Below are 72,089 nucleotides of genomic sequence, written 5' to 3'. Positions count from 1 at the left end.
GAGGGTCATAGAACACTGTCTGAAGAGTCCGCAAACGCAATAAATATAAAAAGACCGAGTGAAATCACATACCGAGAAATGGATAATAAGGGCATATACACATTATCCTGCATAGAGGTAAAGATTTTTAGTATTGATTGTTGTGTACTGTTAGATTCCGGGTTAACTAACAATGTGTGCAGCATGGAGTTTTTTCAGAAAATTAAAGATTCAGGAGTAAAGTTGCACGTACTTCCGATTTGCTCATTGTACTGCGCAGGCGCCTTAGGGAAGAAGCGGGAGAGGATTAGATTCCAGATGCTTTTCGAGATCGAATGTGGTGATCTAAGACTACAGGCAATTTTCCTAGTTGTTCATAGATTAACCATGGACGTTATAATTGGTGTAGAGAGTTTTTACGAATGGCAGGCATTATTAGATTTCGGAGGAAACAATTTAGGCGTGATCACTCAAGAGGGAAACATAGGACACGTACCGTTTAGCAGAAGGGGCGTATTGAACGAAGGAGATAAGAGATCGAAAGGGGAAAGAGAGCTGCAGGAGGAATTATTCTTTGTGGAGCATATTAGAATTTGTAAGAATACCATAATTGAGATTAATCCATGGGAAAACGAGGGCCGTAGGAAGGGAACATGTAGTATAGACTGTGGGAATTGTGATGTATGTATTGTAGAATTAGCCCGGGTGAAGCCATTAAGTAGTAGTCATCAGTGGCGTAGCATGAAATTTTGAGTAGGGGAAGGTAACTCAAGTTGTCTTTCATGCAATATGAGAAAACGTATTACAAAAATACAGTCTTAAAATAAATAGTAGTCAATTTCAAGTCAGCAGTCGAAGATTGGTTGGAACATCGTAAGTAACGCCAATAAGGCATGACCTCAAATGATACGTGGTAAAATATGATTTCACGGTTTACACATCTCTTAACAAATATGCACGTATACGTATAGCATTAGATCACTCCCTGTCATACTTAGAGAAATCACAATATTAGTATCATTACGTAAGTATGCGTCTGTCTTTTGGTTGTGTCCTTCATTCACAGCAAGGGAGTCGGTCATTTGTTTTTTAAATCACACTTTTGTTCGTAAGTCAGTTTTGATAATACAATTGTCCTAAAAAAATTCAAGTAAATTAGTGTCAGGAACTTATTTCGCTCATTATTTATTATATCAGCCACAATGCACACTAACACTTCAACTGAACACAACTGACGAAAAGGGATAACTCGGAAACTACTTATTTTAAATGTTAAAGCTAGCTTCTTTGCGAGCCTTGCGACTAGAGTAGCTTAGGAAGGGATGGAAAATCTGCGGGGTGGATTACACAGAAGAAACCGGTCTGCTTGGAAGCTGGTGTGTGCAGGCTTCTTGTTTACTGCTGCATCACAAATCATCCTGAGCTGCCGCATCACAATATTTAATGCGTAAACATAAATTCTATTAAAATTAATAAATAATTTTCCTCATAAACTGCAGGTTTATTATGAAATTATTATTAACTGGGGAAGCTAAGCTTTTTAGCTTACATTGACGCTACGCCACTGGTAGTCATTTGTGCGAAAGTGACGTTGATAAAGCGGTAGGATCGCGATATTGTGTAAAAGAAGTAGCCGCCGCGAACAATAGAATTGACGAGGGTACGTTCGAGACAGTGAATAGGAAAGTCAGCGAAGCATACGGGATTAGTAAGAGAGAGAGAGAGAACAATTGATGGATGTTGTAGACAATTTAGATGTATTTTCAGATACGCCGGGGTTGTGTAATGTGTACACGCATAAAATTAATGTAGAGGGATTAGAGATATTTCGGCATAAGTGTAGGCCCATTCCTCTTTCGATACGAGAGCAGGCTGACGAGGTCATTAACAACATGTTAAGGGATGGAATAATTGAAGTACCAGATTCTCCTTATGTAAACGCCTTATGTTGGGTGAGAAAGCAAAACGGTAGCTTACGGGTCACGATAGATGCCCGACACGTTAACTCCTCTTCAGTCCGAGACAACTTCCGCACGGAACCCATAGATACACTTCTAAGTAGGATGAGCGATTGTTCAGTATTCACAAGCTTAGATTTAACGAGTTCATTTTGGCAAATCCCTTTAGATGAAGAATCAAGAAAGTATACAGCGCTTTTACATAACGCACGTGTATATCAGTACACGAGATGCCCTTTCGGTATTGCGAGTTCTGGATCGGCGTTATTAAGAGCACACGATAGAATTTTCCAAGGACTCCACAAAAGATTTCTTAGCACAGTATGTGGTTGACTTTTTGATATATGGGAACGATATACAGAAACACATTCGAGATATTGATTTTGTCTTAAGTAAACTCAGGGAAGCTGGCATGACAGTAAAATCAGGAAAGACGGCGTTCTTCAAAATTGAAACCGAATTCCTGTGTTATGTGATTTCAACGGAAGGAGTTAGGCTGAACCGAGAGAGAGTGGAGAGCATTATGAAAATCCCACCTCCTAAGAACAGGAAACAGGTTCGGAGATATCTAGGTATCCTCCAATACCAAAATAGGTTCTTGGTTAATTTCGCGCGACACGTGCATCCACTTGGGGAACTCCTAAAGAAAGATACACCATTTAGATGGGGAGCGGCGGAACAAGAAGCTTTCGATCGAACGAAACTGTTGTTCGCCGACTCGATTCTGTTGGAAAGGCCTAACGACAGCCTACCTTACCAGATCTACACTGATGCGTCTTCGTATGGTTATGGCGCAGTACTGTGTCAAACTAGCGAAGACAACGAACGACACGTGATTGCCACGGCCTCGAGATGTTTGTCGCGTACGGAAAGTAATGCACCAATCACGGAGTTGGAAATTTCTTCAGTGTACTTTGCACTACAGAAGTTTCGGCAGTACATTTTCAATCGACAGATGGTAGTGTATACGGATCATGTGAGTTTAGGCTTCCTAAACCGGTGCAAACTGACCAATTCCAGGATATCTAGATACGTGCATGAAATTCTCGCTTATGACGTAACAATAAAGCATATTCCGGGATCAGTGAATATCTTCGGAGATTGTCTGTCCCGTTTGAATTCGAAATCGGGGCTGCCGGAAACTATTACCGCCCCTAAATATGAGATCGCGGTCATGAAAATTCATTCCACCGGGAATAGCTCACTCGCGGGTAGATTTCGTAGGATTGCAGATTTGCAAGATGCGGACCCCGCTATAAGAGATATGAAGAACACGGCTAAAGAGGTCTCACAGGCTCAAGGTGAGTCAATTGGTCTGCAGTCTGGAGTATTGTACAAGTTACACGGTGGAGATGACCAGAAATGGAAGGTATACATTCCTACAGGCATGGAAGAAGAACTAATTCGTGATTTTCACGTATCTATGAGTCATTCAGGGAGTGAGAGAGTTTCGCTAATCCTGGCTGAATCATTTTACGTCAAACAATTGGCAAGGAAAGTTATGAAAGTTGTCTCATGCTGTGTAATATGTCAGAAGGCAAAATCTCTGAATGTAAAATTTGACACTGTACTACAAGTCATTGTCAGGGGGAGCAAAAACGAGCTTGTAGCTGTAGACGAGCATGGTCCTATGCCAATGTCTGCATTTGGACATAAATATATTTTTGTAACTTACGATGTGTTTACGAAATTTGTAAAAATCTATCCTGTACGGTCACTATCAAGTAAAATATGTGCAGATAAGATACTCAACGATTATGTACCGAGATATGGTCCAGCGAAGGCACTGCTGTGCGATAACGTTTCTGTACATAAATCGAAGTTGTTTAGCGACAGACTGAGAGGCGCAGGCATTAAAATGTACAATTGCTCCGCCTATTTTCCAAGCGGAAACCCATGTGAGAGAGCCCTCAGGGACATTTCATTATATTTTAGAATTTTGTGTCACAGGAATCATAAAGATTGGTTCAAACAATGCAATATAATCGAGAAAGTGATGAACCACTCGGTGAATTCTACTACTGGGATCGCTCCCATAAGACTAATGCTAGGAATAGACCCGGATCCTATGATCGAAAGGCTCCCGGAGGCTATACAGGAGAGTGATCCTCTGGATGCAGAGCAACTGTGTAAATTAGCATGGGACAGGATACAGAAAAAGGCAGAAAAGAAAATGAAAAAAAAAAAAAATGAAGAGGTGTAGACACAAGTGGGAACCAAAGGTCGGAGATCCAGTATTCTTGAGAGACATAAAGTTATCGTCGGCTTTAAGAGGCCGGTACTCTAGGATGGAGCTATTGTGTAAGGGACCATTCTCTATAACAAAGAAGTTTGGGGACCATTCCTACGAATTGAAGGATCTAGACAAAAACGAGGTTTTAGGAAAATATCATAAACAGCTACTAAGGCCATTTAGGCAAGACAATGTAAATATAGATACATAAGTTAGAATGGTTAGCTAGACTCTATTGTGTGAAGGCAGGATACCAATGTATAGTGCGGCGCAGTATAACTGCGTACACAAGGCGGATGTGTGGCTTAAAATAAGTGAAACCGTAGATAAGATTCAGATGAGTGTTGTAAATAATGTTGTGTAGATAGGGTGAAGGAGGACCAGTGTGTATGGTTGAATGATGACTGTGCACACATAGAGATTGTTTAAAACATGTCATTTTTATTTTAGAATTTGTACAAAATCGAGTAAGATGACGTGTATCCTGGCTGATCGCGGTAGGGACAACAGTAAATTGGTATGAATCGAAGGCGAGATTTCCCAACAATGAAAAGTTCCTTAGGGGAAGTTCCATTGTTGGGAAAGGGGCATTTGAAGTGGTAGTTAGGATAGACTAGTGATAGGAATAGATATTTCTTTAATATCGTATATAGCTACATCTCAGATATTTCTTCGTTTATACAGCGACATCTTAGGGTGTTCGAACCCAAGCAGTTGTGGTCGGCGAAGCGCGTAATAGGTGTTTTGTCCCGACGGATTTGCAGGCGGCGATTCCGCCTAAGTGTTTGGCACTCGACCAGAAGACGCGTACAGGTTGTCTCACTCAGACCCATCGAATATTCTAGAAGCTTGGAGTTTCCACGCGTGGTAAGGCGTGGGTCATTGTTTAGGAACAAGCGCGATGTTTCAATTGGCCAATGGTAAAGTAGCATCATGAGAGCGCGTCATTGCGGTATGTATTTAAACGCGAGGCGAACTAAGACCTTCTTCTAATTGCCGGCCTTCGAGCCGAGTGTGGTGGTCAAGTGGCGACGATTTAATATAGTTTTTATTACCAAGTGTTGGGATAGAGACGCTGGTGTTAGTCATCAAACATCGAGAGCTTAGGAACCCTTATTGCCGTAGAGCCCTTATTAGGCCCATATACGCGGGCCGGAGTGTGTTTGAGCCGAGTATAGTTATCGCGTAGGCGACAGTCTTGAATATGGCAGACAGTGCGAGTGTTAGATCTTTCGGGTTTTGATTTACTCGTCAAAAGGCAGCGCAGTTTAACTTTCCTTAAACATCGTCGAAAGAGGGACTTAAATGTCAGTTACCGGACAGCGGTAATTCTGAACGTCAGTTTATCTTCAAGTTATTAGATTACATTGGAGTTGGGTATTGTTTGCATAAAGTTAGATGACCGGAGTTACAAGATTGGAGAGACCGACTAAAATAACTCCGCCGCAGAGTGACTAACTGCAAATCAGATTCAATTCGTGAGAAGAACACAGCGTACATATTTTGTATTACGCGAACTCAATATATTTACCGGTGTGTCGACCGGTGCGTTAGATGTATTCGTGATTTAAACAGGGATATCCGATAACAAACGTTACCGATATCACAAAACAGACACCAGCCAGTATTACGTCATTCCGACTCACTTAGGGACGTGCGCAACAATAAATCATATTAATGGAACTCTGCCTCCGGATTTTTATTGTATTCGTGTGATTGACAAATATCCCACCAAAACCCTATACCCGCGTAACTTCAGCAGCCCTGACAAGAGATCATCTCCACCGCGGGACAGCAGCTTGGATCGGCGTCTCACCTGAGCTATCCGATCCGGACTTTGTCGGCGACGCGGCAAAAGAAGGGTAGAGCAACCACCGCAACTGCCCCCCCCAACCTAAACCCCACATACAGTATACCGTCGCGAATTGGCTCAACCAACGTGTGGCACACAATAAACCGTCGCACAGATGAGAACTATGAGTGTAGGAGTGGTCCTACGATGTATGAGGGAAGTCGTAGACTGTCTCAATCTGAGAATTGTGACCAGATTCGTCACGATAGTCATCCAAGTGACATTGTAACAGGGCCTCCGAGAGTGTGTGAGAACGTCCACGTCGGGCAGGCTGGAAGTTCCCAACAGGGAAAGTAATGATCGGAAATCTTACGGACTCGGAGATTTCTGTAGCAACAGTCCAACTGTCCAAGGGGTCCACTGACATGGTTAATGTGGAAAAACAGCGAGAGATCACGTATCCTAGTAACCAGAATAGGAGCGTGTATGAGTTGCAGCGCGTAAACGCGATTATTTATAAAGTTAGATGTAGTGCATTATTGGATTCTGGTTCGACAAATAGTGTATGCAGCATGGAATTTTTCTCCCGGATTAAGGAGTCGGGAAATAAATTACAGGTTTTACCCTTATGCTCGTTGTATTGTACAGGTGCGATAGGCAAGAAACGAGAAAAGGTCAGGTTACAAGTCATATTTGAATTAGAATTCGGAGGGAAAAAACTAAGCGCGATTTCCCTAGTAGTACAGCGTCTCACTACAGATGTGATAATATGTGTAGAGAGTTTCTACGAGTGGGAAACGTTGATGGATTTTGGTACACAGCTTGACAGAAGAGATACGGAAACGTTGTATCAGATACCATTTGTTCAGGATGTCGAGAACGCAGAGATAGACGAGAGATTGAGCGAAGAAAGAGAATTGCAGGGGGAGTTATTTTTTGTAGAAAATTTGAGGATCTATGATAACGTCATTGTTGAGATTAATCCGTGCGAGGGACGCGGAAGTTATGAGGACGTTTGTGATATTTTATGTACCGATTGCGGCGTGTGTATTGAGGAGATTGTTTACTCAAAACATTTATGGCCGTGTGCACCATTCTCGATCATCTAGCCCGTTTATCAGCAATCACGGAAACATGGTTAATTCTTGACAATGATCAAGTTACAGATACGGTGCACCGACATTTTCCCTCGATCAACTCACTTGAGAAGAATTATCTGAGCGCTAGGTTACCGCGTATAAAACAGCGAACGAATGCAATCTGTCAATAATCGTTTCGTTTTTGTTTGTCGGACTGTTTCAACATCCTCGCAGTTTTCAAATAAGTTTCAATAATCATGGAAGAAAAAAGAAAAGAGCATCCAACTTCTCACAGTTCGAAGTGGGAATTCTTTTAGAACTCGTCTGCAATTCTGCATCCATATTAGAGAATAAAAGTACTGACGGAAGTTCTCTAAGAGAAACGCAGGCTACCTGGTTGGATTTAACCTCACAATTCAACATGAGTTATACGTGTTTACATAATTCCACATAATTTGTAACGTAATTTATACAGTGGTTATTTCATATTATTGATAATAATTGGGAAAATCTCAGTATACGGATACCTCACTGACAATTATCTTGAAATAGCTTCTAAAAAGAGCAGATTTATATGTGTTTGTCGAATTCTCATCATCTTGCTTACGAAAGGACACATTTCAGTGCCAATAATTTATTTGGGACAATTTCAGTATACGGATACCTCGCTAAAAATTATTTTAAAATTAAAAAAGACAAGCAATTCGTCTGTGTATGTCGAATACGCATCGTCATGCATACGAAAAGGAAGTTTTTTTAGTGTCAACTTATTTTGTGTGCACAAGGTTGGAATTTTGGAGTGAGAGTGAAAGGAAGGTATCCGTGTAATTTCTCTTAATTCAAGCGTAAATAGCCTAATTGTCCAAAACGTCATGTACTCATGTAGGTCCTAATAGTTTCAAACGGCAAATCTATAGCTAATAAGAGATAAACTCGCATTCTACAAAATGGTCATTTAGTTTTACTATATTATTACCGGCATAGAATAACTATTTTATTACTATGTTAACAAAATTTGACAGTTAGGCCTAAATAATATTTTGTCCTCAAGTAAAGTCCCGATCTTCCAAAGCAGAAACATATATAAAACATTAGTCTATTTTGAGAAAAAATACATTTTTATTATTCATCTACAAACTTACTCTTTCTACAATAACACCAATTCTGTTATTTCCGCAGTGATTTGCGTTTCAAGATACATCATTTCATCTTCAATCCCATCAAGTACGTCAAATCGTGCCGCCATTTTGGTTTTCTCGACTTGACCATGTTCAATTCAAGATAATCGGTCCCACACCCGTGATCAAAACTTTGATCGAGATTGATACTCCACAAATTGGCGTTGAAGATGGTCAAGTGCCGACTTAACCATCGTCAAATTTTAATCGAGAATGGTGCACAAGGGCATTAGATGTCAATGTAGGAGAGGCTAAAGCGGAAATGTTAAGGGGAGGTGAGTCGTGCGCCATAGCAGTCAGGAATTCCGTGTTTACTAGCTGTCAGTCAGAGGATAGGTTTAACTCCGTGAGGGAGAAGGTAAACAGTGCACACGGATTAAATGACCGACAGAAGAGTTCATTGTTGAATGTGGCAGCATGGATAAATATATAATAGGATGCGAAACTGCGGTCAGCACGATCTAGATGCGGTATTCTGAAATAAGGTGATCAGCGCCCGACGTCGTAGGTGGTAAATCATAGAACTACGTGAGAACCAGCGTTCTCCACTTTCCGATACGAAGTAGTCAGAACGTTGACCGATGACCAGCTAACACCGTTATGAAGGCAAGATGGATGCCAGAAAGATGCAAAAGATTCGAGGTAGATGTTCAGCGAATGGATGCAAGACTGTTAATACTGTGGGAGGGAAGCATTTTTTCTATTTTCCTCAGGAACCTATGAGGTAAGCTTTAGTATTATTATTGTGTCCTGTGTAGCCTAAACCTTACACTTGAAAACAATGTACTTTTTGGTGAAGTAGGTTAGACGAGCTGTGCATTGCTTTCTGCTAATTTATTTAGGATTATAGTAGGCGTATAAATTTAGATGGTTCCGAAATTCAGTCAAACTGTAATGAAATGTGAAATATTGAAAAAGAGCAAGAAGGCTGAAAATGAAACCACGTAAACCTGAATTGTAGCATTAGGCCACATGGCTGCAAACTGAAACCACGTGGTTTTCAGTATAAACATCTCACAGTTATGGAAAATAAAATTATGCCTTCTTTGATGTAGTTAGCCATTCTGGAAAAATTCTCAATCACGTATAATAATAATAATAATAATAATAATAATAATAATAATAATAATAATAATAAGCTTAGGCCTAATATTTAATTTAGTTTGTACCCAATATCTGTTGCTGCTACCAGTTTTCCTATGGTCACTCACCACCTAGTGATGCGCATTAGACATCTCTTAAAATAACACAAATACTCCTGATACTATAGTCGAAATGGATGTGGAGTGTGATACTGGAAGTATCGAGGACGATAATGCTGTGTACTACATTGCAGGGTGCATTTGCTCAAGGTTCCTCAAAAAACATAAATGCAGTCACTGTAAAAATACTCTCACTCTGGGAGAAAGCCAGGGAGAACTGAGTGAAAGCCATCAAATACTTACTTCAAGGCATTTGATTACGATTTTGGAAGTCTTTCATTGCCCAGAAACGAAGTTTTCACTCAGTTCCGAGAATGGGAGAATTCATTCTGCAGACATTTCAAAGCAAACTGTCATTGTAAAAATTTGAGGACTGTGATGAAAAAATGTGTGTTGAATGATTGTAATTTTTCTCTTTGTAGTCAGGACCAATTCAATAATTTGTTTAATATGTATATAGTATCTAGGGTTAATTGGTCGACTCGGTTTTTGAACCAGTCACATTGTTTTGGTCCTGCCTTCAAGAGAAAACTAAGGATATTAAATAATTGTTGAGTCTCTTCTGAGAAGAAAGTAGGTACAGTGTTGATGGCATCATATGTACACTGGCGTTCAAAGATATCCGGCCTATGATTATATGACCATGTAAGCAAACTTTCCAATCACGGAATAAGTCAGAACCAAGGACATTAAAAATTGACAAAAATTGGAAGAATTCCACTAGTTCTCAATAAGTGGTACCATTATTTGAGCAGTTAAAAACGTGTCAGGAAAAATTACTATGTAGATTGAGTATAAATATTCTCGTAATTGACAATATCAGTGGTTTCCCGCTAAATTCAGTGTTGCTTCACAATCAGCAGTGTGGGATGAAAAATTGAATTCTATAATGCGGGTATATTTATGTATGATTGGCAACACTGACTATTATCATCACCATGAATTCATACAAGTAATAACTAAATAAGCCATACTTACGCCAAAAAAAAATATCGATTAGTAGGGCCAGATATTTTGAACGTCAGTGTACAGTAATGGCAAGAATACCCGGACCGACAGAATAATCAAAGTCCCCAAAATTAGCCTCTGCACATGCCACACCCGCATTCACAAGATAGCGAGTAATCTATTGAAATTGTTGTAGTCTCGACTGCTGACGTAGCCCATTTTGAAAGCCATTAGAAAATAAGATGGTAAAATTCATGTTCTGGGATTAATAAGTTAATTAAGTAGTATAATATCGCTGCAATCAGAAAGTATTGGGAATAAATTTGAATAAGGAACAAAAAAAAGGTTCCTTTCCAGGCAGGATTCGAATCACGAAAGTCTTAGTTACCAGTCTATTGTGTTCTGGAGTGAACAAGGCTCTGAAATCAGCTACAAGGGTCGGTCCGTTTTTTTTTTTTTTGCCACTGCTGTACATCATTGTGCATCTATCTTCTTGGATTGCAGCTACCTAGAGTAGTGACCCACCCATCTCTCATCTGCATACTGTGAACTCGGCAGTGTCTTTAAAGTAGTGTAAATAGCTCATGTTGTGTGGAAAGTTCATAGCTTTTTTATTATTTTTTTAATTTTTATTTTTTTTTTGCCCCAGAAAAAAATGTTTTTAGCAAATGTTAAATATATTGTGTAATTGTAGGGAGCAAAGTTACAGTATGTGGTACATGTGTGTGTATGTAAGAGAGATATTTGACTTTGGAAGTTGGGGGTTAACATACCTTCAGTTCACCTAGTAAACTCTTTTGCCCAACATAATGCAAGTAAGTGATGCAGCTCATGTATTTCACTCTGACCCTCAGTACATACAACATTTTGGTATACGTTACCTTTATGTGTATGCCAAACAACAATGTCTAAGAACCTTAGATGTGATCCTAGAAAAGTGTTCTAAAATGTGTTGCAAAATAGTAGATAGTAATATGACAGTTTCAATTATCAAACATTTTTTGTAGTATCTGAAATCTGATTAATGTAATATGTATCTAGTCAGCGATGTTTGCAACGGAGGGGGGAAAGGAATTGGCCACTCTTACTCATAACCTCCTGCTCTAATTACTCTATGAGTGTCACTTGTAGGGTTCAAACCTGTTTTTGGACAGTTGACTAAACAATAGTTGATGGGTCCAGGCAGACTAGGGGACAAACCATAAATTTCGATACGTAGGATATCTCATTGGAATGTGAAGAAATATGTTCTGACTAAACTATATGACAACACATTATTCAAATGGTATCATTTACATCTGTAAACGAGCACAGATGGCAGAGCATTCCAAAATATAAATATATAGATGTGGCTTTTTCTCTTATCCGACTGGGCCCCACAATTTCAATTATTCACTTTGTTGTATAGACTTTACCAATGTACTGCACACTAAATATGTAAGTGTTTCTGTGTGTATAGGATTACCAGATGTTCTGGATTTCGCTTGACATGTCCTGCTTCCTGCCAGGATTCGTAAATATCAGAAATTGTCCTGCTTTTCTTTCTTGCCAATTCCCAATGGACAAAAGAGAGTAACTATTGAGTTGGGGTCCATTAGAGGAATTATGTTTGTAAAATCCTTGCTCAAACAAGTCGAGTCACCAGAGAAGTATTAACAGTCCGAAAATTAAATAAAGTAAAAGCTAATTTAGAATCCGTATACTTCAATTCTATTCATGATAATAGTTTTGTATCAGTTTTATTGAACAAAGACAAACAAATTACATTATTATATAACAGAATGTAAAAAGACGTCACGTCAAGTATCAAGTTAGTCTATTATGCCCTGCTTTTATATGGAAAATTCTTTTTCATTTAAAATGACCTGCTTTTAAATCGTTACAATCTGGTAACCCTAGTGCACATGTAGTGTATGTTAAACAGTGATATGATGGACCTTGTCAAAATTGCGTTGTTAAATGTATTGTAAAATAGTATACTGTAATATAATAATTTCAATTATGTAACTGGTTTTTGCAGACTTAAAGTGCACTGTACACTATTACCTAAAGAATAAAATCCCAATTATCTAACCTTGTTTTCTTTTGTTTTCTGTCCCTGTTTGGCTGTATTTTAATTAGTTACATTATAAGGTAGTGTAAAATAGACCGTCTCTTCCAACTATTGGCTCCAATAACAATTTTCAGTGAAAGATGATGTGAGGAATAAAAATTTTAAAGTTTTACTTTAAATTGAGGGGTTTGGGGCGAGGGGGGAGGAGGAATATTTACTGCATATAGTTCAACTTTTCGCCGCCAGGTGCGCTGCTAGTTGCGCGGAGTAATTAGTTATTATTTTCGCTACTTGGGTGCGCTGCTGGATGCACGGAGTAGTTACTCTTTTCGCTACTTGGTGCGCTGCTAGATGTAATAACGCCTCTAACATCATATAGATGGCAGCACGATCAATTTCTACAACAGCGCCTCTAGTATGTGTTACGGGAACTCAGTAAGTTTCGCATCCTATTATGTATTTATCCATGGTAGCAGTAAGTAATATTGAGGTGTTTTCAGATAAACCAGAGTTGTGTAGTGTGTACACTCATAAGATTTATGTAGAGGGCGCAGAGGAATTAGACACAAATGTAGGCCGATACCGTTATCTTTGAGAGAGCAGGCAGATCAGGTTATTAGCGATATGTTGCGAGAAGGAGTTATTGAAATTTCAGATTCACCTTTTTTTTTTACCGCACTTTGTTGTGTTAGGAAACCGAAAGGTAGCCTACGGGTAACTCTCGACGCGCGGCGCATAAATTCTTTCTCTGTAAGGGACAATTTCCGCACTGAGGCTATCGATACTTTAAGAGGAATGAGTGAATGCACTATGTTTACTAGCTTGGATCTGACCAGTCCATTCTGGCAGATACCACTAGTCACGCAATTATACGGCGTTCCTACATAATGGTCGCGTGTATCAGTACACGAGATGTCCGTTCGGGATTGCGAGTTCAGGCGCCGCTTTATTAAGAGCATTTAGATATTATTTTTGGTGACACCACAAAAGATTTCCTGGCGCAATATGTCGATGATTTTTTTATATATGGTAACGACATTGAGCAACAAATTAGACATATTGACTACGTCTTGAGTAGATTGAGAGACTGCGGCATGACAGTGAAATTGGACAAGACTGATTTCTTCCAGCAACAAACCGACTTTTTGGGTTACGTGATTTCAGCTGATGGAATACGTCCCAATAGGGACAGGATCGATAGTATCTTGAATATACCATGTACCCGGAATAAGAAACAAGTCCGCCGGTACCTAGGAATTCTCCAATACCAAAATAGGTTCCTAGTCAACTTTGCGAAGCACGTGGCACCATTGCTTGAACTCTTGAAAAAAGAGACGCAGTTTAAATGGGGAGTAAAAGAACAAGAGGCATTCGATCGCTCGAAGGCTCTCTTTACAGAATATGTTTTGTTGTAAAGGCCTAATGGTAGCCTACCATTTCAGATATACACAGACGCGTCCGCGCTCGGATACGGCGCCGTCCCGTGTCAATTAGATGATAATAATGCACGACATGTGATTACCACAGCCTCCAGAGGGCTGTCGCGAACTGAAAGCAACGCCTCCATAACCGAGATGGAGATATCGGCAGTATGTTTCGCGTTGCAGAAATTTAGACAGTACGTCTTCAATAAGCCAATCACAATTTTCACGGACCACGTAAGCTTAGCGTTTCTGAATCGTTGGAAGTTGACTAATTCGAGGATATCACGATATGTGCATGAGATCCTGGCGTATGACGTATCTATCACGCACATCCCAGGATCTGAGAATATATTCGGCGATTGTCTTTCTCGCCTGAATTTCAAGTCAGGACTTCCCGAAACCATTACAGCTCCTAATTATGAAATAGCGGTAATGAAGATGCACGTTACGGGTAATAATAACTCATTAGTTACTAAATTCAGATGGATTTCCGATTTGCACGACTTAGATCCCATCATAAAATGTATGAAAGACAGAGCTGCAGAAATATCCTCGGTCAGGGAAGAGAATGTGGGAGTGCATTGTGGTGTGCTGTATAAACTACATGGCAGGCAAGAGCAGAAATGGAAGGTATACATCCCCAAGAGCATGGATGATGAGTTAATAATGAGCTTTCACTTGTCCATGTGTCACTCAGGGTGCGAAAGAGTGTCACTAACGATAGCCGACACGTTCTATGTCAAACAGTTAGCTAGGAAGGTAAGAAGAGTGATTTCATGCTGCGAGCTATGTCAGAAAGCCAAACCACTTAATGTAAGAATGATGTTGTACAAGCCATTGTTAGATAGGCAAAGAATGAATTGGTAGCAGTGGACGAGCATGGTCCAATGTCAACATCCTCGTTTGGTTATAAGTATATTTTTGTGACGTACGATATATTTACAAAATTTGTGAAAATTTAACCCATGAAATCTATTACGAGCAAAGCTTGTGCGAGGAAGTTGATTGAGGATTATATGCCGGCTTATGGGCCGATTAAGGCTGTTTTAAGTGATAATGTGTCTGTACACAAATCAAGTGTTCAATAAGGTGTTGAGTGACAAGGGGGTAAAATTATACAATTGTTCTTCCTATTTCTCTAGTTGCAACCCATGTGAGAGGGCCTTAAGAGATATTTCACTATATTTGAGGGTGTTATGTCATAAGAGAGGAACATAGGTTAAAGGTGTTTGAGAATAAGGTGCTTAGGAAAATATTTGGGGCTAAGCGAGATGAAGTTACAGGAGAATGGAGAAAGTTACACAACGCAGAACTGCACGCATTGTATTCTTCACCTGACATAATTAGGAACATTAAATCCAGACGTTTGAGATGGGCAGGGCATGTAGCACGTATGGGCGAATCCAGAAATGCATATAGAGTGTTAGTTGGGAGACCGGAGGGAAAAAGACCTTTAGGGAGGCCGAGACGTAGATGGGAGGATAATATTAAAATGGATTTGAGGGAGGTGGGATATGATGATAGAGACTGGATTAATCTTGCACAGGATAGGGACCGATGGTGGGCTTATGTGAGGGCGGCAATGAACCTTCGGGTTCCATAAAAGCCATTTGTAAGTAAGTTGTATGTAAGTTAAGTATGTCATAAGAATCACAAAGAATGGTATAAGCAGTGTAAGGTAATTGAAATGCTCATGAATCACTCAATTAATCCGAGGACAGGTGTGGCTCCAGTTACATTGATGTTAGGTCAGGATCCCATTCGTAGCGATGCACCTCCCACTCCCGAGCAATATGTAAAAAGGCAATTGACCGTATGAAAACTAAGACAGAGAAGCGCTTTAAGAGTGTGAAAAGGCACAAACACAAATGGGAACCAGCCGTAGGGGATGCTGTTCTCGTTAGGGATATCAAGTTATCATTGTCCTGAGAGGAAGGTATTCTAAGATAGAATTATTATACAAAGGACCAATGGTAATACACGAAAAGTTTGGTGACCATACATGCGAAGTAAAATATCCTAAGAGTAACAAGTCTATCGGTCGGTTTCACAAACAACTGCTGAGACCATTTAAAGTAGCATCTGAGCGATGAATGATTGTGTAGAGAGTCAGGTGTTATTTCCATGTGTTGTGAAGTGTAATGTGTGTATAGTAATTGTGATGATTAAGTTTTATAATGTAAGTGTAAATATAAACTAGGGAGCCTACAGAGAATGGGAGTGAGAGAACTCAATTGTGTTCGGATGGACCCTGAAAATGATAATTGGGTACTTATTTATATAGTGCAGCCAGTCAAACTGGCATATGAAATGTGTGTCGGAATGAATGGTGTGTGTATATATTCAAACCTGTATATAGTTGTACATAGTGGAAATTTATATATGTAAATCTATAGGCCTACTAATAATAAATCTGTAGCCGAAATTTTTCTGGTAATTTTCGATTTTCCAAAAATAATTGGCCCTAACATATATAATTAACCGCCCTGAAACCGAAATCGTTTTTTTTTTTATTTTTGTTTGTTTGTATGTCTGTCTGGATGTTTGTTACCTTTTCACGCATAATGGCTGAACCTATTTATATGAAAATTGGAATATAAATTAAGTTCGTAGTAACTTAGAATTTAGGCTATATGGCATTCAAAATATTTTATTTAAAGGGGGGTCATAAGGGGGCTTGTTTAAATCGAAATATCTCCCTTATTATTAATTTTCATGAAAAATATTACATAACAAAAGTTTCTTTAAAAATAATTTCCGATAAGTATTATTCCATGCAACATTTTTTTAGGACTGATATTTAATGAGATAAATGAGTTTCAAAATTACAATAACAACGCCATCTAAGTCGGTGTAATGAAATAAAAAACAAATGACTTCGTCTATAAGGGGCCTTGGACAACAACAATCGAAAGCTATGAAACAGATTGTAGCCTACAGAGAATGTTTCTGTGTTTGCATGAAGTAATATCGGAAGCTAAATTAACCGATTTGTATAATTAATTATTAATTCACCATTGGAAAGTGTAGTTTCTCTAGAAGGACATAATTCTATAATGTTATTACAGTAACTTCTGAGTGAATCGAGGACAGGTAAGATTAAAATAGCTTCTTATGCACAGAAAACTTGATAGGCTATTCTGTACATTCGTTTCCTGTATTTCCTCAAATAATTTTTATGACCAAATGAGTGGTCTCTGGATCAAAACGATCGCATTTTAATTCTTTTAATACAATTTAAATTAAGTAACGTAATAAACGATTTATCCTTCTATCAAACACGAATGTTCCCTGGATCAAATGTTCTATTTTAATTATGTAATAACTTTATATTTATTTCTAACTGGTGCAGCGGAGCGCACGGGTACGGCTAGTATAAGTCAATAAGCATAGCGAAAGTCTATCCAAGCGTATCAAAATAGGGGGCACCGGAACAATTAGAGAGGATAGTTTTCTGGGCATCTCCTAAAAACGAATATTCCCTTGGGAATATTCCTTGTTAGTGAGAGGGCATTTGAGACGGTTCCTATTACATAGTTCAGATATTATTTGTTTATTCGTTTGATTATTATTTTTATATGTAGTTTGTAAGCATTGCGTATTCAGTTTGATAGGATATTTTATAGTAGCTATTGGTTTTCATGTATAGTATAGATTTGGCTTGTAGAATGTTAGATATAGAACGCTAGAGATTTTAGCGGAGTAGCCGCGCTAGGCGAGGATAGAACAATTCATAACGAATAGAGCGTGCGAACGCTATTCACAAAGTCAGACTTTTGGAGCCGAAGCAGTGATGCGTGAAGTATTGCATTCAACTTAGTTGAACTTGTGAACGCGTGGGTAAGGTTGTAGAGTCGATGCTTTGTTGTACACGGGGGAATTTTGGGTTTCTAAGAACTATTAATATGTCACTAGCAGACAGTGTGAGTTCATGTCAACGTATATTTTCAAGTAGCGCGTCTATGTTGACGTAGGGCTCATCTGAGCCAATCAGAGTTCATGAACAGATCATGTGATTGAGACGTAGAGGGGTTGATTTTGCATAGTTAGTGTAGTTAGTGGTTGCGAATCGCTAGTAGAAAACATTCTGGTGAGAGACTCGGCGGGGTAAAGATTCTGGAAAAATACTCGACGGGGTAAAGATTCTTGTGTAAGATTCGGCGGGGTGAAGACGTACTTCAGTAGCAACAGTCTGGCGAGATAGTCGACTCAGTGAATACGGTGATAGATTATAAATACAAGTCAGCGAGATACTCGTGCAGTTTTGATACTTAGAAGAATTTTCAGGCTATGTAACCATATCAATTGTGGACTTAGAATATTTTCAGAGATAATTAAGTAACGTCACTTAAGTTGTGTGAATCTAGTTGGTTAATCGTAGCAGCCGCCACCGAGACACCGCCTTTGATTATTTGCGAATCGCACGACCATTCTTCAATTATTATTAATTTCAATAACTCGTCGATTACTATCAAAACTGTAATTTGTCGAGTAATATCAACACTATAATTCGTCGATTACTATCAATGCAGTGAATTTAACATATATCCTTGGATACACGTTCAGCTATAACTAATTCTACAAGTGATAATAAACATCCTAATTGGAATTTAATTACTACAAACTGAGACGTGTGTCGGGTACATCATTTCATTCATCAAGTTACGTTCTCCCAAACTCCACGTCCCAACCGACCCTAGCTTACCTGGGAACCACAGTTAATTCGAGGGGGCTGGCGCCAAAAATTACAACATCCTACCCAATTATCAACAAATTTGCCACCTCGAATTACCTGTTCCGATATGATCGGAGCTGGCAGCCGGAGCAAAGAAGAGGCAGATTACATCGTGTGTTGGGAGGTGCCAATCCAAGGTACTTTACGCAACACCGACGAGACGAGAGCGACGGCCTCAATCTACTATAATAATGTTTTATCGTTATTTTATAAACTGAACAAATCTTAGATTTGTGTGATTTGTGTGTCGGCCATTCAACAGTTCTAAATTACGAAGTAGATGGTGAGACTAATGAGTGAAGCAAGCTAATGAAAGCATTATTTAGGGGAGAGTTGGGTAGTATCGGACATCGGGTAATATCGGACAGTGAGTTTCTTACATCTACCACGAGATGATATTACCTGAATGACATGGTTACGTTTCTGTGATGTCGTATGCAGAAACGTAAGCATGTCATTCAGGTACTACCATCCGGTGGCAGATGAAAGAAACGCACTGTCCGATATTACCCGATGTCCGATACTACCCAACTCTCCCCTATAACAACATGGCTGACAGTCTGTCTCTTCAGTTGCTACATTTTGAAAATATTGAGTTTCCCATTCCAGACTATTTGTTAAATACAAGTATACGTCATTGTAGTAGTTATAAAATGTTCATACATTACACACACACACACACATAGATTTAAAATACTGTCGAAATAGGACATTCCAGACTGACAAATACAATATGAACAAAACTGGGATAGCAACAAACATTTTCCATTAAATCAAATGGGGAACTAAGAGCAGCAAAATCTTGAATATTAGATTGCCCATTACTAGATGTACCGAAGTACATATGAAGTTTTTTGGCAGAGATTCTGCGTTTCCATATGATGAAGAATCTGTAGCACGAATAAAAATTCTCTCCGGCACCGGGACTCGAACCCGGGTTTCCAGCTTTTACGTGCTGGTGTTTTATCCACCAAGCTACACCGGATTCAACTTCCGATGCCGGATTGAATCCCTCTCACAAAGGAAAACACAATAGGTAGAACTCAAAGAGAGGGATTCAGTATGGTATCGGAATTTGAATCTGGTGTGGCTTAGTGGATAAAGCGCCTGCACGTAAAAGCTGGAAACCCGGGTTCGAGTCCCGGTGGCGGGGAGAATTTTTCTCCGTTCTACCGATCCTTCTTGACTATTACGACTGTGTCTCAACATGTACTGCTTATGAGAATTTCGTAGAAACTTAGAAAAATAGCTTGGCAAGTAGTGCCATCACATTTTCAGAATAGCAGTTAAATATCACGTTAAAATATCTTGCCATGCTGTACCATGCTCAGTCGCGGATGGAGGACCCGTCCTATCATTTGAAAGGTTGATTCCACGTTTATTTTTTAGTTATATATTTGAAACAAAATATAGCGATTTGAAAAAAAGGAAAATATTACAAGCAGAAATATGGAAAACCATGTTAAATTAGGATTATGGAGAATGCATATAAGCATTTTGTAGTAATATATTATTCCACCAAAGTGCCACCACCTTAGTGCCCCATTAGACTATACAATATTCATTATAATATCTCTGTAGTATCTATGTTGTCCTCTTGAAACATGGTAATATCACAGTCTAGTATATACAGTCACGAAGCTCAATCCGTAGTAAATATGCATCCATAGATAGTTGCTAAATACTAGGATCGCTAACATTGCCTCATTACAGACAATGCGAAATAGTACCGGCACAGTCTATTGTTTCTAGCACCCTCACGATTCAAGCTTCGTGATTGCGTATACTAGACTGTGGTAATATACAGTAGAGGAGGCAAGACCTGTCCTGTGACCTTATCACGCGTCATTGCTGTATCACCAATGGGTATGGTGGAGGAAGATAGATTTTAGTTTGAGATGAACTTCAGTGTCGGTAGATTCGTGCATTATCAACCATCATGTAACAAATTCTCTTTCTGATAGCTCATTCTTTCCCTTCTCGCACTGCTCACATGCCAGGTCTCGCTTCCTCATCTGTACTTTTGGAGTGCTGCAAATCAGCGTTTTCTCGCATGCAGGAAATTTCTAGGCATAGGAAACTGACTGTCTTTTTTGCTTTAACAGAGCTACGGACCTCACATGTCTGAAGCCTAACGGAACATTAGACCGTAAATAGAATGCATTCTACACCAGATAAAAGGGCATTTCCTAGTATCTATGTCGGTCGATTTACTCTGTCGAGAAATTTCCTATGTTCGGTAAATTTTGAAGTGTAATGATGGTACAAATAATGTATTTCTCTACTTCTAAACGGAAATAAATTTGACTTTAACATAACCTTGTTGATATATGAGCCGGGGAAATATATACAAGAATTAAATTGTGTTGAATTGAAATGTAGAAATTGTCAGAAATTCATGTAATATCGTTGACCTTGGTAGCGTAGTCGGTATAGCGCTGGCCTTCTGTGCTCGAGGTTTCGGGTTCGATCCCGGCCCAGGTCGGTGGCATTTTATTGTGCTGAAACGCGTTAGGCTCATGCCAGTAGATTTACTGGCATGTAAAAGAACTCCTGCAGGACAAAATTCTGGCACACCGACGACGCTGATAAAACCTCGGCAGTTGCGAGCGTCGTTAAATTAACCGTAATTTGTTTTTCATGTAATATCAATAATAATTCTTTACCTTAGATTGGAAGAACATATTAACAAAATACTCTATTCCGAGACTGAATCAAAATATAGAATTTACTCTAATTTAATCACTTCATGGAAATATAACTTACTCTGTTTTTGAATCCTTTCATTCGTGTTCTATATTAATTCTCGACATAAAAACACATTCTGAGATAATCATGTCATTGTACAATACATCATGAAAGACACGTCAAGGGACTCACTGGGCAATAGACCAGGATCAGCAAACACAGAAGTGTACTCGTCTTCATGTGGCAGGGATTATGTGGTACCGCACGTGCTGGCTTTGTCTTGTCGAAGTTCTGTTTTAGGAACAATATTCCTCCGAAGACGTTGCCAATCCATGCAGGATAGGTCAAACATGGAGATCTACCACAGTACTCGTAGATTCCTGGAACAAAATTTTCCTCGTCAAGTACAGAATTCTCCCATTTTGAGGTGAAGTTTTGTCAGATTGCTCTAATACTCGAGTATTGTATCCAATTAAGTTTAATCTTTTATGCCAGTGATGTCAAAGCAAGCGCACTTTTCTGACCTTGACGTTGTGCGCGGGCAGCAAGCGCTAAGTATGGAAAGAGGAAGAGTTGTGTATATGAATAAGCAACCTGTTAGATTAAGAAAACAGTGGTGCACAAACTTCAAACGGAACGTGAAATTTTATGTCGTTATTTTTATATGGCTTCTTTCTGTTTAATATTATCTATATTGTCTGTAAAACAAAAGTACTAACACTGATTTCTTAATATTGCACTTGTGTTTTAAATCTTAATAACATAATAGAGAGTTAAGAAGGAATATTCACTTAAATTCCATAGTAGTATAATATTATACTGTAGGCCTATTAAGTGGATGAAACACATCATTCATAAAGAAAGTGATATTTCAAACAAAGAGATTAAGTATGACATGATAAGTTGGAATTTATATTGATGGTATCTTTAGCCTTACAAAAGTAATCAATAAACTAATGAAAACAATATTACAGTACAAAGCAAAGTTACTTAGGTACTGTATATGTTTTAAGTATAACTAATATTACATAACAAAACTCTTATCGCATTATGCCTTTAAGGTGATATTTGTGAGCAACTTCCTATCATCAGAATATTACATTATTTTCTCGAAATCTGCTGAAGGTATAGAGCTGACATTTTTACAACACATGGGCACGTATCTTTTGCTTATGACGTAACAGTAGTTGCTTTGTTAGGCTAATTCATTTCCTTACAAACAATTCCCATGCGAATATTTTCAAAATTTTCAATACACTATCTTCAGTAATACGTATATACGGTATATTAGATTTACGAAAACATTCTGTAAGGCTACTAAATAAATAGGCCTATACCTGAAAATTTCACTTTTCTATACGAAACGTTGAGGAAATATTTTTTTTAATAAAAAAATAAAACTTGTGAAAAATAAGCATTAAAATTAAAACTTACATTCTTATAATGCACTTATACTTCTCAGGCAAATCTAAAAATTAACATGGATACAGTTTTAATAAGTTCTCTTCCCTTTATCTATTGAATAAGTGCTGGCCATCCCTGAATATAGCTCGACCAAGCGGCATATACCGCCTCTTTCGTCTGTCTCTTTCCTTTCCGCTGTAAAGCGCTCAGGCTCTCCTGGGCTCTAAAGCGCGCGCTTGCTCCTGTGGGCATCAATTGACATGCCTGTTTTATGCTTTCCACTCCGATGACTTAAATAAGTGATGAAAAGAAGTAATGGCTTCAATATTTTTAAACCAATAAAACTTTAATGAAAGATATACACTTACCGAAATTGCAATTATGAATTAGTCGTTGCTGCAGTAGTGTGATATATACGAAGCCATGACAGAATGTCTTCACTTGTCTTCTATTGGAATCATCGAAAGCACATGTAGACACCATTCTGATCACCTGATGGGTAGAAATATGTCATAGTTAATGTAAGTATAGCAAGAAGTTGCAGATGAAAATAAATAAGGATTTGACAATATAGAATTATATTCAGAAACAAATCAGCACAGTAATGTAGGGTTACAGATTACGGTGTACACTTTCTCTAGACTTTCTAAACGTGTTTTAATAACCCTGTTGACCTGAAATATTTTTTATTCAAGGAACCAGAACCAGAGAGCCGATTAAAATTTGTATATTCAGTGCGTTATATATAGAACTGTTGAATTACGCACGTGGAACTTTGGTTTTAAATGAACGACCAACAATAATACCGTAAGTGCTGATAGTTTTTGATAATTTCACTGAGCCAGACGAATGTTTTTTGTCAATTATTTTGAGACAATTGATAGTATCTTGATAATTTCATTGAGCCAAACGAATGTATCTTGTCAATTATTTTTAAACAATGGATAGTATCTTGATAATTTCATTGAACCAAATAATGTTTCATGTCAATTATTTTGAGACGACTGATAGTATCTTGATAATTTCATTGAGCCAAACGAATGTTTCTTGTCAATTATTTTGAGACAACCGATAGTATCTTGATAATTTTATTGAGCCAAACGAATGTTTGTCAATTATTTTGAGACAAAGCCTAGAAATAATTCTCATACACCGAACAGACATGGTTCCACGTGACTTCAATCCCTGAAAAAGATGGCAGAGGTAGTCATCGAAACCTCGGAAGCAACAATCCAACTCATCAGGCTGAGAATCAGAGAAGAGTTATTCCATGTTTCTCTTGTATTCACTAAATTATTTCAACATACTGTAACTTTATCTATACATACACCTGGAGAGAAGAAACTCGGCATTGAAATCAGTTTATTTTATGAAAGTAGGTCTATAGCTTATGAAATAAAATTGAGTAAGGAGAGGTCGTTCATTGCCGATGGCGGCAGTACCGGGCGATAGCATTTCTAGTGCTTTTTATCACGACGAGATTGGAACAACTGTGTCGATCCTTCTACTAGTTATGAACTGCTACCCTTTATTGTGAATACCTGTGTGATTTTAACCGTTGATGGTGACCAGTGTTGCCATGTGTAGGGATTTTCACTGTGACTTTTCTATTTTTGGTCGGATTATTTATTTTTAAAACGCAAAAAGGGGCCTAACACAAAGCCTCATGATCTGAATAGCTAATGTTCTATTGTTCTGTAAGCACCATCGCCTTCATTTTTACACTCGAAAGATGAAATAATCATTCTTGGATTCACCAGCATTTTAGGAATCCCTGTCTCTCACTAATAACACAACAAAATCCACGCCATTGCTTCTCCGCTTCTCTTCAGAGAGTCGGTTACAGATACAGGCTATGGTTATTTCGTACCATTTCAGAATTTATTTTTACATAGGTCATAAATTTGTTGATTAAGGGCTCAAGTGAAATGCTTGCTGTTTGAACAGTCTTATTTACGCCTAGCACATTTGGTCGCTGTAATAAGGTCATACTATTTTGTCGTAGTTCCCTGTTGAAGAGGCAATCTTTCGAGCGATTCATTGAAAGCAACTAATAAAATTGTAGTTTGAAAACTTTTATATTCTTTGGCACATCATGCTCACTTGAATTTGATTTGATTACAATCTTGTATAGGCCTAATAAATACATGGATATGAAATGGAACCATTGAGCTTTGGTATGACCAACGTAGGGATTTTTTTTAATATATGTAGGGATTTTCTTCTAGAAACCTTCGAAACACTGACAGTGACTGTTGAGACGTTATTGTATCGCATTAAGTTAAATTTACTTAAAATAAAGGAAATTTGGTAAATAATACATCATATCTCATACAAATCAATTATAATCTACATAATACTTTTTGGTTTGGTTTAATGTAGTTAAAGTGATTCTTCTAGATTAATCTTGGTGTTGTATCTTCAGCCGTGTCGTTCAGTACCGCACACTTTAATCGGGCAGTGTCGGACATACCATTTTATATTTATATATTTTTTCGTAATTTAATATTTCGTACTTTATAGAACGTAAATGATGTCAGAAGCGAATCCTAAACCAATCAAAAGAAGATGGAATCCGAATGCTAAGAAGGAAGCCTTTGATAGTGTTATCAGGTAATCTCTTATTCCTGCAAGCTGCACATATCTATCAGATTCCAAGAAGTACATTGAACGACCGTGTTTCTGCTGCTGAACGAGGTGAAGAAATTTTATTCTAACAGGAAAATCCGCAAAAAAAAAAATCAAAAAGCAGAAAGAAACTCATTTATCTAACGATATTGAAACTGCTTGCATTTTATGTGGAGAAACACAATGAAAACTGGATCCAATATTCATCATGTAAAATGTGGACTCACGAAGCGTGTGCTAATGTTTCAGAAACATCAGACAACTATGAATGCGATTGTCAGCACCAAAAATGTGTCCTCTGTCCTGTACTGTAGTACTCCATATGCACATTTTTATGTTCGTTTCATTTCTTTACAGCATTTTTGAGATTAATTTTTGAAGAGTTTATATTACAAATATTAGTTGTCTGTGCATTTCGAACTGGCGGATCAAGGTCACCTACGAACGTACAAAAGTACAAATCACGCACGAGTCGCTGAACTGAAAACTGTTAACTGAAGTACTGGTAATGCCTGCTGTCCCAGCTGACTTAAGTTGAGGAGATGGTCCAGGATCGGGGTAAGCACACGTGGCAAATGGAGTCCATTGTTTGACCATGAGCCGCCGCGCCAGTTCGAAATGCACAGATAATACGAGTAGTTGTGTTAATTTCATGCTAAAGGAAAAATTAAGTCAATATAATGATTGTATTTTTTTTTTAATTAAAAGGGAAAAACCCTTAACTATCCGGCACCGAATGAACTACGCTTACATAAGTAACAATAAAGAATTTCCGTTTTATTAGTTGCGTCAATCGTGATAAATCACGATCTATCCATGTCAAAGACTGTACTCACTTTTAGAAACAATTGCAAAAGAAAGACTGGAAAAAGAATGAGAGGAGTTGTTGCAAAAATGCTAAAGCATATGAGGACATGTGTGCCACTTAATAAATTGTGTCGAAACTCACAAGGAAAATGTACGAAATATAATTTGTTTCATACTATATCGAATTTTACTTCTTTCCGTACTCCAAACCAGTATGGAAAATGGAACTTTACGTTATAATTATTTTCCGGACTTCAGGTCTACCAACATACGAATACATCATGGTAAATCTAGTATGAGAAGACTCAATTATCCGCCTTTTCCTTGTTCTGTGGCATTATTTCCTGTTTATATATTCATTTTACATTATGCATATATGATATGATATATAATTTTTATTTACGCGTTACCATAAGTCAAACGACATTCCTCAAAATAATTAAAAAATTCAAACTTTTGGAGGGGTCTATGTTATTGGATGTTATTTCTATAACCACAACTATGATCTCAACATAATTATGATATTTAAAAATAATAAAGTAACATAGCACAAAACATATACTTCAAATCATTTTTATGAAAACACAGACATGGAAAAGGTTCAGTTTAGAGCAGGGATCGGCAGAAATGTCATCGTGATCTCTAACAATATTGACGTCACAGGGGCAGCGCAGTAAACTGTCTTCGCTTCACTCCCTCCCTTCCGTCCAACTCCCCTACAAACATAATTTTCTTTTCTTAGAGCTGGACGGAGCGAAGCAATTAAAACATAAAATAAACTAAATTCAAATAACAGATTCGGTACTGAAATATGATGAAACAAGCTGAGTCAAAGGGAACTCCATGCAAGTTGTGTTATTGCTTTGGAAATTGCATGATCATTGAAGTGCTGTAATGAAGGACAGTTCATTAAAACATGTGTAAACAAAGTTGTTAACAATCTTTTTCCTGAATAATTTGATGTTTTTAACAGTATGAAATTATCCACACGAACTATACAAAGGAGGATAAGGGATACTGAAACACTAGCCGAATGAGGAATAAAATCAAAGATGCATAAACAGTGGTCTAATCTCTCTCTTGGGTGGAAACACAGATATTGATAGTCTACAGTAGAACTGATAATGTTCACCCGCGGAGTTACTAAGGATCTCTCTGTATAAGAATTATATTTGCTCGAAGTCACTGCATTTAAAGGAAATACAACAGGGGAGGAGTTATTCCAAGCATGATAAAATACAGAGTGATTTATAAGAACTGACACATTTCTTTCTTTCAAAACGAATGATGCTAGCCACAATTTGTTATACCTCAAATGTAGAGTATCTTTTGGAGATTACTAACCTCTATTGCAAATGTTGAAAATTCTTTATTTATTCGGCTGGAAATTCACTTAATGGCCAGTTTTTAACGTCAAATTAAACAGAAGTTTTGATACCCTGTCATGAGATGCGCAGATGTTTATTTTTTATTCTGTCTATTTGTCATATTCTTTTAGAGATCCAGTTGTTTCCAATTTGTTTACCAATCCCAGTATTGTGTTTCTTTGGGGGAGGGGGGGATTACGAACACCAAATTCTCTCTGATATGCCCTTTGAGTAGCTGTAATTGAATTCCTAATCCAGTATTGCTTCACAAGGTAGAGCTTTTAATTTAATGTGTACTGTATTTTCAATGACTAAAACAAAACGTCGAAAACAGCTGCCAACAATAAGGAATAAAGAATAAACATCTGCGCATCTCCTGACAGGGAATCAAAACTCCTGCTTAATTTGACGTTAAAAACTGGTCGTTAAGTGTATTTGCAGCCGAATAAATAAAGCATTTTCAACATTTGCTATAGAGGTTAGTTATCTCCCAAAGATACTCTACATTTGAGGTATAACAAACTGTGGCTAGCATCATTCGTTTTGAAATAAAGAAAGAAAGAAATGTGTCAGTTCTATATAAATCACTCTGTATATAGAAGAAATGAATACGAACATAAAGCAACTTGTATCTGTAGTAACATGCGGGACTCGAAATACGACTTTAAAAAAGTCTACTAACGTGTTATTAAGAGAGCTGGGAATAAGTGAGGACATAAAACGTTGTCATTGTATAACACATCAGACTGGCTTAGATTCATTTAAAATGCCCTCCTGTCATAGGTCGCCTGCCGCTATCCTACATAGCTGCTATGTTTGGCTCTATATTCAATATATTTCCGAACACTTGTTTCCTGAACGAAAACTTGTAATATCTAAACAAAGATCGTGACTAACAGACGAAATTTTACGAGTTTTATTAAAATGATAATATGTGACGTATTTCCTAGATTGTTATAGCACAGTAGAAATAAAGGCGAAACAATATATAAACTGCACATCGATAAATCAATGTTGTGTAGTCTGGGTCAGATGCTTGTGTTGAGAGTCCGCCGTTAGAATCCGAACGGAGTGCTCTATACTCCTCGATTGATATTACATTACATTAATGTTCATTATATATACAAGCGTGAATTTACCTAATTGAAATCAATAAATTAAAGATACGTATGGTATTTCTGTCCGTTCGCATTAACTTCCTAACTAAACTAAATTAATTTACTTAGGCCTACATAAATATTTATTTCACATTTTTTAATTGCTTCTTAAATATCTTGTATAATTTTCATTGTTACAATTGCATTTACTACATTTAATACTTCTTTTGAAAACTCACATCTGTTAGCAATACGGTACCTATTCCAAAGAATTAGCTCCAGCGGCAAATCCACTAGCCTACTGACCGGGAGATTTTTTATTTATTTATTTATTTTTATTTTATTGGGTTATTTTACGACGCTTTATCAACATCTAGGTTATTTAGCGTCTGAATGAAATGAAGGTGATAATGCCGGTGAAATGAGTCCGGGGTCCAGCACCGAAAGTTACCCAACATCTGCTCGTATTCAGTTGAGGGAAAACCCCGGGAAAAAACCTCAACCAGGTAACCTGCCCCGACCGGGATTCGAACCCGGGCCACCTGGTTTCGCGGCCAGACGTGCTGACCGTTAATCCACAGGTGTGGACCCGGGAGATGATATCATGCTTGTTTTTTTATTTTTACTTGGGCTAATTGTCTAGATAGTTTTCTTTCTAGGTTTCCCACAGCTGAAAGACGAATATTGGGCAGTGTCATGGCGAATTGTCTCTCATCTTACCAAATACCATATTGCAATTTCAAATTCCGTTGACGTTAAATCTAGTATTTGATACAATGTCGTTAAATGATCGAATGAAAGAAATATCATATGAATGCAAAAAATGGATTTTTAAACAAGACAAATCTTTTATGGTGGTAAATTTTAAAGTTGAAAATTTAGGGAATATCTGTTACACTTATGATAAAACCTTCCAATAATTATTGTCGCGACCATGACAAGAAAAGTGATTTCGAGGTGCAACGTTATTTCTCGGCATACGTGTCACGTATTTCCGCTAAATAATAACTTTTTTTAATTCAACTATGCTATTTTCGTCTACTAATTTCTACGCTCCTTCCATACATCAAGGGATGTGACGTCTTATACCTGTGTAGTGACCGAAAATCCACTGTCTGGTCATTATAAATAGTCTCATTTCACATTGTATAAACTGCCCATATATTGATCCAATTATGCTAGATGGGGGGGGGGGACTTTTCAGCAAGTTATGGGATATAAAATTGAGCAATACTGAAATAATGCTGCGACTTTGAGTTTTCTTTTTTCGGTGAAAAATAAATTTACAATAAATAAATTTTCTCCTTTAAAGCAGACTATGATTTGTTACATTAAAGGGGGAGGTACACCATTCACCTGAAAAATTGAGTGAAATTCATTCTTTTATATCTCGGTTACTATAAAAGCTAAATGAACAAAACTTTTCATGCGTAATATACATTACACTTTATAAAACACTATTTAGAATATTACAATAAATAATAATTACCTGTAAAAATAATATCAAATGTGCATGATTTTTTTTACAACCGTAAAGCATTTACATAAAATACACAATTAACTAAATATCTGCATGATTTTTTACTGGAATGTTTTAAAGACCTATATTAACAACATAGTCTAGAATCTTTTACACATTCTTTCAAGAAATATTTTTTCTTAATCGTTACCTTCAATAGACTATGTTGTTGATGTAGGTCTTCAGATTATTTCCGTAAAAGAATTGTGCAGATATTTAATTAATTAATTGTAGATATTATTATGTAAATACTTTACGGTTGTAAAATAATTATGCAAATTTCATATTTTTAAGGTAATTATCAGCTATTTTAATGAAATGAATAGTGTTTTATACAGTGTAATGTATACATTCCGTATTCCAGCTACATAAAGACTGAAGTTAAAGACATATTGGGTGTATAGTGCGCCGAAAACAGGTAATGTAACGGATAGGATATAAACAAAAAGGTCGTCGCTGCGTGTTCGTGGAGTACAGTCAACTCCCGATATTCTGAAGCTGCACTAGTAAACACACGCTTGAGCCGTGATGTTCATTTTCGTCGTGATCTTTGCCGTGAATAATAACGTACATTCGAAGTTACGGAACTCGAACATATGCGGATATCACTTGAAATGATTTCATATTGCAAGACGTTATTGGTGCATGATATAGTGCAGGATATTCCTATTGTCTGATATTTTTTCTTGTTTCATTAGGATGTTGCATGTCGCTCATCACTAAAAGCCCACTAATTTTCTATATACTTTTCTAGACATTCTCTAAAATGTCCATTATATAATTTATTAATTGGGATGTTGGCACTGAACAACATGGTAGGCTACACAAATACATGCTAAACATCGAGTTAATATTTTCACAATTTTCAGATTTTGATGGCACTGGTTCTTTTGGATTACGTTCAACTCACTTTCTATGCCTTTCGGTATTGCAGTGCCTTACAGTGCACTGTTTTTGTCACTTTTAGGTTTATTTTACACAGTTTTGTGTAATGTTGTCTACATTGGCAATGAAAACATTAGTATTGTATTGTATTTATTAACATTCTATGGTATTCGTACATTGATTCACAGCTAGAATAGTTCAAATATTCTCAACTACATATCTGCAGTTCTCGGGAAAAGTGACATAAGTCAGTTTCCACAAAACTTTTTTGATAATTTATTGACAACTTACGGAACATCTGCTCGCTTGGAAAAAAAATACATAAGTATTTCTCCCATTACAATAATTCATACAGGAAAAAATCAAATCGAATAAACCAGTGTAAGTTGTCAATAAATTATCAAAAAGGTTTGTGGAAACTGACTTATGTCACTTTTCCCAAGCACTGCAGATATGTCCTGCAGTATTACACGCTTGAGCGTCTTACCTAAGACATTTTACCTCTGCATTGAACCTTCAATCAGCCACAAAGATACAATTATTTAAATAATACGGCTAGTAAGAGCAGTGATCGTTAAGACTGCTCACTATAACTGCGTCCCGGTTTTGACTTTCTAGAGAAAGATGGCAGTGGATGCGTAACTATTTTGTATACAAACGTACCTGTACCTGCGCTGTGACGCCACATATACGTACTTCGAATCAGACAACTTCATTCCAGTTTATAGGTCGCTGAAATACCGAGCCTAGTAATGTATTTATATTAAGCATGAAAAGTTTTGTTCATTTAGCTTTTAGCCTATAGTAGCTGAGCTATAAAAAAATTAATTTCACTCAATTTTGTAGGTCAGTGGTGTATTTTTACCCTTAATAAGAATGGTTACAGTAGGTCTACTTTTGATACGAGTATAATACTGAAACGGCAAGGGCTGCATCATTTTTAAAGGAATTCGTGTAGGTATCTCTGATTTGTGAAATTTATCCGGGAAAATTTCAAATTTGAAAAATTATTATGAATTCAATATTGTTATTCGTATCTAATCTAAATATACGCTACACTCTTTATCTTAAATGAACTTTAAAAAGTAGTTTGTATAGATTCTTTTGAGCCTTAGAGTTTTTTCTTAACGTTTTCCTTTGTAGGTGCGAAAAATGATGCAGCGAATGAAAAGTTATTCTTACTTTCAGATCTGCGGCACGTTCCTCTTTTTATGTAGGGGCGAGTCGCTGGCTTAGCGTACATAAAAGTTTACAGGGTTAATTATTTTGTAATAAGTTAACTTAATCTATAGTACATACATCTGAAGATACTAACCTCAACAATGAAATTCATCTGTTAGGCCTATATAGATTGAACACAAAAGTGAAAATAATTTACCTATTGTTAATGATAAACATAATACGGCTATCTTCCTTCCTGTTTTCCCCCAAAATTCTAACCTTAGTGTCCACAAAATAAATTGTTGGTATTGAAAAATGCGTTTTCATAAGCTGATGATGAGCATTCGAGAAACACAGATAAATTTGGTACTTTTTAGTACGGCATTTCAAGATAAATTGTTGGCAGAGAGAAACCGTATACTAAAGTTTATCCTTTATACGATCATCTCAAAGATTACACCCTAATTTAGAAATAAATTTCAAAAATCAAGAATCCTACACAAATAACATATTATCGCCGCGCTCTCGTGCATAACATTCGGCAGGTCTTTGAAATTGAATTGTATTGTTGTTTTCAATTTCTTATGTCGCCGCTCCAATCACTCACCTCAATTTCAATATTGCAACTAATAAGTTGTTTCCATTATTAAATGACACCTACTTGTCTAATCCACGTGGACTAAAACCGAGGTTGCAATGTCTTGTGCTGAGGACGAACATTTTAGGGCCGTATTCATAGACATTTTTAGCGCGGGCCTCCGGTGGATGATCAACGTTTTTCGTATTCATAAACCAGTGTTAGCGAAAGGATATGATTTTTGAATTCTGTACTAGTAACCAGTGGATAGCCGGGGCTAGCTTAGTACACTCGTAGCGCGTGCTGCGAAATGTCTATGAATAGCACCCTAAGGTATGTGATTAAAAATTATTATTAAAGAGTTACCGTATTATTAAGAGTTAAGAATGTCAACCTACAATAGCCATTTAACAATATAACAAACTCGTGCTTATTCTTATCGCGGAAGTAGACGTGACAACGTGACGCTTAGAGTGAAACCTACACAGCAACAATCGGTCTGCAAAATTATGTTTTAAAAGCACAACGCACGTTATTGTATGATGCCGACATGTTAAGTATGAGGCCGCGGCGATAATACGAGAAATAATGGAATTAGTTGTTGAAAAATGAGAAAGTGTGCCACCCAGTGTTGCCAATTCTGAATTCCATTTACCGCTGCACGAGCTTAAAAAATCACTAAACTTAGTTGAAAAACTCCAGATTTTTCTTAACACATCACTTCCAAATTTGAAATACAAACTATAGGGTACAGTTTTAGGAACTGGAGAATTTTATAAAAATGTAGACTAAATTATGAAAAGTGTGTATCACTTTGTAGGCTCTTTGTTCTATGCAAAACCGTGTGGACAATTAAATCTGAATATTTTGCATTCAATATACCTATCGCTTTACACAATTTACACCGAGCTTTCCAGCTATCACCGGCAACTTCTTCCACCCTATATTTCAACACTTTTTTTTTCACATCTCTAAACTTTAAAACGTATGGAGTTTTAGGGGCATATTTATTCAAAATTGAATGAAATAGTTCAAGAATATACTGGACACTTCGGAAACAATCACATTCACAATCACGCCAGTCGGTTCATAATCTGATTTCACACTGACCTGGAGACGTGCCTGCCAATATGAGTTTGGTTTTAAATTTTAAGTATGTCTGTGTTACGTGAACTATAATTCGGAATGATAAATTAAATAATATATCATAATATAAGTTATCATAAATGAAAATAATTATTCAGTTCATTATCTACTTTATGCTAAAATACATCAATTCATTTACAAAAACAATGCATACATGATTAGACTAAGAGTTTAACAAATGTGGCATACCTTATTTATACAACAACAATGGATGAGGCAGAAAATGGATGTGGTTGTATCAAATCGAGTTAACATAAAACTTTTATATTCTCACAATGAAAAATTGTGATAATATCATATTAAACTCTGGTTTATCATAAACTAATATTGTTGTTCGCAAGTACATATAAAAACTATTATATCTTTACAGAAAAAAAACTTAAAAATATCGTCTCCTTCTGTCGGAATCATCAAAAAACACCAAATAAATAGCTAGCCGCTGACGGTAAAATTCTGTAGCTGACCATAGTCCTGAAAACACCAGATTTAGCTACAAAACCGCGGACTTGGCAACACTGGTGCCACCTTCTGTTTAACAGACTTTTTTTGAGACGTTAATATGTATGATGAACAGCCAAGAATAAACAACCACATTATATAAAATATAGCTGATAATAATTGAGGGGTTTGCCGGAAGAAAGGCGGATAGACCTCTACGCCCTCCTTCGGGAAAACGGTTTAAAATGTAGTGAATAATTCGCTAATCATAGTAGCGAAATTTTGTTTTGATTGTACTCTCAGTCTACAAGTAGAGCTAGTGCATATTGTACTGTGTGTGTTTTCTCTTGATAGAGAATAAGCAAATATATCTATTTCAATTTAGTCAGTCCGGTTGTTTCCTTTGACTGATTTTTATGTTCATTATTGTCCTTGCTTTAAGAGTAAACAAACTTATGAAACTCATAGATTCAGACGGAAATATTTTATGTTCTATAAAGAGATTTGTTACAATATTAAGATTTTTGGGCTTATTGTTATCAGGATTATACAAAGAATAAATTTTATTTATTTATGTTCACACAGAATGGAGATTTTCTTTTTCTGTTATATTCAGAGATTTTGCTTTACGTACTTAATGTCTACTCAGTATATCTGAAATAATGTAAATTACTTTAGAAGTAAATAATAAATGTCATAAAATGTATCTTCGTTTCAATTCCGTGTGAAATTTAAATCTGAAATCTACATTAAATCCCCTAAGCAAATCATTATATGGATAAAGGGCGTATAGACCGAAGTTTTATATGGTACAAATATAAGGAAATTTAATAATATAAATTGCCTAAATGCTACAAAACATTATACTTGCTAAGATTTTTAATTGAATGTATAATTTTGTTCACTATCTGTATAACATTTTATTCAGGTGCGTTTTAAAATCTTAGATTGCCTGTATCTCAATTCACCATATTGACGTATACGCCCTTTTTTCGGCAAACCCCTCAATTAATGCATTGCTTGAAGCCTCACGTGTGGAAGAAAAGCCGAAATAACATTAATTTCATATGCTTATATTAGTCAATAAGATTCACACACACAGTTAAAACATAATTTACTTACTTGTTTAGAGTTCCATTCTTTTCACAATATCGACGAAATAGACTGTTGATTCATATGTAGTCAGCTGCTGTACTCACACTGCTAGGAAAGAACTCCACTTTGCACTTTCACAACAGGACTGATCAACTCACACTGATGAAATGCGTCTTCAAGAGGCCACAGCCAGAATGACACTAATGTGATACTAAAGGTCAGCGTGGCTCTGCTTCAATAGCACGGTCAAAAATTACCCTCCCCTTCTCCTCTGGCAGGTATAAGTCTTTCTCATGCTGTCCCGATGTTTAACAGGTAATGCAACCCTAACCCCTACCCTCCTTACGGTCTGCTGCTTAACATTTTCCACTTCAGTGCCTCCTGCACAAAGAGGGATTAATACCTCTCATCCATAGTGCCAGAATCAATTTCCTACCGTACCTGGTTTAGGATAGTTACGACTGTATTTTTAGAATTGTACTGTTTCAAAATTATGTTTATGAAATGTTTACCTCATATTTATGAACCTTATTTAGTACATGCTGTAACAAGTTTTTGCTATGTGGGTTTCTTGGTTCTGTTTAATCTGCTTCATTTATTAATAGATATAAATGTTCCTTTCGTGAGAATATTAATGTGATGATCTGAAATTTTGCACAAATATATCTCGTATATCAATAAACGAAAATTGCTCTGAATTCTAATATAGTTATATAATTTGAATATTGGCATTTGCTATGATATGAATTTTCTAAGTTACAGATTCAACGAATTGCATATGCTGAGTGCTTCAAAGCAATAATATAAACGAGCAGTGTTGCCAACTCAGAATTCCATTTAACGCTGCACAAGCTTAAAAAACCGCTAAACTGTACTTAAAAAACTCCAAATTTTTCTTAACACATCATTTCCAAATTTGAAACACAAACTATAGTTTTAGGAACTGGAGGATTTTATAAAAATGTAGACTAAATCGTGGAAAGTGTGTGTCACTTCGTAGGCTCTATGTTCTATGCAAAATCGTATGGACAATTAAATCTGAATATTTTACATTCAATATCACCTTACATCATTTGCATCGAGTTTTCCAACTATCACCGGCAACTTCTTCCACAAAATTTTTCAACACATTGTTTTTTTTTTTTTTTTTTCACACATCTCTAAACTTTTACGCGGGATATTTATTCAAAATTGAATGAAGTAGATCAAGAATAATATACTGGACACTTCGGAAACAATCACATTCACAATCACACGAGTTTGTTCGAAATCTGATTTCACACTGAGCTGGAGACGTGCCTGCCAACAATGAGTCTGGTTTTAAATTTTAAGTAGACTTTTGTCTGTGTTACATAAACTACAATGCAAAATGATAAATTAAATAATATATAATATAAGAAGACATTAAGATATATGGAGTCCACACCTGTGAAGCAACGGTCAGCGCGCCTGGCCACGAAATCAGGTGGCCCGGGTTCGATTCCCGGTCGGGGCAAGTTACCTGGTTGAGGTTTTTTCCGGGGTTTTCCCTCAACCCAATATGAGCAAATGCTCGGTAACTTTCGGGGCTGGACCCCGGACTCACTTCACCGGCATTATCACCTTCATCTCATTCAGACGCTAAATAACCGAAGATGTTGATAAAGCGTCGTAAAATAACCTACTAAAAAAAGATATATGGATCTTATGAGGAGACAAAGAGGAAGGCAGAAAGTAAGAAAGACTGGAGAATGCTGGGTTTGCAGTGAAAAACCTGCCCATGGGCAGAACACTATAAATGAATGAATGAATCATAATGTAAGTTATCATAAATTAAAATAATAATTCAGTTCATTATCTACTCTTTATGATTAAACATATCAATTCATTTACAAAAACAATGCTTACATGATTACACCAAGAGTTTAAACAATTTATGTGGCATACCTTATTTGTACAACAACAATGGATGAGGCAGGAAATGGACGTGGTTGTACGGAATCGAGTTGGCATAAAACATTAATATTTTATACTCGCACAATGAAACATTGTGATAATACCATATTAATCTCTGGTTTATGATTAACTAATGTTGTTGTCGGCAAGTACATATAAAAACAATAACATCTTTACAGAAAAAAAAAAATTAAAAATATCGTCTCCCTCTGCTGGACGGTAAAATTCTGTAGCTGACCATAGTTCTGAAAACATCAGATTTAGCTACAAAACCGCTGACTTGACAACACTGCACACGAGATTGCTTTTTCAGGTATTGAATTTTAATTCGATTGTTGTCGCAATCCGAAAGGTATTTGAAAAGATGTAATGAAAGTTGATCTATTCTTGATGTTAGATTAATATTTGAAGGGCTAATTGGATGAAAGAGGTATGTGACATTATTGTTTTAAATGTGGGTTTTCTCAATGCATGAAGGTGGTATGTGTCAAGCTAACTTCTGAAACTTATCAGATCATTAAAAATATCTGTTAGAGAGCTGGAGTAAGTTTCAGAAGTTAGCTTGACAATACCACAATCATCCGTTGAGAAAATCCACATTTAAAAAAGTTGTCGCGTACTCCCTTCATCCACGTGGCCCTCCATTTATAAATCGTGTACTAAAATTAATAATGACAAATGACATTAACCTGCATAATTAATCAAAAAACTCTTTCCTCAACAATATGGGAACCCTGAACTTTACAATCCGCGAGCAAGCATGTTACCACAGAGCTATCGGATATCATAAATGTATTTGAAATTAATAATTATTTCGATTATTACCTCTAAGGTAAACATATTAAATGGATGTGACTTTTAAGTAAAGACAGATTAATTTGACACACGAATAAGCATGATTTAATTATTTATTTTGTGCCTTGAGTAAAATAGATTAACATGTGATGAATGTTAAAATTTATAATTCGAAAATCACTCTAAAATATAATACCATTCTCGTAATTGAAATAAATCAAGAATGCCAGTTCTTAAATATGCTCTACGTATTAACCTTAATCCATCCTATTTGTTCTATGTTATAAATGCTTCTCCCTCTCCAGGAGATGCTGAGGACATAAATGTAACGTCACATAGCCAGCATTTGCCTTTGAGTGGTCTAGGACTCTTGAATTTCATTTCCTCTCCTACATACTTAAAAAGATTAAAGTTGCATAAACAATGATATTGCTCACCCTATTAAATGGAAGGAAAACGTAATGGAAACAAATATGAAAGAAGTAAGTAGGTCACAGGCTGCGGAGATGCGGTTTTCCTTAGATGTGTGAAAGGATGTACTGTAATGGTCGATATGAAAAGTGATAGGGAATTCAGAAATTCCTGTAAAACGTTAATGACGTTCGTAATTTATATTGTGAGCATGGTAAAATTGTAAGGATGTTTTGGATTTGAAATAAAAATATGGTGTTTCTTTTCATTTCTGCCCTCATACGTTCCGCATTTGAATTGAACAAGACGGAGCCTTCTCTTTAACTATTTCATATTGTTCCCTCATTCCGTGAGACCTTGTTTCGAGATAATAATGCAAGTGTTACATGAAACAGTTCACACACTTTACGTCAGTCAGTTTGAAATAAAATTGTAATCAACTAATCAATGATATGTCATTACTAGGGTCCGCAGTCCAGCTAACTGGAATGAAGTTGCCTCATTCAAAGTATATGTGACGTCACAGCGTAGGTATAAGTACGTTCGTATACAAAATAATTCCAAATCCTCTGCTCTCTTCCTCTTACTTACTTACTTATGGCTTTTAAGAAACCCGGAGGTTCATTGCCCGCCATAGGTCTCTATCCTGAGCAAGATTAATCCAGTCCATACCATCATATCCCACCTCCCTCAAATCCTGATTGAAGGTTCATTGCAGAGGTAAAATGCCTTTCGTAAGACGCTCAAGCGTGTAATATTGCAGGGCATGGTTGAGGATATTTGAACTAATATTTTCACTGTCAATATAGACAACATTACATATAAATTGTGTAAAATGAACGTAAAAGTGTGACAAAGAAAAAGTGCACTGAAAGACACTCCAATACCAAAAGGCACAGAAAGTATGTTGAACGTATTCCAAAATCTGTACCGTCAAAATCTGAAAATTATGAGGATATTAACTCGACGTTTAGCATGGAGTTGTGTAGCCTACCATGGTGTTCAGTGCCAACATTCCAGTTAATAAATAATCTACATTTTAGGAAATTTCTAGAAAGGTTCGTATAAAATTAGTGAGATATCAGGGAAGAACAACATGTAAAATCCTAATGAAACGCGAAAAAATATCAGACAATATGTTGTACTACATCATGCACCAATAACGTCATGTGCTATTGAAAGAATTTCTTGCAATATAAAATCATTTCTAGTGACATCCGCATTCGGTCAAGTTCCGTAACTTACGAATGCACGTTATCACGACAAAAATGAACATCACGGCTCAAGCATATGTTACTAGTATATCTTCAGAATGTCGGGAGTTGACTGTACTCCACGAACACGCAGCGACGACTTGTTGCATTACCTGTGTTCGGCGTACTATACAGAGTGTTTAAAAATACGGGGCATAATTTCAGGTATGTATTTTCCACATGTAGACAATCAAAATAGTTCATTACAACATGTGTCCGGAAATGCTTTATTTCCGAGTTATGGCCTTCACAACATTGAAATTCATCGGAACGTTTTTCTTTCCGCAGGTCGTTGCCGTCAAAGGAGACATTAAGAGGGCACTCTGACAGTTCATTCCGAGGCGAAGGTTACATTCAGTGTTGTGTAGACGTTAGACTGTGCGACATGTATTCAAATCAATAGCTGGCAGAGATACACTTCATGTACGGTAAGGCGGACGCCAGTGCTGCGCTGGCTCGTCGTTTGTACCAGGAGAGGTACCCACAGCGACAGTGTCCAGATCGGAAGACATTTGTACGTCTCCATTACCGTCTGTACGAGTATGGAAAATTTAACTCTCCTGGTTTGGGAAGGGGACGACCAAGATCTACAACTCCAGAAGTACAGAAGGAGATGGAGATTCTGGAGGCTGTGAACATGACTCCTTCTATCAGCACACGAAAGGTAGCGTTGCAAGTCAATGTTCCTCATACGACTGTCTGGAGACTGTTGAAAGAGTATCAATTGTATCCTTATCATTTGCAACGTGTACAGGCCCTGTCACCAGCAGATTACCCTGCACGAGTTAGGTTCTGTCAGTGGTTCTTGCAGCAGTGTGGTGTAAATCCGAACTTTCCTGCCTTAGTATTATTTACAGATGAAGCACAGTTCACATGAGATGGCATAACAAATTTCCACAATCAGCATGTATGGGCATATGAAAACCCACGTGCAACTGTTCCATCTCATCACCAGGTGCGGTTCTCCCTCAACATGTGGGCCGGTATCATTGGTGATCGATTAGTTGGACCCCATGTACTTGTAAACAGACTTACGGGGCAGGCGTACACAAACTTCCTGGAAAACACCATACCTCATGTTTTAGAAGACACTCCACTGATCAATCGTCAACACATTCACTTCTTGCATGATGGCGCTCCTGCACACTTCAGTCTTACGGCTCGCCGGTACTTGGATCGAAGGTTTCCTGATCGATGGATAGGTAGAGATGGCCCAATTGCTTGGCCTCCACGCTCACCTGATCTGAACCCTCTCGATTTCTACTTGTGGGGTCATTTAAAATCATTGGTTTATTCGTCTCCGGTGCCTGATTTGGAATCCCTTCGGAATCGAATTGTGGCATGTTCTGAGGACATACGCAATACTCCTGGAGTTTGGGATCGTGTTCGCAGGTCAATGAGACATCGATGTGAGGTGTGTATTCAAGCAGGAGGTGGACATTTTGAACGTCTTCTGTAATGACAACGACCTGCGGAAAGAAAAACGTTCCGGTGAATTTCAATGTTGTGAAGGCCATAACTCGGAAATGAAGCATTTCCGGACACATGTTGTAATGAACTATTTTGATTGTCTACATGTGGGAAATACATACCTGAAATTATGCCCCGTATTTTTTAAACACCCTGTATATCCAATGTGTCTTTAACTTCAGTCTTTAGATAGCTGGAATACTAAGCCTTGTCATTACTCATTGTCATTACCCATTACAGAGAATTCCATTCATGTGAAAGGTAATACCCCGGTAGTTAGGTAGTTTAGAATTACACCATGACTGATTACATTGATTTGTTTTAGGTCTATTTAGTCTCATGTTTAGAGACGTTTGCCACAAAGACTCTATTCAGTAAATACATAAATAAATGGATAGACAGACAGACAATTTATGTACAAATACTTCACGTATGTACAAATAATGATTATGTTTATGATCATCATCATCATCATCATTATCATCATTTCACGGTTCAAGGCTCGTTCCGATCTCGTAGGTTTTAGTCAAAAAGTTGTATCCATTTTTTATTGGTCTGTCAATATTTCTTATACCTGACGGTTTATAATTTCAGACTAATTTTGGAATGCGATAATCATTCATTCTGTCGACATGTTCCTTCCAGTTGTTTGTATATTGTTTTATTTTGTCTGTTAACTTAAAGATATTGAATTCATTTCGAATATCTTCGCTTATTTTTTATATAGTAGGTTAGACTATATCCAGCAATAATTCTTAAAAATTTCAATTCAGCTGTTTCAATCATTTGTTCTTTTTTTTTTGGTTAAAGTCCAAAATTCACAGCCATATAATAATATAGGAACTGCCATCACTTTTTAAACTTTAATTTAGTTTCTCTTTAGTATTTTTTAGAGTTCTCTTTATAGTACCACAAACATAGTTAGATTTATTAATTTTATTTAAAATGCCTTCATTTTTAAAATCAGAGATATTGCAACCAAGATAGTTAAAGCAATTGACTTTTTCAACGATTTTTTCTTCTATGATGATATTGGCCCTTATGTATTTGATCTGTTGAAAGCTAATATTTTAGTTTTGTTTGTAAGTATTGTTAAGTTATATTCCTGGACAGTATTATTTAATATATCCAGATCTTTTTGTAATCCATCTTCTGAGCTAGAAATGAGAACTGATCATCTGCAAAAAGTAAAGTACCTAGATGTCTATTTCTAATTATAAAATGTAAATCTAATTTCGTCTGCCAATTGGATATAGCATCGTCAATATCTATATTAAAAAGTGACGGTGAAAGTGGACACCCTCGTCTTACTCCTCTGTTTATGGTTACCATTACATCGGTTTTCTTTCCAGTTTCTATCATGATCTTATTTTATACATATAAACTTCTTATTGCAGTTATCAAATGTTGGGGCACACACTTCTGTTTCATAATATTCCATAATTTGTTTCTATTTACTTTGTCAAATGCCTTCTCGAAATCTACAAATGCCATAAAAGGCGGAACATGTTTTTCAATTATCTGATTAACTGAATATACAATCAGAACATGATCTTCCTTTTCTGGATTCATTTTGCACTTCCGAAATTATATTATCCATTATTATATTAAAACGTCTTTTCAAAATAATAATTGTTTATTAAATTAAAAATAGTATTAATATTTCTGTGACTGCTGTTCCACCATTCGCGGGTGCTCAATTACCCTACCCTCTAGTGTTTGAAATTGGAATTACACTCTAACGTAGCGCTCAGTGTCCATTCTTTGTAATTCCTATTCGCCGAGGCAACCGTATGCCTTGCCGTGGTTTGGCAGGTATAAAGTAATTATGTCAGCTAAGTAACGTTTTCCTTAGTGTGCATGCTAGTGTGGGAACTGCCAGCAAAAGTGCTCTCTTAAATCATTGTAAAATAATTACTAATAAAATTCAAAGTGGTTAAAATATTGCCTGCAATAAGTATTGTCATCTCTAGAGCTAGGATTCGTATGTAGTAAGAGCTAATATTTTTAGTCGGTATAGTTTATAAACATGCAAGCCATACTCCCACTCCTTATACTTGCCATTCTTGTCATTCAGAATTTCCATTAGTTAGCGCTAAGGGTCTTTAAACTCTTAACCACCACTTACAAAACAGCGAGGGGTTTAAAAGTTGCATCGTCTAGTCCTTGTGCCTTTTCTTGCATTTCGAGTCTTGTCAACCCGGGCATCGGAAACTGCACACCAAAATTTTCTACCTAGATTTTGGTCATATAGGAACTGCACACCAACATTTTCTACCTGGATTACTGCCATATGGAAACTGCACACCAAAATATTTTCTACCTGCTTTGCCAATAATATAGATAGTTTTAATTTACCAAACTGTTTTAATTTTGTTCGAAATGGGGCGTCTGTTTACATCTGAAAGTGAACGGGGTAATTTAGTACTGGTATATGACGGCTGTAAATTTGATAAAGCCAAGGAATTGAAAAACTATGAAGTAATGTGGAGGTGTTGTGTTAGAAAATGCAATACGAAAATGTATACTGTAGCTTGCTGAACAATATGGAAGTTATTAGAGAACGCGGTGGGCATAACATGTGGTGGACATTAGTATATTAATGCAGCTACGAAAAGAAAAGGCTTCGATGTTGTTAATAGTAAGTCATCAAAAATATTTCATGCTGTTTGTCAAATCTTGCCCACAGAAAACCTAAAAGTGCGTGACATATCTCGAATAAAAAATAACTTATACAACTCGTGGAGGAAACTTCAACCTATTCTACCTAAATCGCAACCCGAAGTTCATGACAGACTGAGTCATTTATACTTTATTACTAAACGAAGCGAAGATTTCGTTCTTTTCAATGACAAGAAGTTGGGGATTTCTTCGCTAAGGAACTGATTGAGGTAAAACCGATAGGTACTAGACTTGAGAAACTTGCAGATTATTTACTAGAAACGTACATTTCCGAAGATGCAATTTTCTCTCCTACTGTATGGACACCCCTGACTGCATCGATCTCTCGCACAACAAATGGCTGTGAATCATTTCACAAGCATTTCAATTTCAGTTTTTACAGCAGTAATCTTTCATTGTATAAATTCGTGAATCAACTTTTGGACATACAAACTGAGACTTACATTATTGAATTTAAAAGTAATGAAGAAAGTAACCGAAGTTTCAATGTAAAATCAGCCAAATGCAAAAGAAACATATTTTGTAAATTGTGCAGTTTCCGGGTAAGATTAGTAAAACCCTTGTGAATCAGTGTGCAGTATCCGTGTAGGATTAGTGGGTCCCTCGAAAAGCGGTGTGCAGTTTCCGGATCAAAGTGTGGAGTTTCCGCCTACCCTTGTCAACCAGACTTAAAACCTTCTTAACCGGCATCACATCGACTCAACTATACTCGGCGTCATTCTTAATTCTTACTACATATAAATCCTAGCTCTGCCTCATGTCGTACTGTCTATAACATTTTCCTACGCCTTCACTGTTTTCGAAGGTGTCTGCAATATAATTGTTCCTGCAAATCTGCCTCATCTGCAGTGGCGACTGATTAACTGAGGCAAGTGAGGCCGGGCCTCAGTCACTTGGCTTAACTGAAGTCAAATTTTGTGTTTTTATATAATGTATTAGTTATTTGAATGAAGCATATATCGCTGTAGAAGCATTTGAAAACTTTGTGATGTATATAGACATGTTTTGTAGTAAAATTTGTTCCTGAGGCCAGGATCGCTCGTATTGGGTCTGACTTGTGATGTATATAGATCTGTTTTACAGTAAAATTTGTTCCTGAGGCCAGGATCGCTCGTACTGGGTCTGGCTTGTAATGTATATAGATCTGTTTCACAGTAAAATTTGTTCCTGAGGCCAGGATCGCTCGTGCCGGGTCTGGTTTCTCCGTTTCGTGCCTTTTCGCGCGCTTTGAGCGCTTGTAGCTGAGGCACAATTCGTCTGTAGCTGATGCACAATTCGTGTGCCCTCGTGGCCTGGTCAGGTTTCACTCCTCCCATCCATGGACCGGCCTCAAGGGTAGAATGGGGTGGGAATAGCAATGGTGACTTGTCTTCCTGAATAGGCCATAAATAACAAAAATTCCCGCTCTTTGGCAGGCAGAGACCCACAATGTTCTCTCCCCTTAAGTCTCAGTTTATGACTTAAGCGAGAGTGTTGTACTATTGTACTTCGTAGTACAGTAGTGATGGCCGTGTGCACCATTCTCGATCATCTAGTCCGTTTATCAGCAATCACGGAAACATGGTTAATTCTTGACAATGATCAAGTTACAGATGCGGTGCACCTCGATTAACTCAGTACCGTCAGCTGACTGTACGCTCGCTTGAGAAGAATCATCTGTGCAATAGGTTACCGCGTATAAAACAGCGAACGAACGCACTCTGTCAATTATCGCTTCGTTTTTGTTTGTCGGAGTGCTTTCAAACATCCTCGCAGTTTTCAAATAACAAGTTTCAATAATCATGGAAGAAAAAAAGAAACGAGCACCGAACTTCTCACAGTTCGAAGTGGGAATTCCTTTAGAACTCGTCAGCAATTATGCATCCATATTACAGAATAAAAGTACTGACGGAAGTTCTCTAAGAGAAAAGCAGGCTACCTGGTTGGATTTAACCTCACAATTCACATGAGTTATACGTGTTTACATAATTCCACATAATTTGTAACGTAATTTACACAGTGGTTATTTTATATTATTGATCATAATTGGGAAAATTTCAGTATACGGATACCTCACTGACAATTATCTTGAAATAGGCTACTAAAAAGAGCAGATTTGTGTTTGTCGAATGCTCATCTTGCTTACGAAAAGACACATTTCAGTGCCAATAATTTATTTTGGAAAATTTCAGTATACGGATACCTCACTGACAATTATTTTGAAATAGGCTACTAAAAAGAGCAGATTTGTATGTGTTTGACAAATGCTCATCATCTTGCTTACGAAAAGACACATTTCAGTGCCAATAATTTATTTGGGAAAATTTCAGTATACGGATACCTCACTGACAATTATTAAAAAAAAAAAAAAAAAAAGCAATTCGTCTGCGCATGTCGAATACGCATCATCATGCATACGAAAAGGAAGTTTTTAGTGCCAATTTATTTTGTGTGCACAAGGTTGGAATTTTGGAGTAAGAGGAAAAGGAATGTATCTGAAATTTATCCATTTATTTTGTGTTCACAAGGTTGGAATTTTGGAGTAAGAGGGAAAGGAAGGTATCCGTATAATTTCTCTTAATTCAAGCGTAAATAGCCTAATTGTCCAAAACGTCATGTAGGTCCTAATAGTTACAAACGGCAAATCTATAGCTAATAAGTGATAATCTCGCATTCTACAAAATGGTCATTTAGTTTTGCTATATTATTACCGGCATAGAATAACTACTTTATTATTATGTTAACAATATTGGACAATTAGGCCTAAATAATATTTTGTCCTCAAGTAAAGTCCCGATCTTCCAAAGCAGAAACATATATAAAACATTAGTCTATTTTGAGAAAAAAGAACATTTTTATTATTCATCTACAAACTTACTCTTTCTACAATAACACCAATTCTATTATTTCCGCAGTGATTTGCGTTTTCAAGATACATCATTTCATCTTCAATTTCATGAAGCACGTCAAATCGTGCCGCCATTTTGGTTTTCTCGACTTGACCATGTTCAATTCAAGATAATCGGTCCCACACCCGTGATCAAATTTGATCATCATCAACTCGCTTGTTTAACTTTGATCGAGATTGATACTCCGCAAATTGGCTTTGAAGATGGTCAAGTGCCGACTTAACCATAGTCAAATTTTAATCGAGAATGGTGCACACGGGCATGAATCTGGGCCAATGTTGTTATGTATTTCGGGAAAATATAAACAGAAACAAATGCTAGAAATAATGCTGGTGTAGTTAATTCATTGTTACGACATCGCTGACAATTTTTTGACAGATAATCTTAAATCGCGAGTTTCTATTGCATCCTGGTATGGGCAACATAAATGGTTAAGTGGTAATGTGGTGCAAAATAAACTTCTCTGTTTCCCTTGTTTGTTGCTGTCAAAGCAAAAAATAAATAAATAAATAAATAAAAAGAAAAGAAAGGGAGGGAAATTTCAACATATAATATGGGTTGCTTCATCACACTGAAACAATCACTGAAACTCACAGCATAACAGCTTATTTGGTGAGTGAAATTATTCTTTTTCATTAATAGACTAATAATAATAATAATAATAATAATAATAATAATAATAATAATAATAATAATACAGTAATAATGATATTAATGATATAATAACAATAATAATTAATATCATAAATAAACATTTCCTATCGGAGGCACTTAAACTAGTTGCATCTGGCCTCGCCGACGATTTCGATCACCGGCCGCTACTGGTCAGCTGTACTGGTGCTGAAAGGTGATTGAGTTATGTATCATTCACTATCGTAGTAGCTTGAGAATGTGCTTTCATTTTGTTAAAAGTGTGAGCTTGCTGACCTTTAAGAATATTCACGAACTGAAAAATGTTCTATTAAGGATGATATATAATTAATTATATTTGAGTATAAGAATATAAAGTCCCGCGCCATGGCGTCATGGTCTAAGGCAGTGGCCGGTAGATGCTGCAGTTATGACGTAAGAGCCAGTCAGGCCTCAAGAGCTTGGAAGAGCGAGCAGTTGAGTCGTATTACTGTTAACAAGCACCAGCGCAGTGGCGTCAGTGCAGCAATGATACGACAGTTCTTGGAGATAAATTGATGGAATCACATTCCTGTATTTTGCTAGGGAATAGCTACTCTGCGGTCATGATGGCAACATTCTTGGCAAATTCCCCGTCATTAAAAGAACGCATGTTCTTTGCAATGGCTAGTGAAATCCTATATCTTAAGCCTTAAGCTTACCATTGATTCACTGGCAGTGTGTTCCCTAGCTTCACTTAACAATTTATCCTTCAATTGCTGCACTAGTACTTGTCGATATTCTCCCCCATATTTGTCATAATCATTTGTGTGGCATAGAGAATAATGGCATTGTATATTGAATTTCTTTACATGCTGAAACAGCTTGCCACAAATCAAACACTTCGCCATTCCTCCACACTCCATAACACAGTTTGATCTCGACAAAGCATTTAGCTTGGGCACGATAGTAACACAAAGTGATGGTGTGTTTCAAAAGTTGAAATATACTTTGCATACTACTGACCAAGGTAGGGCCTATATATTTCAATCTGTATATTGTGTAGGAAAATGTCTGTTAAAACACATGAACTGTTTTCAAGTTTCCGAGTAGACAAAGTGTTGTAGTACTGTTTAAATTATTTATTTCTATATTTGTATATTTATAGCAGTTTCGGAGCCTCATTTACATAATGCGAACGCTTCTGCAGCTGGCTGTATTATGAATTTCATATTATTATAAGTATATTAAATTTGATTACAAACCAAAATATTTTGTTACATTGATTTATCCGGATGTACAGTTTTGTTTTCGTACAAATGTATTGTAATTGTGCTGTTCCCATACTACCTCAGACGAATGGATCGCGCTCTGTCATTGCATAGGCGCCGTACCACCACTGTTCAGTTGAACCTTCTCTCCTCGCTGTGCTCAGTATGCAGAGATTGCCGAGCAAAGAGCGTGGCGGCTCCGTGGTATGACGTCACAGAGCACGGAACATGCCGGTCACTGGTCTAAGGCATCCTGCCTAGGACTCGCGTTACGGAATGCGTGCTGGTTCGAGACCTCTTGGGGGAAGAAATTTTATTATGAGATTTCGGCCAGTGTATGGGACCGGTGCCAACCCAGCATCGTGATGCACTTGAGGAGCTACGATAGGTAGTGAAATCTGGTTACGCAAACCAGCGATAACTGCTGGGGACCCATCGTGCTACACGATACCTCCATTCTGGTTGGATGATCATCCACTTCTGCTTCGGCTTTGAGGTTAGCAGCCGGCTGGTCGAGCTTGGCCTTTCGTGAGCTGTAACGCCATGGATTATTTATAAGAATATAAAAATTCGTAAACGAATGTTGAGCGCGTAGACAATTTTTCCATGCGCATGGGGAAAGTCCACATCCCTTACATGACGTAATCTTATATTTAACAGTACACACTTTTTCCTTGTTCACTCAATCAGGTACTTTATTCACTTGATACAGTCCATTTCAGTCGTGTGTTCAAATCAGAAACATGTAAAAATGCTTTCGAAAAGTCCCAAAATTGACAGTGAATGCAGGAAGATAATAAATCTTGGCAGGTAATTATTTAGTGGCAGAGCATGAAAATAAGCGATTTGTGTTGTTTGCAACGACGTTATAACATCGTGAAGGAATATAACATTAGAGACATTAATTACCAGACGAAACATCCTCGTAATTTTATTGAATATAGTGCACTGTGAAGGTGAAATAACTGTTCAAAACTTACTGCACAGAAATGTTTACGTCAAAGTGGAAGTTCAAAGCAAAAATAAATAAATAAATAAATAAATAAATAAATAAATAAATAAATAAATAAATAAATGAATGAATGAATGAATGAATGAATGAATGAATGAACGAGCGAGCCAGCCAGCCAGCCAGCCAGCCAGCCAGCCAGCCAGCCAGCCAGCAAGCAAGCAAGCAAGCAAGCAAGCAAGCAAGCAAACAAACAAACAATTAGATAAATATATAAATAGATAAATATATAAATAAATAAATAAATAAATAAATAAAAAATGTACGGAATCGAGTTACGAAGTTTCGAATTCCATTGCTGAATGCGGAAAAGTGTTTGCTAACGCCTAGTTTCTTAAGAAATGTATTGTCACTACTGTGGAAATGTTGTCTTTTTCAAATCAATATTTTTGTATTTTTCATGTTTACTTAAAGTTATTCTATAGGCCTATATAAATTACATGTATTTCGAGGAATTTGTCTCTAGTATAAAATGTTGCTCGCTGGCTCGCGAACGGTACTGTATATAGCCGACTGTAGTCCTAAATGTAGTTACTGCCCCCCCATAAAAATGTTTTGGCGCCCCTGTTATAAAATTTCTAATATGTTTAGTGCAAACGTATGAACAATTTGCAGTATGGTTCCAGCAAGAAAGAGCGTCCGCCCACGTTTTTCGACAATTTTTTCCAGGGCATGTTATTTCTCAGCTCGGTGACTTTTCGTGGCCTGCACGGTCACCAGATCTTTCCATTTTCGGTTGTTTCCTTTGGGAATAACTCAATAAGAAACTGTTCGTCAACAGATCTCACACAATCGAACTGAAAGAGGCTATTGACCAACAAATTAATGCGATACCTCGAGACATGTTTCGGCGCGCAATGGAAAATTGGAAGGTGAGGTTGCAATAATGCGTAAGAAGGAATGGACAGCATCTAGATCGTGTATTTTATAGAAGGAAATAAGTGCAATCAAAATGATATGAACGGCTATGTAAAATTGCAAAATAAAGTAAATAATGTAATAGAAATCAACTCTGCAATTACACATAAAATCCGTTATGTTTCCATGCCGGATCCTCTACAACTAACAAGCTTGAGCCCATAGAGTGACATAGACCATAAGCGGTCAGACGGGCAGGAATCGGGCATGTCCTGGGTTACGTGGGCACATACTGGGCAGGCGTTGCTGTTAATATGATGCAAAAAGAGTTCAGTGGCGACTACTCAGTTGCTAATCTCCTAGGGCCGATTGTATAAACCATTTAATCTTAGATCAGAGGTTAAATTGATCCTCGTTCTAGTTGAACTTGGAATTTTGTGTTGTATAAAGTCTAATCTGAGATTAATTTGTCTCAAACTAAAGTCAACTTTGACTGAAGAAATTTCTCCGATTAAGTTAGATGATCCAAGTTCAGTAATCTCTTTTCTGTTTGAAGTATACGAGTGGCAGATTGTGCAAGTAGAATAACCATTATCTATACTAATAATAAATCTGTAGCCGAAATTTTTCTGGTAATTTTCGATTTTCCAAAAATAATTGGTCCTAACATATATAATTAACCACCCTGAAACCGAAAATCGCTTTTTTGAAATTTTTGTTTGTATGACTGTCGTCGTCTGTCTGTTTGTCGTCGTCTGTCTGTCTGTCTGCCTGGATGTTTGTTACCTTTTCACGCAATAATGGCTGAACCGATTTATATGAAAATTGGCATATAAATTAAGTTCGTTATAACTTAGAATTTAGGCTATATGGCATTCAAAATATTTTACTTAAAAGGGGGGCTTGAATTAAATAAATCGAAATATCTCCCTTATTATTAATCTTCGTGAAAAATGTTACATAACAAAAGTGTCTTTAAAAATAATTTCCGATAAGTTTTATTCTTGAAAGTAATGTAATTTTCCCTAAGATAGGTTACCAGCCTTATCGTTAGGTAGTCCAGTAGTGGGGCTGCCACTTTTAGCCTCTGGACAGGCTTGTAATGCAGCATTTCCTCTGCATTTGATGAAACAGTTATACCGCTGTGACTTATGGAACAATCGTACTTTTGATTCAAAATTCTGGGACACAAAAAACCCAGATGAACAATGCATTACCAAAGAAGAACTACAAGGAGCATTAAAGAAGACGAAAAATAGTAAATCACCTGGAGAAGATAACCTAAATTCAGAATTGTATAAATATGCAGGAGATCTATTTCAAGAAAGATTACTAAGATTTCTAAACAGAATATATCTGACTGCGACTTTACCGGAAGAATGGAAAAATAGTGTAATTATTCCCATATATAAAACAGGAGATAAACAGAATGTTGAAAACTATAGAGGGATTAGTATCCTCAACACATGTTATAAGATATTTAGTAGGATTTTAAATGAAAAATTAAAAAAAAACATGCTGAAACTTTCCTTCTGGAGTGTCAAAATGGCTTTAGAAAAGGAAGATCATGTGTAGATCCATTATTTAGTATGAAACTATTGTTAGAAAAAAGAAGAGAATTTAATTTAGAAACCCATATAGCTTTTATTGATTTTGTGAAAGCTTTTGATAAAGTCCGAAGAGACCTTTTATTCGACATATTACAAGAAAAAAATATTCCAAATTTGCTATTGCAAAATATAATAGAAATCTACACAGACAGCAAAATAAGTGTCAAAATAAATAACTGTATATCCGAAAGAAAATTAGTTAATAATGGAGTTCGACAAGGTTGTCCACTATCACCAACTTTATTTAATATTTATATAAATGAAATTATTTTATAATGGAACCAAATCTACACATCAGGAATCAAAATAACCAGTGCTCTAACATTAAATACCTTACTCTATGCCGATGATCAAGTCATAATTTCCAATTCAGAGGATAATTTACAAAGAGGATTGTATACATTAAATAAAATATTAAAAGATTTTGGGGTGGAAATTTCAGCACAAAAATCAAAAGTAATGGCATTTTTAGGACAAGACCCAGTCAGAAGTACGATAATACACAATAACCAATGCCTCGAACAAGTGCAAAATTTCAATTATCTGGGTTGTGAAATATCTTATCAAAATGAAAAAGATGTGAACAAGAAAAGTACCAAATTTACACAAATTCTAGGAATAATAAACAATGCATTAAAAGCTAAATTAGTACAAAAATCTACAGGAATAAAAATATATAATACACTAGCATTACCCACCCTTTTATACGGAAGCGAGATTTGGTCATTAAAGAAAAAAGACATGAACAGAATCAAAGCAACGGAAATGAAATTTTTGAGGAGGACAGCAGGATATACTCTTTTAGACCGAAAAAGGAATGAAGAAATTTTAGAACAATTAGAAGTAGAGTCAGTAGAAGAAAAAATCAGCAGATACAAATTCAATTGGCTAGATCATGTAAGAAGAATGGAAAATTCAAGAATCCCAAAAATTATGATGCAATATAAACCTAGAGGACATCGTCGACCAGGAAGACCTTTAAGAAGACTGCTAGATGGGGCCGAAACAGGTCTACAGAGGCCTAATTCGTGAAGGATGATGATGATGATGAAGTTTTATTCTGTGCAAAATTTTGATAGGACTGATATTTAATGAAATAAATGAGTTTTAAAATTACAATAACAACGCCATCTTAAGGGGATGAAATGAAATAAAAACAAATGACTTCGTCTATAGAGGGCCTTGGACAACAACAAACGAAAGCTACTAAACATAGCCTACAGAGAATGTTTCTGTGTTTGTATGAAGTAATGTCGAAAGCTAATTAACCATTTATATAATTAATTATTATTTCACCATTGGAAAGTGTAGTTTCTCTAGATGGACATAATGCAATAATGTTATTACAGAGTGAATTGAGGACAGGTAAGATTAAAATAGCGCATTAATTATTTAAATTAAGTAACATATTAAACGATTTATCTTTCTTTCAAACACTAATGTTCCCTGGATCAAATGTCCTATTTTAATTATGTAATTACTTTATATTTATTTCTAACTGGTGCAGCGGAGCGCACGGGTAGGCTAGTTATTAATATTAATAGATATGGTAGTTATATTTATATATATTTTTCAATTTATTGCCTTAAAAATACACAAACATTCTTATATTTTATAAGGCTTTATCGTGTTCAGCAGTATCAAATAACATAACCTATAATTATATTATGTTTACAACAACCATTAATTATTAATGGAAATGATAGGTACATTCATAAATTTTCAGTTAACTATTACTAAACGAAAATTGTCGTTTCATAAAGCTTTATTATGTTTAGCAGTATCAAACACCATAACATGATAACAATTTGGAGAACGATGAACCTTCTTGTTATTGTCCGCCATTATTTACAATGCACGAAACAAACCAGTGTCTCCAACAGAGTGTACGGAAAGTCGCCAAAAATTAGCTGGAAAGTCGCTAGATTTCTCAGTATCAACAAAGAAAGATTAAATTTTATCACTATGGGGTGCTAAAACGGTAGCTAAATCCCTATTTAAGCCATATAAAAGTTAAAAGAAATTGTCATTGAAAATGCATTAAAGTCGCTAAATTGGCAACACTGAACAAACCTGTACAACGTGGCGCGCGCATCACATACTTCACCGGTTTATGCGATGTTGCCATATCCTTTTCATTTGAACCAAGGTAATTTGATCGCAGAAAAGTTTTATACAATAGAAGACGTATCTGAACTCAGTTCACTTTCCGATCTTCGATCAAAGTTCATCTTTAGGCAGGGAGTTTTATATAATTGGGCCCTAGTGACGCGGTTCTTAACCTGGGCTCCATAGACCCATTGGGGGTCCGTGGTTTGGCTTCAGGGATCCGGTGAAGGTCACATAAAAATTGACATGTAGGGTAAAATTGGTAATATTATGATACTGATAATATTATGATAGTGCTTTTTGAGAATTTTATTTACAATTTTACTGAACGAGAGAAGAAACTTGTCTACGAACATTACCTGAATACGTTGACGCAAAAAACCAATCTTCCTCTCGCTCAGTAAAATCGTAAAAAATTATCAAAAAGAACTATCATAATATTATTAGCATCACAATATTACCAACTTTTACCCTATATACACTACATTATTTTAACGTGAAAGCAGAAGCGTAAATAAAAATTTTTGTCACTTTTTTTTTTAATTCTTCTAGGGAGGGTTTCATAGCTTTCGCCAAATTTTCAAAGTGGTCCGTGACTCAAAAAAGATTAATAATCACTGTCCTATTGCGATTCAAAATAATATTTTGTCACTTTATTTCAATATGTATTTTCAAATTAGATTTGTTTAGTATATTTATACTATCTACAAAAAAAAAACAGTTTTCTTTTATGTATTTTTTTATGTTTTTTTCCCGACAGTAATATTTAATTTCATTTCAATTTGTCTTTTCAAATTAGAGACTTGTGTAATGTAAGTATTATTGTTAAAAAAAAACGAAAAATTGTTATTATTATTTTGCTTTATACATTTTATTGTATGTTTTGTTTTCTTGTTTTCTGTGATTTACAATAAGCAGAGAAATATCTAGAACAGTACTTTACTTTCCTGAAACAACTTACCTCATTGATGACGAATTGCTTTAAATGTTCTCTTAGTTGCACACGCTCATCTACAGCATTATTATAAAAGAGGTTCTACTGCAATTATGTATGAGCATGCCTTACGTTGTAATGTCACTCAACGTTATATTTTGCTATAACAGTGTGTCCACATACTAAGGATTTGACACATTCTCCTGTACAAACAAAAAGAAATGTTCCTACCATTGAGAATCTTGAGTCACAGTAAATGTAGTGTCGGTGCTTTTTCCTTTCTGTACCGTATCAATTTTATTAGAGATGAACAACAATCGAGAAAGCAAGACTAACAGCGCCCGCAAAGCGCGAAAAACCCGCACGACAATGTTGTATACGTCGCGTCGTTGACGTAAAGACTGCTTGTGAGTGTTTCGAGACGCCGAGATTGATCACTCCCAAAGTCCTGAACGTCAAGAAGCCTTGAATCGCCACAGTTGTTTATACCTGACTGAACTTTTAGCTACTTTGGCAACTATTATATATGTATAAACAATCAAGTAGCCTATTTGAAACATCATCTCTACCTTTCAGTGTATAATAATGCTTTCTTCAAGTTTTATTTAATTACTAGGCCCTTATTAAAAGGCTAGGAATTTTCTTTTCATATGTTTAAGATCAAGTGTACAATCTCAAGTAAAAAGATATTAACGTTATGTTTTATTTTTCTTAGAAAGGCAAATTTATTCGAGATTTTTTTTTTTATTTATGTAACATAATAGGTAATATCATATACTAGAACCAGAACATTTTGATAACTAAGACACTGCTCTGTTTTGTCTTTTTGCCTCATTTAAACATTTATAATGTTATTTATGTCAATGATGTATGTTATTCAAAGTTACGAAATCTTTCCACGCCGACCAAATGCTATTTCGAGAATGATGAGCAGACTTGAAGCGCACGAGAATGACGAGGCGAGACTGGAAAGACAAATGCAACGAACCCAGCGAGCAAGAGCGGCAGTTTTGTTAGTCTCTAGTCCACATACTAAGGATTTGACACGTTCTCCAGTTTAAACAAAAAGAAACTGTTCCTACCATTGATAATCTTGAGTCACATTAAATGTAGTGTCGGTGCATGTTCTTTTCTGTACCATGTCAATTTTATATTTTAAACATCGTAGATCTATCCATGTTACAAACCGCCAGCGATGTTACTGCTCTGTTACGATAGGTGTGAGCACGTCTACCATAGATCAAGCGATTTCGTTTAAACATTTTTATCGCAAGCAAAGGGGTCTGCGATATCTTCAAAACATTGTCATTTGGGAATCTAAATCTGTCATTCTTCTGGATCCTTTAATCCATATCAGCGCTACATGGAAAGGAAATCCATCGTCACACCATTGCAAACTGCATGAGAAAAGCTTGATTTAGTAAGGCAGAAATCTTGGAAAACGTTTGTGAGAATCAATGTGTAACCTCTATTCTGGTAGTTAGACTACAGCTTCTTTTTAATCCCCAGTGTCTGAAACTAATCTCATCTGTGATGTAATTGATGGCGATGAAGATTGTGTTGCTGTGCGTGAAAAGCTGGGAAACGTTCACTTAGACTTGAGAATTTATTTTTGTTAAGTTTGTTTTGTTTGTGTGTTTTAGATGGCTTGTATTTATGTAACTGATTCTTTAGATTTTTATTAATGTTTATGATATTGTTGATTGAGGTGGTGACGAATCATGGTACTTTTCGTTCACTGATGTTTAGCCAGTGGAAAGGGGTAGTATCTCCACACGTTGCAGCCAGTGAGGCATAGTATCGACACACGACACTTAGGTTTAACAGATCTCGCTAGCGAGAAAGAGGCGAAGAACATTCCTCCAGTCAGCGCGTCTGGCCGCGAAACCAGGTGGCCCGGGTTCGATTCCCGGTCGGGGCAAGTTACCCGGTTGAGGTTTTTTCCGGGGTTTCCCTCAACCCAAGATGAGCAAATGCTGGGTAACTTTCGGTGCTGGACCCCGGACTCATTTCACCGGCATTATCACCTTCATCTCATTCAGACGCTAAATAACCTAAGCTGTTGATAAAGCGTCGTAAAATAACCTACTAAAATAAAACCTTCCGCCACATACTTAGCGAGTTCTCGCTATCACAGATCACACCACGCTATGATCTATGCACTGCCTTCCTGCAGAGAGTATTTTTCTGATTATAGTAATCACTCTTTGGGGAAATATTACAGGTTATATATTTACATACTGTACATCGTCGTAGTTAAATATATAACCTGTAAGTATATTGTCGTACTTTACAAATTATGTACTAACGCTACTATGTTGAATCTGAATCTTCAGATGATGAGGAAATGGAGTTATGTGAACATATTTTGTTAATGAAAAGAAAAAGTAGGCCTAAAATTAAAACCAGAAACATCTGAAAATCATATTCTATCTCACGAAAATAAGGGCGAGTTTCAGTCACTGATTTCGATTTGGATATGATACATTTATGCGTTATTTCAGGTTGAATAGACCTCAGTTTTTTGCCATTTGTGATATTCTAAAGGATTCTACTCTATGTTCTGATTAAAATTATGTGAACTGTTAAGACATATAGATACATTATTTCAAATGTTATAATTACTACTATTAATCTCATCAAAATAAAATATAGCCCTATTTATTTTCAGATCATCTGATATTTGTCTCCAATTTCTTTTTTTATAGTTTTCATCCCGTGTATGAGATCGGGTGACATCGTACAAGTTCGGTAAGTTTCCGACTACAATTATCAGCCATCTGTCCTCATTGTCAATAAAAACAATACAGTTCATCGCCACCTGTGATATTACTTCATTTTTTTCTACATTCAATCGTCATAAAGAGTATAAATGTCAAACATCTTTGATAAATGTGTCAAGAAAATTCGCTGAGCTACCGATTCCAGCGAGAAACTCGCTTGAGGTTTTCGGCTCGAACGAGAATCTCTTCCAGTGTGTGGACGTCAATTTGAATCCATGTTATCAATCTTTGAATTTTCTCGAGACACATTTCTCGCTAGCGAGATCTCTTAACAAGAACCCAAGCGCTGTCACAATATGTTATTTGAAGCACAGACTAGTTGGTATTCTATTCTTTACTTAAGAGTTGAAGTTAAGTTTCGTGTAGGAGTTAAAGTGTAAACCAGTTGTCATCATGAGGCGTCTTTAGGAGTCCGTGTCTTGAAATATTGATAGTGATGATGAAAATGAACGTTGTGTGCCACCAATTGGACGCGGTAAACCCATATATGTACAGTCAGCTAAAATAATGAAAAATGTATATACATATTTTAAGGAGGGAGGAGGAAAATGCCATTATTTACTTGCAAAAGTCTTACCTGTGAGAGGATCAACGTGGTGCAGTGGTTCTGCAGCGTGTGAACTCTTACAATATTCAGTACTTATTACTTTGCTGCGAACAGCGCTAAGAATTTTGTCTACAGTCCGAGAGATTTGATTTGCATAAAATTCGTATACTTTCCTTCGAATTAGGCCACGACTAAATTAATAGCTTCTCTGTAGGTCTGTTCTTTTGTTCTGGCCACACTTTTTAACTACACAAATCATGTTTATAATATGTGTTTATAGTTCTTGTCTATAATTTATAAAGCAAATATATATTTAAAACTCAAGTTAAATTGATATTTAAACTAAGTAAATGAAAACTCGTAGATAGTTTTAGTTTAAAAATTTTAAAGTTTTAATATTAAATTTAGCTTGAATATATTTTATACGATTACACCTTAAATTTAGTTTATTACATGTACGTAAATTAGGTTATAACAGCGTTTCTCAAACTATGGTACTCGAACCACCTGTGGTCCTCGAGTTCTGCCCATGTGGTCCTTCAAAAAAACAGAAGAAAAAATAAAATTCAAATAATTGCGTATCATACTATAGCTGAAAATCTCAGAGTTTGAAAATGGCTCATGGAAATCTCCTTTCATTTTTTCTCCCAGTACTAATATTTTATGAAATTTCTTACCCTACCCGTCTACCCACTTCCCACTCTACTCTCAGAAACAAAAGAAGGATTTAAATCACTATGAACGTGGGTTCCTTGTTATCTTTTCCCTGCATACCTGGTGCTGAGCCTGCAACCCAGCCAGGGACCACCCGAATTCATAACAGAGGACCAAAGTACCGAACCTTTTCCTGTATAGTTTTTCCGACACCCAGTCTGCACATTGAAATGACCACTGTACGTCGTACACCAGAACGTGCCAAATTGCATCTTTACTTGTTGAAAATCGGGCATGTTTCTGCATTAATTTGTTATTTGTTTTTCTAGATGACGATATAAGAAATTTTATACACCGCCTATTTTAAAATCCGACAGATTTACTTTCTACACTTGCGTGTTTTTGTCTCTAAGTGCCGTTTCAATTTCGCGGGTTTCATACACTCGTTTGAAAGCACTTCGTAACAAACAACGCACCGAGGCTTTGGTTCACTCTCAGTGCCACACGAAGTAAATCCAAGTTCCAAATAACTTACTTACTTACAAATGGCTTTTAAGGAACCCGAAGGTTCATTGCCGCCCTCACATAAGCCCGCCATCGGTCCCTATTCTGTGCAAGATTAATCCAATCTCTATCATCATATCCCACCTCCCTCAAATCCATTTTAATATTATCCTCCCATCTACGTCTCGGCCTCCCTAAAGGTCTTTTTCCCTCCGGTCTCCCAACTAACACTCTATATGCATTCTGGATTCGCCCATACGTGCTACATGCCCTGCCCATCTCAAACGTCTATAATTAATATATTTCTTCACACACAGCTTCTGAAATATTAGCACTGCATAAATGAAGCGTATCATCATGTTCCTTTCTTTTCAAAGGTCCGGATCGAAGCCAGTTTTCCATTATTTATAATGACCACTATTTAACAGAGACATGGACAACTATTAGCGTGTACCACATAAGAAGGATTTCAAGCAACTAACTGCGGCAAGCGATGAATCAACAATGCACAGACTTTGTTATAAGTTACTTGTAATTGGCTACAAAAATATAATTATAAAAGATTGTAATTAATTAATTCTGTTTTAAAATATAAATATAATGGTATTAAAATATGCTGCAAAAGTGATACATTTGCTTTCGAAGGGAACAAGAATAAGGTGGTCCGCGGAACTGTTCTGACTTAAAAAAGTGGTCCCCACTTCAAAAAAGTTTGAGAAACGCTGGGTTATATTATTGCAAAAAAGTATCTGATTATGCTATAAGGTTTGGCGAAAACGTTAATATAAATATGCACGTTATATAACATATAAAAAGTTTTGTTCTTAAGATGTTATAATTTGATAAGTCACTGATAGAATTAAACACACATTTTTAATATATTTGAGGAGCATAGTATCAGCGTTAGACAACTCCATTTTTTGCGATTTCGAGATATTGTTTCTCATAGTATTTTGTGTGCTGAATGAGATTCTGGAACTCTTTAGGTTCAAAAACGGACGGAACAGAGCGGAAATAGCACTTAATTGTGCGCTTTAGAATCAAAATGTAGACAACTCCAATATTGCTTGCTTTCAAATTAGGACAATTCCTTCAGCAGTCAACGAGAAGCCCACATTCATACCACCTTTTCCCATCACGCATCGCGAATTCAACATGGCTGATTGTTTATATAATCGGTTTGCGAATGAATAAGTACAATTTTACGTAAATTTGCTTTGAAACCGAGTTAGAAGAGACTTAGGTTCAAAAGTAGACAATTTCACTTTAAATATGGCTTCGTTTGGTTTCAAAAACAGACAACTCCATGACTTAGTTTCGGAGATGTACAACTCCACTTTTTAAACTTAAATTTCGACCTGAATATTAATTTTAATCATATTTTGAGACTATGACCCATGAGAATGTTTAAAAAAATGTGCGTATAACGGTGACATTGGTTTCCAAGGATCTAGTTTTTCGCTCTCCTGTAAAAAAAAAAGTAAAAGTGGAGTTGTCCAACTTTGACACCAAGTTCCTTATTTTAAGATATGAAGAAATACGAAACAATGTATGCTATCTTAATGATTAAATAATATTTAATATTGACTTTTTGTTCTTTAACTATGTACCAACAAAAGTTTATTCTACGTTTCCTAGAATGGACCCTGATATTTTTAACCTGTAGTTTCTATCTTAACCCCTTCAGGCCTGATGTACATTATAGTGTACATTGTCCCTTTTTTTCTCTTTTGGAATGTCTTCGATACTTTTAAAATTTTTGGGCCCCAGGAGTCAAAATTGTCCCCAAATTTTGATTTCCTATGAAGACTTGATTTGGGAATTTTGGATCCCCAGCATGATTATATGACCATCTTTTTTCAATTTTTGAGTATAAATTCAGGTCTGAAGGGGTTAATTAATGTAGATCTTTTTACGCTTAAATAATGTATGTTGGTATTAGGATTGGCGGTTTCCGACCCGAAACATTGCTTTCACACTAGACTTAGCCGGTATGTTCTGACAACATTTATAAGCAGAATTGGGTTAATTGGTTGAATGAGATGTGATTCTTTTTCGCGCTTAGTTCACATGATCGCTTTGTCTGACATTGTTTAGTATGCTCCGATTAGTCTAGTTATCAATAGTAGGCCTAAGTGTAACAGTCAGCTTCTAGGTTCAGGGTCGGAAATCGCCAGCCTTAGTTATTATTTATATATTTTATTCATATATTTATTTTATTTGAGGTACACGAGAGTATAAATTACTAACTTAATGACTAGAAACAAAACTGAGACGAAAAATTATTACACTGCGTTGCTTACATCTATGATAAAATTCGTAAATTCCTTCTGGGGCATGGATGCTTGTCCTTGCCACGTGACGTTGTCTAGGCTTGTTACCCTAAATAAAAGTCTGGTCCAATACAAAACTAGAGTCAAGGTAACTTCACATTGTGACATTAAATTATCACGTTACAAATGTCGAAATATTTATCATTTAAGGGAACGGATTTTTATCACCTAAAAGTTAAAAATAACACTGACTATATATCATTAGTTTGTGTCTAAGAATTGATGTAAGAGACTAGTTTACATTACTTTGAAAATCAAAGACCCTATGCTAAACACACGGCAGGCCTATTTCATATGAAAATAATCGTTTTCAGTGTGTATCGCGCGCCACAGATTTTTGTTACCTGCAGTGTAAGTGCTGTAACGTACGTTCACTGTCAAATAATTAGTGAATATATTTCGAAGTCATATTATACCAGACAGTAACAAAGTACCCAGTGACAATGAGTATTCGACCTGAGATATAGGAAATGTTTAGTGATCTTGGACTATACTATATAGCAATACTAACTTTTAGATCATAGAAATCCGCTCATTAAACATTACAAATATAAAATACTGAATTGTTAAGATACAAGTCTAATTTTACTAGGTTACAGAATGTTCTTGAATTTGCCTTAGCCTTCTTTGTTAGTTGTCTGTGTAATATTATGTGTTGTCTCAGACGTAGCTTTGGTGATATGTCGATGCTATGTAGAATGATTCATCGCCTCTGCAACAAACTCTCAGGAATGATTGATCTTTTTTGTCGGATAATCCATGTTTCCTGACGAGTCACTTAGAAGCTGCTCTATCGCGCACACATATTATCTGAAGTTGCTAATTACAAAATGAATTCATCGTTTCAAGTATGAAGACCTATTTTTGCAAAGGGACTAAATGTAAAAAAAAAATCTGAGATATTGATGAAAAACAGACTGCCAAATGCATGTTGAAGTACCTCCAATACCACCTTTCGACGCACGAACGAGTCACTTACAGTTGAACTACGACAGAATCCATTTGCTCATGTGGATGCACTTTACTTAGATTGAATAAAATTAAATTCGAAAAATTGGCACTTAGTCCCATTTGAAAGATAGGTCTTCAATTCTGTAAGTTTACAAAGTACTCAATGTGGCCATCTTGAACTTCATTGCATTCTTGACGCCATCGTAATACTGAATGTGGAACTGTCCTCAATATTTGAGGTGTCTAGTCCGGAAAAACTTCATCACTTACAATACAGAACAAACTCACAAAATAAAGAACAAACATCCATTTTATATTAGGAAGAAAAAATATCTACTTCCACAGTGAAAATCGAATGCGATTATGCTAGATTTGTAGGCGTAACGGTAAACGCTAATACGTGGCTATTAAAGATTCTTCAGTCGTGTAATGCAGATATTTCTATCTGCATGTGGAATTCATTTCCATAATAGTAATTAGTTATCTCCTGATCATCGAGTCTCAGACACTTGTAAGAAGTGGCGATATTTTCAAACTCCTCGCTAAAGTTTTGCACGAAATGACACTTAACAATTCTGTCCACTTCGTTCTCGGAATTAAGTGAATACGAACATTTGTACTTATGTGCTTTGTCATTGGTGCCGAGAACTGTCACATAGAAATAGTATTTATCACTTTGTTGTCTTTTGATGTAGAAGAACACTTCTCCAAATGCGAATATAACGGCTATGTTTATAGAAAGGAACCTCGGTGAGAAAGTTGGCTTCGTACACGCTGAGATATCTATATGTCTTTGTCTGACATGAGACTTGAAATCCTTCCATTTTCCTTCCCAGAAGCATCTCTGCGGTAGAAACTTGTTCAAGGGACAATTATGCGTTCCTTCAGGACAAACTGCTTCGTGTTCACCAAGAAACTGCAAGGACAGGACTTCCTTGCATCCTGCTTTACTGAAGGCACAGGGATACATCAGTCCTCTGATGATGTTCTCAAGCACAACACACCTGGTATCGGTGAAACGGGCCCTGCAAGTCGGGCACGCGTCTATCTTCTGTCTGCATTCCCTGCAGATGCAGTGACCATTACTGCAGAGGAGAAAAGGCGGGAACAAGTACTGAAGGCAAACAGGGCACTCCAGTTCCTTCAGAAGAGCACGAGACATCTCAGATCCCAAAATTGCAGCAACCAAATCTGAACCACTGGGCAATCTGTAAAAAAAGTAACATGTTTACAAATACAGTTGACATATACTAGAATATCAGGTTTATTTTAACATAGAACTATTCCTTCACCTCACGAAGTATGAGAGTGGGGTAACTTTGGAGTTGAGGGTAACATAAAAATACAATCCCATCTCGCTAATACAAGGGGAATACAAAGAGAACGAGGGAAAGTCAAGTAAAAGGAAAAGGAGAAGAAGGAGAATAGAATAGAAAGAGAAGAAGGGAAAAAGAAGGAGAAGAAGGGGAATAGCAAGAGAAGAAGGGAAATAGAAGGAGAAGAAGAAGAATAGAGGGAGAAGAAGGGAAATAGAAGGAGAAGAAGAAGAATAGAGAGAGAAGAAGGGAAATAGAAGGAGAAGAAGAAGAAGAAAGGTAATGGAAGGAGAAGGGGAATAGGAGAAGGAGAATACAAGGTGAACAAGAGGAAGACATGGAGAACAAGGAGAATACAAGAACAACAAAGGAAATTTAAGGAGAAAAAGTTTAATATAAGGATAGCAAGGGGTTGAAAGGAAAAGAATGGGAATAAATAGGGAACTTGGGAAATAAGAGAAGAAGCGGAATAAAAGAAGAAGAGAGGAAAATAAAAGAAGGGGAATAAGAGGAAGTGAACGGAATAAGAGGAGGAGAAGGGGAATAAGAGGAGGAGAAGGGAATAAGAGGAAAAAAAGGGAATAAGAGACGGAGAAGTGGAATAAGAAGACGTGAGGAGTGAAAGAAGAACGACGGGAATCGAGTTGAATACAAGCAAAACCGATGGAAAAGGGAGAACAAGGGAAAAACGACAACAAGAGGGAATATGAGAATAAAGTGAAGGCAATTAGAATGGGGAAATGTAAGGATTACCATGCATATAGATTTATAAAGCATAATCAAAGTTTGCACTTACAGACTTTTTAAATATACAGTAGATTGTAGCAGAATTCAGGCGATTGTGGTTTATTATTTTTTTTTCAAGAATTAAAGAACGTAAAAAAATACTTAAAAATCATTAAAAATGTTGAAAAGAGATATAATATCTATGATAAAATGCAGCAAGTTTGAAACAGAGCGAAAAATAATATCAAAGGTAGCAGTGAAACATCGGGAAAAGAAAAATACATACAACGAACGTAAAAATGGAATTATCAGTTGTAAAATGGGTAAAAAAAATGAAGCAACAGGGAGAAAGGCAATGAGATAATAGAAAATCAAAGAGGTTTAATGAGAGCAAAGGCACACGATCATAAACAGAAAGACAAACAATTTAACGGATGATACACATCAAAGACATTTCCAATATTAGAAATACTAAACATTTTTATGTCGTTCAGAATGCTTATATGTATTGTTTCAGTTTAAGACTTTAAATAAAATTTCGTGATGATTTTGTTCAGAAGCAAACTTTTGCTATTCCACCCAAACCTGGAACTTAGCGACTGCAACCTTTCGGAGCTTCATACAAGTTCCATCTTCAGAGCAAATTGATTTCCTAATTTGTTTGGCTTGTTGTGCCTGGATACCTAACTACTGGTCCAATAGTTTAAGTGACCCTCCAGATCGTACCAATTTGTCCTGGAAATGTTGGAGACATTAAGTTGCAGCACTGCCAAAAGTTTACTTCTGTATATTCTTGTTACATCACAGTATAATTCTGAATCTTCATTTTTGCTCTGATAAGGAAAAGCAGCGAGATGAAGAATTGAATCGTAGCCTACTTACGTAATATAGGAAGACAATTTCTCTCAGTGTTCACCTCAAGATGGATTATGCTTTCTGCGCTATAGCGCGATCTGTAGCACGTATAAGTAGCGGTTTAGCAAGTCTGTTTTATCAGAAAATGCTACATGCACACATCCTCCTCATTTCCGCGAGTACAGTATATCGCGGTTGATGTTTCCGAATGTTGTGCAACAGGCGGAATCACAGAAAATTGTACCATAATGTCCTGCTACATACGCGTTATCGTCATGTATAAACAGTCGCTTCAGAACGTCAACGCGCTCATCGTCATCGTTTTCACTTTCATCGTTGCCGACATGTTCTTCGTCTTTGCTTTCATATCTGTTCACATAATCATTGTCGTTGTCGTCGTCTGTTTCATCTTCATCAAAGTATCCGTTGTTCATTTTATTTTGGAATTCCTATTGACAAAGAAAGTGGGGAAGTTTTAAAACTGTACACCACAGTTCGTAGCAGTCATTTACATACTCTTCCCCAAAAGAAAAGATGGGCTGGCCCTTGGTGGTGGAAACTCTATGACCATAGCAGGATTCACACGATAACCTTCTTCTTCTTCTGCTTCTGCCTTCTCAAGGAGTGGTTTAATTCTCGTTCTGAAACCAAATGTCACTGGAATTTTTGTGTCCATCTTTTTTGGTCTTCCAATATCCCATCTTCCAGTAGGCTTATAAAACAAAACTCATCTTGGTAGTCGATCAGGTAGAATTCTATGTACGTTTACGCTTCTGGTATACTATAACCTTCTCTACCATTGTATATTGTATTCCAAAGTCTCTTCTTATGACTTCGCTCCTATTCTGTCCCTTAGCGTTAGTCCTAGAAGTGGTCTTACGAATCTCATTTCTGTTGCTTCAGTCCTCTTTTCGTCAGTTTCTCTTAATATCCTAGATTCACTACCCTAAACAGGGCCGGCTGTGATATGATATTATCTAGTCTCAGTTTAACATCTTTCCTCATGGCTTTTCCTAGATATCTTTTATTTTGTCCATTTATAGCAAAGTACTAAATATGGTTACTTTTCATGTCTTTATTTGTATTGTATATGGAAATGTTATTCTCCAAGTATCTGAAGGAATTTACCTGTTCTTTTACATTGTCATTTATCACTACTTTGGTTACCGTACTATGTTTGCCTTCCATCACCATAACTTTGGTTTTGTTAATTGAGATTTTTATGTTATATTTATACATATGCAGAATGCTATCTAATTATGTTTTACTCTCTTGTAGACAGGCTTCTGTAGCAGCAATGAGGATCTGATCATCTGCGAATAGTATTGTTTTTACCTATTTATAGCTTTCAAGATATATATTCTTGGGATTTTTCCATATTTATATAATTTATGTATATATAAGATTGGAGAAAGCTCACATCCTTGTCTAAATCCTTGGTTTATTTGAATTATGGATTCCTTATTGATCATTATCTGAATATCATCATACAATGACATGATAGAATTAACCAGAGTGGGAGGGACATATTCAGTAAGTATACTCGCCTTAGCCGGTCCCAAGCCCGGTTGATAAAGGAGGAGGGTGAATGGCTTGTGAAAAAGCCTTGGTAATAATACATCAGTGCCGAACAATGTATTGAATAAATACTAGGTAATGCTTCAGTTGGCAAGTCAACAGCTAATATAACCATCAAATCCTACCTTTATTAAGGGAGGCTGAGGGCTAATACCGGCGCCTTAAAACCAGGTCCATTCGGCTAAGGTATGATAACCCTGACAGAAGAGTCCCTAGTCCTCCTGATAGGGAATGGTGCGGCAGACTGGTTATCTGTCCACGTAAAAATCTAATAACTCAGGAAACCAAAGGAAATAGTCGGACTGATAATCTCGCTAACAACGATAGCATTCTTTGTTAGTATTTTGTAAAGATACCTGCCTGTGGCGAGATCAATAGTTGAATAAATGCTTGTCTATCCGTCTCGTCTTGGTAGCTCATACGATTAATATTTAAATGTAGGTAGTTGTTATTCTTATTTAAAATAAATTCCTTGATATGTGTTAAAAACATTTAAAATTTCACTATTATTGTTAAAAGGGTAAGTCACGCCATTACAGTAACATTGTAAGACATAATTTATAATTATTGTTTTTAATTGATTATTTTACGACGCTTTATGAACTCTATGGTTATCTAACGTCTGAGTAAGGTGGAGGTTATAATGCCGGCGAAATGAGTCCAGTGTCGAAAGTTACCCAGCATCAGACTCTTAATGGGTTGAGGAAAAACCACGGAAATATCTCAACCATGTAACTTGTCCTGGTCCGGGTGCATTACCACAAAACCCGAACAGGTAAAGATAGTTATAAGATCGAGATATGTTAATTGCCACAAAATTACCTGCGGTCAATCTTAGAGTTGGTATCTGCGAGATATGTTAATTGCCACAAAACTATCAGCGGTAAATTTTGTGGTTGATATCTGTGTCGATCAAGTTGCTTATGTTTCCTATAAACAATTTTTAAATTTTATATTCATTATATATTTAAAAGTAACAAACATACATGGCGGTAGTATGTCCGAAGAAGAAGTTGCAGAGCGAAGGTTTACACAACAGGGTTAACTGAAGAAATAGTGACGTGGGTAAGTGTGACTTTACTCATAATCATACGAGCACAGTCGAGGTAAAATTAAATCGACAAGAAATAAGCAATATTTGCAAAGGAAAAGCAATAGAAAACTTATCTGAAAAACATTAAAAAAATCATTCGTGTTGAATTGGCAAATCATGACAATGAACATGAGTTGACAACAGCGATCTTGAACATATTAGGCGAAATATGCATTTTCCCAGATCAGTTTTACATCCCGCATTTCCTAAAACAAGACGACAGGTCCAAGAAGTGCTGGAATCAATGACCATAAAGACAAATAGAAGCGACGGTGTTATTCTTGAAAATGACGTAGAAAGTGAGTTAGTGATTTTTTCGAGTACCACAAACGTATCAGCTTTGGTTTTGTGGCAGTTCACATATGGCTTTATGGCAATTCACATATGTCTTTGTGCCATTTCACATATCTCATACTGACCCGACCGCAATTTTGTGGCAATTCACCGCTCCCAATTTGTCCAAACCAGAATTTATTTGTTAAAACTTGGTCGGAGACCCAGAGCACAGATACACAAAATAACGTGTAATTGAGTTAACTGTATTTAAATATATTTTGTTTGGTTTGTTACACTTTGTTCCGAGACTCACTTGAAAAACTATAAATAATAGATAAATATTATAGAAATTTATTTTTATTAAATGTGAATTTAATTTTCTTTTATGAGTATCGAAGCGATACAAGTGGCAAAGAGGTACTGTACATAGGTAGCTATCGCAAAGGAGGTCGGATATCGAGGAATGATATAATCCAGCATAACCAAGAGCCACTAGGAGTAGTCAACTCGTTCAGATACCTCGGAGTGATCTTCCAAACATCAGGGACCTGTTTTACTATGCATGTAAAGGAGAGGTCAGTGGCCGCGATCAGGGCAATAAGCGACATAAAGCACCTACAATCACTGTCGTTGGAAACAGCAATGAACCTATTCAGGGCGAAGATAATGCCAGTACTGACGTACGGGGTTCAAATAATCTGGCAGTACTTAAAGAAGAAGGATCTAGAGATGCTAGAAAGTGTTAAAGCCACCTTCCTGAAAAGAGCCCTGGGAACATCAAAATATGCACCGTCGAGGCTGATATATATACTTTCAAGGGAAACCTTCCTGATAGAAGACCTCAGAACGGACTACTTACTGCCATCTACCAGCGGCTACGAGCAGCTTCTAACGGAAAGAGAAGAGAAAAGACGCCAGATTCCAGACGGGTTCTACAGCACCGGAGCCGTGATTGACAGGAACTGGATGGGACCAAACCAACCGTTGCGACATGTGGTGACGAGACTATCAATTCATGGCTACCACCACAGACTGTGCCTCAGATCAGGCTTCCATACTGCTGACGGAGATTGCGTGTGCAAATTATGTGGTGAACTATGTCGGCAATATCACATACTGACGTGTCAGAGGGCAGACAAATCAATCACTGAGATAGGAAAAAGTGATATTTACTAGTATCTCTAACAATGCACACTCGTGCGCATTTCTCTCTTATTATATTACTTTCAGAATGTTATTTCTATAGATATTTCAAACAAAAAAGTTTAAGACAATTTTACTGGTTTTTTTGCTTCCGTTTGGAGATAAAATTGTTCTATATGAAACATTTCATAGCGATTTTTAGGAGAACTGTTTATTTAATTCTCAATATGATCAGTCAATTTGGGAAAGCACTGTCTTATGATAATAAATGATGACAACAATGTCAGATGTATCCAGATTTATCCTTTTAAATTTGCAGAAATTTGATTCGATGCAAAGGAATTTTACAATGTTACAAAATACGCTATGAAATGTTTCATATAAAACAGTTTTTATCTCGAAGAGGAAGCAAAAGCAACCAAAATTGTATTAAACTTTTTTGTTAGAAATATCTCAAAGAATAACACCCTGAAATTAATGACATTACTTACAGTTTAGCTTGTAGCCTATACTGTATTTTGTTTATAACAAAGGAAATGAACTGAGCAGAGGTGATTTGTTTTACTTTAGTATTTTTTTCCTCCTTTCCCAATCGCAAATGAGGTGCAGAAAATTGTCAATATATGGCTTTATTTTAGCAATATGTTTTAACAAATAACAAATTTAAATACAAACCGTATGAGCGACTGAGACGAGATGGAGAGAGAAGCTTTTATCCAATGTTTTAATCTCACCACAGGCAGGTGCCCATTCAAAATACTCACAAAAATTGTTATCTTGTGAATCGCTCTATGCACCATAGACTTTTCACACCAGTAGTCGGCCCATCCTTTCTTGGGGGAAGAATATAATTTTTTCAAACGATATCTGAAGCAGTGACGTCTGGAAGAGATATTCTGTATGCGTCAGAACGATCCAGAACATAATAATATCTACAATTCATGATGACATATCTGTAAATGCTAACTAATCGTTAGTAGGATGCTTATAGGAAATGTTTTCCATGCCGTAGACCAGAACGTGAATCATGAGATAAAATATAGTTTTCATTGCGTAAACTTAAACAGGACATCCCAGTTCTTCTGACTGCACATAATTTCCTCTCAATTCACTAACATGCTAGCATACAGGACATCTACACTGGAATCTCTTGTTCTAATCTCAGAGAATTAAATTGTAAGATTTTGGAGCGGATTTAAATAGAATATTCCTTTTTATCTTAGGTACATAATTTCCATCTTACATAACGAAAAACGGGAACGAGATAGAGGAAGAGAAGGGTGAGAAAGGAACATAGGGGGAAGAGAACGAGGAAGGGGAGAAGATGGGAAGATGGAGTTGAAGACGCTAGCGAGGACAAGGAATTCGGGAAGAAGTAGGTAAAGACGAGGAGCAGAAATCATTGAAGAGGAAGAAGAGGGGGCAACAAGACGGGGCTCCAGCTTACTTTCATGTCAATGTGAGGAATTTTCTCGATCGCACACTCAATCAGAGATGGATAGGACGAAGAGGAATTGCTACAGAGTTTCCGCCTCGATCTCCGGATTTAACCCCTCCAGACTTCTACCTATGAGGAGCTGTAAAGGACACAGTGAACTCTACAACAGCGTTTCTCAAACTATGGTCCGCGGACCACCTGTGGTCCTCGAGTTCTGCCCTTGTGGTCCTTCAAAAAGGACAAGAAAAAATAAAATTAAAACAAATTGTGTATCACACTATAGCGGAGAATTTCAGAGTTTGGAAATGACACATAGCAATCACTTTCACTTTTTGTCCCAGTACTAATATTTTATGAAATTTCTTACCCCACTCGTCTATCCACTTCCCACTCTACTCTCAGAAACAAAAGAGGGATTTAAAGCACTATAAACGTGGCGTTTCTCGCCATCTTTTCCCTGCATATCTGGTGCCGAGCCTGTAACCCAGACAGGGACTACCCGAATTCATAACAGAGGACCAAAGTACCGAACCTTTTCCTGTATTGATTACTTTCTTAATAGTCTTTCCGTCCCCCAGTCTGCACATTGAAATGGACACGCACTCTATGTCGTACACCAATAATAGAACGTGCCAAATTGCATCTTTACTTGTTGAAAATCGGGC

General features: G+C 36.7%; 2 long non-coding RNA genes across 2 annotated transcripts; both read right to left on the bottom strand.

The window, feature by feature from the left end:
* Positions 1–19,685: 19,685 nt before the first annotated feature.
* LOC138698881 (uncharacterized) lies at positions 19,686–35,567 on the bottom strand. Its single transcript, XR_011331978.1, has 3 exons — positions 35,421–35,567; positions 23,042–23,165; positions 19,686–21,649 (listed from the first exon to the last, which is right to left on the bottom strand). It is a non-coding gene; the product is annotated as an uncharacterized lncRNA (long non-coding RNA).
* A 25,703-nt stretch (positions 35,568–61,270) lies between these two features.
* Positions 61,271–67,182, bottom strand: LOC138698245 (uncharacterized). The gene is made up of 2 exons (XR_011331788.1): positions 65,924–67,182; positions 61,271–64,207 (listed from the first exon to the last, which is right to left on the bottom strand). It is a non-coding gene; the product is annotated as an uncharacterized lncRNA (long non-coding RNA).
* Positions 67,183–72,089: the final 4,907 nt, after the last annotated feature.

This window comes from Periplaneta americana, chromosome 4, assembly GCF_040183065.1.
Source record: "Periplaneta americana isolate PAMFEO1 chromosome 4, P.americana_PAMFEO1_priV1, whole genome shotgun sequence".
Lineage (NCBI taxonomy): Eukaryota > Metazoa > Arthropoda > Insecta > Blattodea > Blattidae > Periplaneta > Periplaneta americana.
Note: the sequence above shows the minus strand (reverse complement) of the source record. Positions and strands in the feature narration are given on the sequence as shown.